This window comes from Scyliorhinus canicula, chromosome 7 (assembly GCF_902713615.1).
Source record: "Scyliorhinus canicula chromosome 7, sScyCan1.1, whole genome shotgun sequence".
NCBI lineage: Eukaryota > Metazoa > Chordata > Chondrichthyes > Carcharhiniformes > Scyliorhinidae > Scyliorhinus > Scyliorhinus canicula.
Genome location: NC_052152.1, coordinates 105,180,839 through 105,252,927, shown reverse-complemented (window position 1 = coordinate 105,252,927; position 72,089 = coordinate 105,180,839).

Here is a 72,089-nt window from a genome sequence, read left to right as displayed (position 1 = left end):
TTAACAAAAAAGGACTTAGAACATAGAACAGTACAGCACAGAACAGGCCCTTCGGCCCTCGATGTTGTACAGTACCTTGTCCGAAACCAAGATCAAGCTATCTCACTCCCTGTTATTCTGGGGTGCTCCATGTGCCTATACAATAACCTCTTGAAAGTACGACTCTACTATCACAGCAGGCAGTCCATTCCACACCCTAACCACTCTCTGAGTAAAGAACCTACCTCGGACATCCCTCCTATATCTCCCACCCCGAACCTTATATTTATGCCCCCTTGTAACAGCTACAACCACCCGAGGAAGTAGTCTCTGAACGTCCACTCTATCTATCCCCCCTCATCATCTTATAAACCTCTATTAAGTCGCCTCTCATCCTCCTTCGCTCCAATGAGAAAAGCCCTAGCTCCCTCAACCTTTCCTCATAAGACCTACCCTCCAATCTAAGCAGCGTCCTGGTAAATCTCCTTTGCACCCTTTCCAATGCTTCCACATCTTTCCTATAATGAGGTGACCAGAACTGCACACAATACTCCAAATGTGGTCTCACCAGGGTCCTGTACAGTTGCAGCATAACCCCACAGCTCTTAAACTCAAGCCCCCTGTTAATAAACTCCAACACATTATAGGCCTTCTTCACGGCTCTATCCACTTGAGTGGCAACCTTCAGAGATCTGTGGACATGAACCCCAAGATCTCTCTGTTCCTCCACATTCCTCAGAACCCTGCTGTTGACCCTGTAATCCGCATTCAGATTTGTCCCACCAAAATGAATCACCTCGCACTTATCAGGGTTAAACTCCATCTGACATTTCTTGGCCCAGCTCTGCATCCTATCAATGTCTCTTTGCAGCCTACAACAGCCCTCCACCTCATCCACTACTCCACCAATCTTGGTGTCATCAGCAAATTTACTGACCCACTCTTCAGCCCCCTCCTCCAAGACATTGATAAAAATCACAAATAGCAGAGAACCCAGCACTGATCCCTGTGGTACACCGCTGGTAACTGATCTCCAGTCTGAAAATGTTCCATCCTTGGGGAGAAAAATTGGGAGACATTGAAAAATAAATAAAAATCTTGGGGGTGGTTATCTCACTTCTGCAAGTCTTCATGCTGTCGACCAGTCTAGTGTAATTTAATTTATGCAATGAGGACCAGTTGTGGGCCACCCGGACCAGATAACAAAAGCTAGTTTTGGTAAGGTATAAAGGTAACGTCCCCAGTTGAGCTCTCTTCCCCGGGGGGTTGACCGGGAAACTTTCTCTTGTCCAAGTTCAACTTCTACCCAGAAAATGAGCCAGGAACCTTCATTATCTCATCCATGGAGGGTGCTGGGTCCGTAAGATAGAGAGGTAGGTCATCCGCGCAAATGCTCCACCCCACCCTGATTTATCCCACTCCACTCAACAGAAGACCTTGCACTATAGTGAGCAGTTCTATTGCCAAAGCAAATAGTAGTGGGGACAGTGGACATTCCTGTCTTGTGCCCCTATTCAATGAAAAATAACCAGAGTTCAGAATATTTGCATGAACACTAGCAGTGGGGGCTTTAAACAGTAGCCAAATCAAATAAATAAATTCCTGGCCAAAACTGAACCTCCCAAGAACCTCGAACAGATACTCCCACTGCACTCTATCGAATGCCTTTTCGGCATCCAGGGAAACAATCACCTCTGGTTTATACACCAAGGAGGGGAAAAGGACAATATTTAACAGACGACGTATATTGGCTGACAATTGTCGACCTTTCACGAAGCCCTCCTGATCCTTCGAGATTACCTCTGGGATGCAGGGCTCCAGCTGAAACTCTAATACCTTGGCAAATAACTTGACATCACGTTCAACAGTGAGATAGGTCAGTATGAACCACATTCTGGCTGGTCTTTGTCCTTCTTAAGAATCAAAGAAATAGAGGTCTGAGTGAAAGTAGAGGGCAACAAACCCCGGGATAAGGAATCATTAAACATATCCAGAATTAAAGGCACTAGCTGCCCTGTGAACGTCTTATAAAAATTAATCAGAAAGCAATCCAGACATGAGCTTTGCCAGTCTGCACTAAACCAATGCATTTTAAAATTTCATCAGGGTTTAATGGGGATTCTAACTCACGGCTCCTCTCCACCTCCACGATTGGATGGATAGACCGCCCAGAACGACAGACATGACCGATCCACTGCCATCTTGTCTATGGCAGTGGACATGTGCTCACAAAATGTCTTTTCCACTAATAATGTTCTGTCTAACCTCCAAGGTGAATGTTGGGTTGGGCTAGACTCTAGCGCCAAATCAACAAAGTGCGGGGCATGGTCCGAAATAACAATCTAAAAATCACTGCGTACTCAGGCGCCACCGCTGAAGGGACGACAGACCTATCTAGAACGAAACCAATCTGCGAATATACCTGATGAACATAAGAAAAAAACCAAAAAGCATTTATCGCTTGGGTGCAAGAAGTACCAAGGATCTATCCCTCCCCATCTGCTCCATGAAAGACAACAAAGCCCTGGCCACCCCAATGGAGTAAGAGATTTGGCTTGGAATGATGTAATCTAGTGTCCAAGACACAGTTTAAGTTCCCATCCAAAATGAGCTGTGTGACTCTAAATTGGGGAGGGAGGCCAGCAGGGTGTTAATAACATTTGTATCATCCCAGTTTGGGCTTTAAATATTAGCCATAGGGGTGCTCACCAGAGACTGACTCCGCCATTTTACCTGCCAATTAAATCTGGGAAGCCTCAGACTCTGTCGACGAACTACCGCTTTCTACCTTCTATCCCCTGACATTTTGGGGCATTTCAGTCATACAGGATTCTTATTACAATCACTCTGTGGGTTTTCAAGAGAAAACAGCCCGTGGTACTATGAAAAGGAGTAAAAAGTACAGTATTCTAAGCGAAGTATGGGCTGGAGCAGGGAGAAGTGTTTAGGTATATGCAGGTTCGGGACTTTGCCAGGAAGGAGATACAGAGCTTCCCGGAGGAACTGGTTTCCACGTTGTTTGAGGAGATGCTGGCGGCAAGAGGACTGGAGAAGGGGACAGTGTCAGCGGTATACGGAACCATGTTGGAAAAGGATAAGGCACCACTGGAGGGGATCATAGCAAAGTGGGAGGAAGAGTTGGGAGAGGTTATAGAGGAGGGGGTCTGGTGTGAGGTGCTCCGGAGAGTGAATGCCTCCACCTCGTGTGCGAGGTTGGGGCTGATACAGCTGAAGGTGGTGTACAGAGCACACCTCACGAGGGCGAGGATAAGCCGATTCTTTGAAGGGGTAGAAGATGTGTGTGAACGTTGCCGGGGGAGGGGGGGGGGGTTGCTAATCACATTCATATGTTTTGGTCCTGTCCAAAGCTAGAGGATTACTGGAAGCTGGTGTTTGGGGTAATTTCCAAGGTGGTGCATGTGAAACTGGACCCGGGTCCAGGGAGGCCATATTCGGGGTGTCGGACCAGCCAGGGTTGGAAACGGTACAGAGGCAGATATCATAGCCTTCGCCTCGTTGATCGCCCGAAGGCGGATCCTGCTGGGATGGAGAGCAGCCTCTCCACCCTGTGCCCTGGCATGGCGGGGGGACCTGTTGGAATACTTGACCCTCGAGAAGGTTAAGTTCGAACTGAGGGGAAGCTCAGAGGGGTTCTACAAGTCATGGGCACTATTCATTATGCACTTTCAAGAACTGGATAACATCGAACATTAGTTGGGGGGGGGGGGGATGGGTGGATGGGTTGGGGGGAGGGGGGCTATGTATGTTGAAGATGGCTATGGGTAATCCCTGATTCCTTTTTTGTCATTTGGTTATGTAAATATGCGGGCTGATGTTTGGGGGTTGGTGGGAGGATGGGATCGTTGTTATTGTTATGGGGTTTGAGATATTTGTTGTTGGTTATTGTTTGTTATTCGTGGGTATAAATTCGGCAGAAAAATTGTGAAAAAGGAGGAGAATAAAAATATTTCCAAAAAAAAAGTACAGTATTCTAGCAGGAGCCACCTTATGCGCATCTTTCCCCTGCATCACGCCGCCGGAGATCCAGCTGCATTTTCTTTCTTTATTCTTTCACAGGATGTGGGCATCACTGGCAAAGGCAGAATGGTGGGATATGTTCCAGGGAATTAGCCTGAGCCTCTGAATTACTAGACCAGTGATATTATCACTACTGCACCATCACTCCACAAGGCAAGGACAGACACAGTGCTGACTATTATGTGTTATAGTTAGTATATGATGTGGAGATGTCGGCGTTGGACTGGGGTGAGCACAGGAAGTAGTCTTACATCAGGTTAAAGTCCAACAGGTTTCTTTCAAATCACTAGCTTTCGGAGCACTGCTCCTTCCTCAGGTGAACGAGTTAGTATAGGTTAAGTGAGTGGGCACAAAGTTGGTATACAGAGTATAATGTGGGAAAATGTGAGGTTGTCCACTTTGCAGTAGGATAGAAAAGCAGAATATTAGTTAAATGGAGAAAGGCTGCAGAATGCTGCAGTCCAGAAGACCTGGGTGTCCTACATGAATCACAAAAGTCAGCATGCAGGTGCAGCAAGTAACTTAGAAGAAAAACAGAATGTTGGCCTTTATTGCAAGGGGGGGATGGGAATATAAAATAGAGAAGTCTTTATTCAACTGGACATGGCTTTGGTGAGACGCACCTGGAGTACTGTATACCGCTTTGGTCACCTTACCTAAGGAGAGGCTCACTTGCATTGGAGGCAGTTCAGAGAAGGTTCACAAGGCTGATTCCCGATTCCCAAAGGTTTGTATTATAAGGAGAGGTTGAGCACGTTGGGCCGATACTCATTGGAGTTTAGAAGAGTGAGAGGTAATCTTATCGAAACATGTAAGATTCTGAGGGGAATGACAGGTTTGTTGTTGTGAGGGTGTTTCCCTCATCGGGGAATCTAGACCTGGGGTCACAGTTTATAAATAAGGGATCTCCCATTAAGATGGAGATGAGGAGGAATTCCTTCTCTCAGATGGTCTTTCATGTTTTAAATTGGCGGGATTGCCGGCAGCCAATGGTGAGCCACCTCTGCCACCAGGAAACACGTTGTGAGGGATGTTGGACAATTCCACCCCATAGACTTTGGGTGGTCTGATCATGATTTTTAAGATGATGAAGTAATTAAATTGCTCTTGAGAAAACAGTTTGTTTCACCTTAATAGGTTAGGAAAGTCCAAGAGGCCACAATCTCAAGTTATGTAAGGTCCAGAACTAAATTAGATGTCAAGAGGTGGTTATTTTCTCAGATAATAGGGGACAGAGCTCTTGCTCATGCGGTTAACTCTGATTCACTGAATACCTTCAAGTGGGAGTTGGATGCATTTCTGGCAGGGGATGAGATTAATCTCTTACAAAGGGAGCATACTGTAAAGAATCATTCAGAGCCATAGTGGACTCATATTGATCACCCAAGGGCTTCAGAGAGCAAATTCCGAGTTCTTTTTCTTTAATTAGCCCGCATTTTATTTTTTCTTTGCTTTTTCCAGGAGATTAAATGGGATAGAGGGCAGTGTTCCCTCTTGCCTGCCCAGGGAACACACAGGCTTGGCACAAGCAATTTTCCCTTTAAGACGTATCCGCAATATTAACAGGATTGCGCAGTGCAATAAGCCAGCTGTGTACGGAAAACAGATGTTGGAGGAAACGTTGTGTCGAGCGTGTACGTTGTGATGCATAAGGCATTGCAATTTTGTGGGTCAGTCGAAATGGATAAGATGGTCTTTAAGCATGATCCACAAGGCTCTTAAAAATTTGGATGATGCAGGTCCTCTACACTCACAAGTTTCATTCTTGTTCGATTACTCAGAAATAAAGAAAATGTTGGAATAGATTTAGAAAATACCTCCAAGGCATCCCCATGTTTTTCATGGCTGTCGTCACAGTTCATAGTTTCCAGGCTTCAATGTCTTCAACCTGCAATTGCTTTCTTGTTGAAGTTCCATTGGAAGCTAAAAGCACGCTTCAGTTAAGCAGAGCAATACTGCAGTGTGTAAGGAATACACCCTGATATTAAAGCCATCCCTTCCCCTTGGTGAATGACTCATTGTGAAATATTGCTTCTTTTCAGTTTTAAACCTGGAGTATGTGGGTGATGGCCTAGATCTTGGTATTGTTCATTCAAAGACTTACTTTTACCACATTAACATAACATACGAAACTCAGTTTCATTTGGAGTTATTGGTACTTTCCTGAATACAGAGCTCTGTAAGGTATTTCTGCTGAATAAGTATTTCATGGGAAATCCATAACATAATATGTATGTAGCTTTTTAACACCACTATTATTAGTCTGCACTGCATCAGAGCTATATAAACTTACACAAAACTGATAAATGAGCCAAACTAAACAGGTCTGGTCGCAGCTGCAGACAGAGAAACTGAGCTAATGCTTTGAGTGCGTGCGACTCTTCTTCACATGGACTCCAAATGTTAACTCTGGGCAAGATCTTCCGCTGTTCACTCCGGCGGGGTATTCCGCCAACCGCCGACAGCGTAACCCCTCCATGGGTTTCCCGGCAGCGTGAGGTGGATTCAATGGAAAATCACATTGACAGCGGCAGGATCAGAAGATCCTGATGCCGCCAACAGAGAAACTTGCCGCACAGGGAGGCTAAAGAATCTCACCCACTGTTTCTGCAAATGTTGCCAGACCTGCTGAGTTTTTACAGCATTTTCTGTTTTCGTTTCAGATTTCCAGCATCTGCAGTATTTTGCTTTCATAATGAATGAACCAGGCTGATGCTGAGGAATATTTCTTCCAAGATAGAAATAAACTGTAATGACAATATAGTACATCACTGCCTATATCTCCGAAATGGACTGATGGACTGAAAACCTCTTGCTGACAGCTCTAAGTATACTGTGATGTTTGAGATCATTCCTCCTATTACGTGCACTTTGCTCAGAGGTAAATGTAAACCTCCTTCACAGTATCTGACTACACCTCTGGGTGGGTGTATCTAACAAGCTGCAGCCCTCCTTTGCTGTGCCTCAGCAGCCAAGTGAATTACATGCAGTTGCACAGCACCATGTAGATGAGGCAGCTTCATTGCTCAGTCTTTGACCTTTTCTGAATTAATTGATCTTGCTCAAGCTGTGATGTGGCTACTAGAACTGTCTTTGAAATGCCGTTCCTGGGAAGGGACAATAGGTCGGTGTTGTCAATTTCTCATATCAGGCATTTGTATCTGATGGAACCATCAATTCACCAGACACGTGCTTTCCGATATGAACAGTGGTTTTAATCTACTTACTACAGAGCCAGCCTGTTACCCGTTGATGAACTCTCGGTGAACTGCAGGCTGACTCTGGACAAGGGTATTTATACAGCAGCACAAGGGGGAGGAGTCATGGGTGGAGCCAAGGGTGGAGCCCTGTACAAACGCCTGAGCATTCCCAGAGCTACTCCCCCTAGTGGTTGGATAACGCTACTGCGCTTACAAAGATACAGTGTGAATTACCAAGTTACATTCACCACATTCACCCCCTGCAAAAAAATCAAGTCCGGCGGGGATGATGGTCTGCCAGCTACAACCCCGGGGGATTGTCCGGTGGTCGAACTGTCCGCTGTGATCTGCGGAGCACCAGGGTTGCAGCCTCTTGCGGTGGCTGGATGGGTGTTGTGTGCTGGGGTATGATGGCGGACACCAGGGAGGGTTGTATCCGAGCTTCATACTCTCCTGGTTCAACCGGGGACTGGGGGCGCTGGGAGCTGGTCGGCGCGGGTGCACGGAACTGGTGGAGCGAGCTCGTGGGCTCGGGTGTGCGAGGGGGCGGCAGCATGGGGTGTAGGGTGAGAGGTCCTTCTGTGGGGGTAGAGGGGGCGCTGGATCTGGCGGGTGCCAGATCCCGGAGGGATACAGTGTCCTGACGGCCGTCAGGGAACTCGACGAATGTGTACTGGGGGTTGGAATGGAGCAGGCGCACCTTCTCAACAAGGGCGTCGGTTTTGTGTGCCCTGACGTGTTTCCTCAGGAGTACAGGGCCCGGTGTCCTCAGCCATGCCGGAAGTGAGACCCCCGTGGTAGTGCCCCTGGAAAAAGTGAAGAGCCTCTCGTGAGGGGTCTGATTGGTCGCTGTGAACAAAAGGGACCTAGTAGCGTGGAGCGCGTCTGAGAGGACTTCCTGCCACTGGGAGACTTGGAGCTTTCTAGACCGGAGGGTCAGCAGGACGGTCTTCCAGACCGTCGCATTCTCCCTCTCCACCTGCCCGTTCCCCCTGGGGTTGTAGCTGGTAGTCCTGCTCGAGGTGATGCCCTTGTCGAGCAGGTACTGACGCAGCTCGTCGCTCATGAAGGACGAACCCCGGTCGCTGTGTACGTAGCTGGGGAAACCAAACAGGGTGAAGATGCTATGCAGGGCCCTAATGACTGTGTGGGAGGTCATGTCGGGGCACGGGATAGCGAATGGGAAACGGGAGAACTCATCTACGACGTTTAGAAAGTAAACGTTCTTGTTAGTTGAGGGGAGTGGCCCTTTGAAATCAATCGCGAGCCGTTCAAAGGGCCTAGAAGCCTTGACCAGGTGGGCCCTGTCTGGTCTATAGAAGTGCGGTTTGCACTCCGCACAGATCGGGCAGTCCCTGGTGACCGCTTTTACCTCCTCGTTGGAGGAAGGCAGGTTTCGGGCTCTGATGTAGTGGGCGAGCCGGGTGACCCCCGGGTGGCAGAGGTCATTGTGGATGACTTTCAATCGGTCAATCTGCGCGCTGGCGCATGTCCCGTGGATTAGGGCATCTGGAGGCTCGTTGAGTTTCCCGGGTCGATACTTAATATCGTAATTGTAGGTGGAGAGTTCGATCCTCCACCTCAGAATTTTGTCGTTTTTAATTTTGCCCCTTTGCGAGTTGTCAAACATGAAGGCAAAAGATCTTTGGTCGGTGATGAGGGTGAACCTCCTACCTGCGAGGTAGTGCCTCCAGTAACGGATAGCCTCCACAATGGCTTGTGCTTCCTTCTCGACTGAGGAGTGTCGGAGTTCTGAAGCGGAGAGGGTACGGGAGAAAAATGCGACTGGTCTCCCTGCCTGATTTAAAGTGGCTGCTAGAGCTACCTCTGAGGCGTCGCTCTCAACCTGGAATGGAGTGGATTCATCCACCGCCCGCATGACCGCTTTGGCGCTGTCCTCCTTGATGCAATCGAAGGCCTGGCGTGCCTCAGCTGACAGGGGAAATTGTGTGGCCCTAAAGAGTGGCGGGCTTTGTCCGCATATTGAGGGACCCACTGGGCGTAGTAGAAGAAAAAGCCCAAGCACCGTTTGAGGGCCTTGGGGCAATGGGGGAGGGGGAGTTCTAAGAGGTGACGCATACGGTCCGGGTCTGGGCCCAGGACTCCGTTTTCCACGACATAGCCGAGGATGGCTAGTCTGGTTGTGCGGAAAACGCATTTCTCCTTGTTATACGTGAGATTCAGTTTCTGTGCCGTCTGGAGAAAACGGTGGAGGTTGGCGTCGTGGTCCTGCTGGTCATAGCCGCAGATGGTGACATTGTCCAAGTACGTAAACGTGGCCCGCAGCCCGTACTGGTCCACCATTCGGTCCATTGCTCGTTGGAACGCCGAGACCCCATTAGTGACGCCGAAAGGGACCCGGAGGAAATGGAAGAGGCGGCCATCGGCCTCAAATGCCGTGTAGTGGCGGTCCTCCGGGCGGATTGGGAGCTGGTGGTATGCAGACTTCAGATCCACCGTGGAAAAGAGCCGGTATTGGGCGATCTGGTTAACCATGTCTGCAATTCTGGGGAGGGGATACGCGTCAAGGAGCGTAAATCTATTTATGGTCTGACTATAGTCGACAAACATGCGGAATTTTTCCCCGGTCTTAACGACCACCACCTGAGCTCTCCAGGGACTATTGCTGGCCTCTATAATCCCCTCACTGAGAAGCCTTCGGACCTCTGATCTGATAAATACCCTATCCTGCAGGCTATACCGCCTGCTACGAGTGGCTACAGGTTTACAGTCCTATGTGAGATTGGCGAAGAGAGGAGGGGGGGGGATTCGCAGCGTAGCGAGGCTGCAGATAGTGAGTGGGGGCAGGGGTCCACCGAAGCTGAGGGTGAGGCTCTTAAGGTTACATTGAAAGTCTAGGCTTAATAAGAGTGGCGCGCAGAGGTCGTGCAAAATGTAGAGTTGGAATTTTGAGTAGCTAGCGCCTCGGAGTAGTGTCGCGGCGGTGCGCCCCTGGATCTGGACCGAATGGGAGCCTGATGCGAGCGAGAGAGTTTGCCGCACGGGGAAAACTGGGAGCGAACAGCTTCTTACCAGGTCTGGATGTATGAAACTCTCAGTGCTCCCGGAGTCGAAGAGGCATGGCGTTTTGTACCCGTTGATTTGGGCCTCTGCCATTGAATTTCGCAGATGCTTCGGGCGTGATTGGTCCAGAGTGACTGCGCTGAGTTGCGGGTAGTCGGCGGCTCGATCAGCTGTGCTGGAGTGGCCCTGTGATGACTGCCCTCTGAGTTCGTAGTCGTACTCTTCCGATGAGTTGTCTGAGTGTGAAGATGCAGGTCGGGCCCGTGGATCGCACGTGGCGGGCGGCGAGGAAGATGGCGTCCAAGATGGCGGCCCTCATGAGTCGCACGTGGCCGGCCGCGTGGTGGAGGTTTGCCAAGATGGCAGCCACCATGGATCGCACATGGCGGGAGGGGGCGGGGTCAGGGCATAGGCCGCAGCGTTTCGAGCCCCGCGGGCCTGCGGGTGTGGGGAGCAATTACTTCGTGCCGCTGGGGAGTTGGAAGCTGGGGCCCTTTTTGCGAGGCACACTCTTGCGTAGTGGCCTTTTCGCCCGCAGCTGCTGCAGGTCGTGTTGCGGGCCGGGCAGTGCTGCCACGGGTGCTGGTTCTGGCCGCAGAAATGGCAGGCTGGGGCAGCATAGTGGCTGGCTGGAGCAGCATAGTGGCTGGGCGGCCGCGTAGCACAGGCCTGGGGGAGTCGCTGGTCGGGGGCCCATGATTGGGTCGCGGGGTCCGCGGGGAACGAGTTACGGCTGCGGAAGGAGACCTCCATCGTAGTAGCCGCTTCCACAGTTGTTTCTAAGTCTTGGGCCCCCTTTTCCAGCAGTCGTTGCTGCACATAATTAGGCCTGAGGCCCGCTACAAAAACATCGCGTACAGCAAGTTCCCTGTGTTCAGCCGCGGTAACCGCTTGATAGTTACAGTCATTTGACAAATTATTAAGTTCCCTTAAAAATTCGGCGAGTGATTCTGTAGGCCGCTGGCGGCGAGTTGCGAACACATGGCGTGCATAAACTTTGTTAATGGGCCTTACGTATATCTTATCGAGTACCGCTAGCGCTGCAGTATATGAATCGGCCGAGTTTAGTTGCATAGAGATTCTGTGGCTCACCCTCGCGTGCAGTAGTCTTAACTTCTGTTCCTCTGTCATTTCGGCTGTGCTCGCTTCTGCCAGGTAGGCCTTAAAGCACCGCAGCCAGTGGGAGAAGATTTCTTTTGGCTCTGCATCCAGTGGGTCGAGTTCCAGGCGTCCAGGCTTGAGGGCCGATTCCATGATCGATCTTGACTGTTCTTAAGTAGATTAAATTGATGGAACCATCAATTCACCAGACACGTGCTCTCCGATATGAACAGTGGTTTTAATCTACTTACTACAGAGCCAGCCTGTTACCCGTTGATGAACTCTCGGTGAACTGCAGGCTGACTCTGGACAAGGGTATTTATACAGCAGCACAAGGGGGAGGAGTCGTGGGCGGAGCCAAGGGTGGAGCCCTGTACAAACTCTTGAGCATTTCCAGAGCTACTCCCCCTAGTGGTCAGATAACGCTACTGCGCTTACAAAGATACAGTGTGAATTACCAAGTTACATTCACCACAGCATCCAATCACTGTTCCCATATCTCAGCCTCTGATCTCCCATCTCAGCCTCCAAGGGCTGAAACTTCCTCCACATTTGGGAGGCTTAGAGGATTGTGAATGATCTGCTTTAGTAGTTTAGTGGAGGAGTTAATATTGCTCAGGAGCCTGCCCCTGTTCTTTTGCCAGTAATGCCATCAAACTTTTAACATCCAGTTTAACGTCTCATCCAAGAGGTGGCACCAGTACTGAACTGCACTAGAGTGTCATTCTAGATAAGTAGTCAGTTCCCCGGAGTGGGATGTGAACTCACAACCTCATGATTCAGAAGCAAGAGTGTTGCCAACTGGGATGGCACGGCGGCACAGTGGTTAGCACTGCTGCCTCACAGCGTCAGAGATCCGGGTTCAATTCCAGTTTCGGGTGATTGTCTGTGTGTAGTTTGCACTTTCTCCCCGTGTCTGAGTGGGTTTCCTCCGGTTGCTCCAGTTTCCTCACATTGTCCAAAGATGTGCAGGTTGAGTGGATTGGCTGGCCATGCTAAATTGCCCCAAAAAGGGTAAGGTGGAGTTACTGGGTTACAGGGATAGGGTCGGGACACAGGCCTAGGTAGGGTACTCTTTCTAAGGGTCAGCAGACTTGATGGGCCATATGGCCTCTTTCTGCACTGCAGAGATTCTATGAATCTGAGGTAACACCTAAAGTCTAATTCCCAATGTTATAATTGAATCTGTCTATATAAATGTGTTACACTTTACTTCCAGCCCCCCACCACAGGTGACATTTCAGCAACTTTTGGAAGGATGTAGTTATAGTGTGAGCAGCTTATAGGCCATTTTCAATATGTATGTAGACATTGGGCGCGATTCTGCCAAAAGGGAACAAAGTCCCATAGCGAGCGCGTTTAACTATGTGTTTCCCGGCACTTGCAGCTATTCAACACGACTCGCGTTGAATAAGGTGCCTGAATGGGGAACACGTGGCCGAGGGCGCACATAGCCCTGTTTTTTTAAGTGGGGAGATCTGCTCGCCAGAACCCGCCATTGGAGCAAGAGATCGGGATGCCATTTTAAAATTTCTTTTGAACACCTCAATCGTATCACCCTTCAATCTTCCAAACTCAAGGGGAAACAAATTAAACTTATACAACCTCTTTGCATAATTAAATCCTTTGCATTTATATATAAACCCAGAAATTGCTGATGAAGGGTTAATTAATGTTTGCTTTAACCTTCTAAGGGATACAAATAAAGCTGTTTAACACCTAATGTTATTGTTTAAAATGAGTGTAATGCACACTATATTCCCACACAGCAGGGCAACTGGTGAAGACAAATAATCTATAATCACCTGTGAACTACAATAAAGGGACTTTCAAAGAACTATATTTGGGAAAATTGGTGTCAATATTAATGGATTAAAAACCAAATGCAAATAAGCAAACTAAAAAATGGATGCATATTCTCATTGTGTTTTGTCTGGTTCCTCCCCTCCGACCTTACTGGCATGGGTGACCCTGCCAGGAGTTTAAGACTCCTGATTGCATTGCTCTCTGGATCAACAGAAGGTTCAAATCTCTCCACCACAGCAAGATGGCAATCCAGGGAAAGGGCATCGCCCGTGGAGCGTCAGTATGTGGATAACATCGCTATCCCCATTCTCTTAGGAGAGAATCGCCAAGCCACGCTTGACCCATCATTGAAGCATACCAAAGAGCCTCTCTCAGTCTCAACCTCAAAAAGACTCAAGTCCTTTACCAATGTGCCCCAGGGCAAGATCCCGTCTCTCCCTCCATCAAGATCAATGGAGGACCCAAATGTGGAACCTATCTCCTACCTGGGGGGCCAGATCTTATCTAAGGCTGACATCGATGTGAAGGTCCAACATCTTATCCAATCCACAAGAGTCCTTTGGACGCCTAAGGATGAGAGTCTTTGATGACTGCGACCTTCGTGCTGATACCAAGATCCGTGTGCAAGGCAGTCGTCCTCACAACTCTTCTATATGGCCCAGAAACATGGGCTATGTACAGGCGCTAGCTCAAGGCCCTGGAGAGATACCATCAATGTTGTCTGAGACGGATTCTCTGAATCAACTGGGAGGATAGGGAGTACTAACAGCAGCATCTTTGAAGGAGCCAAGAGCACCAGCATCAATGGCTATGATCATCCAAAACCAATTCCTTTTGATTAGGATGTCAGAGTTCCGACTGCCAAAGCAGATCTTCTTTACCCTGCTCAACAAAGGAGAACAAAGGAAGCACTTCAAAGATACCTGAAGGCTTACCTCAAGAGATGCCACATAGATGTCAACTCCTGGGAGACCTTTGTTCAGAAGATACCTACTTGGAGAAACCTCCTGACTGAAGGAACACAATTCTTCAATAACACCCGATGGTAAGAGAAGGCCCGGAAAGGAGCCTGAGAAAGGAATACCAGGAATCTAGAGTCCAAGCACAGATTCCACCTCCTGGAAATATCTGCCAAGTGTGAGGTTGGAGATGTGGCTCTAGGTTTGGGCTCATCATCCACGCAAGGACCCACCGAACCCATGACCAGTAACACGGAGTTTCTTAGGTGGACACTCACACTCGTTAGCAAGTGATCGCCGAACAAGAAGATATTCTAAATGTGGATATTACTGGCAAGGTCACAATCCCAGCCTGGGCCTCAAGGTTGTGCTCATATCAATTGTTTGAGAACCTGAATGAAACATTGACTAACTCAGAGGTCAGTAATGTGGGGAGTTCCAGTGTTCTGAATCTCCACCCAATCTGCAGGCATGGGCTTTTACCCATTCCAAGACCCCAGGAAGCCCTTGTGGGAAGTGAAGTGACATATCCAAGCCCCAGCTTAACCTGTCCACTTGCATTATGTCAGGAATGCACCAGGAGAGTGACAGATTTCCAGCCAGGTGAGGTGTTGGATGGAGTGAGGGAGAGGTGAGCTGGATTAAATAATACTGGTGGCCACCTAGCCCAGCAGGCAATGGAGGATCTGGCAGCAGTGAGCACTGGCTCCTTCACTCTCAAGTGAAATCAGACTTCTACAAATCTGTTAAACAAAACCGACAATGCTGCTCTCTGCATGAATAGCACCTGGCCCCAATAAGCATGCAAAAACACTCCTCTCTGCTAGTGTTTTAATCTTTTAATACTGGAACATACACAGAGATAAAAATAGGTTACCCTGATACAATACTAGCATTACAGCAGAAGTATATGGATGTGTGGTAAAATTACAATTATGAAATACATGTGGCTACCTCTGCACAATAATAATACTGAAAGGGGCTATGCATGAGGATTGCTCAATTTGTAGCCCTGAGGTCTGTAGCTGTATGGCATTGTTGCCATTTTCAATACTTGACAAGACCCTGGTCCATGATTGGCTTTGAAGGTGGCAGGCCAAGTCTGTCAGGCTGTTAAAATGCAGACAGAATTCTGGGCCTTACAAATAGAGGCTTGTAAGGGGAGTCAGAGGAGTCAAGACTGTATTGACCAATTGATATACAAGATGCACAATATTCAGTTCTATTGTCAGGCAGGGCATGGAACTGATGACTGAAACAATTCTGGTTGGTTTGCATCCTAGCCCATGTTCAACTTCACTCCCTAAGCGTACAAAAGCAAGGTAGTTATGCTAAATGTTTCTAAATGACTGGGTAGCCCCCAGATGGATCATTGTGTCCAATGGTGGTCACACTTCAGACAGGATGGTGAGGCCTTAGAGGGAGTGCCGAGGAGATTTGTTAGAATATTACCAAGGGATGCGGAATTAGACCAGAAGACATAGGAGCAAAATTAGGCCACTCAACCCATCGAATCTGCTCCTCCATTCAATCATGGTTGATATTTTCTCATCCCCATTCTCCTGCCTTCTCCCCATAACCCTTGATCCCCTTATTAATCAAAATCCTATCTATCTCTATCTTAAAGACACTCCGTGATTTGGCCTCCACAGCCTTCTGCGGCAAAAAGTTCCATAAATTCACTACCCTCCGACTGAAGAAATTCCTCCTCATCTCAGTTTTAAAGGATCGTCCCTTTAGTCTGGGATTGTGTCCTCTGCTTCTAGTTTTTCCTACAAGTGGAAACATCCTCTCCACTCTATCCGGCCTCACAGTATCCTGTAAGTTTCAATAAGATCCCCCCCCCCCCCCCCCTCATCCTTCTAAACTCCAATGAGTACAGACCGAGAGTCCTCAACCGTTATATATGGACGCTAGAGAAACTGCAATTGTTTCCCCTCGAGCAGAGAAGGTTAAAATGGAAGTATGAAAAATTGTGAAAGGAAACAAAATCAGAGGATACAAATTTAAGGTCATTGGCATAGCGCCAGAGTTAGCATGAGGGTGAATACTTAGTCAGTAGTTATAATCTGAACTATGCTACCTGAAAGGAAGGTGGAGGCAGATTCATTGGTAACATTCAAAAGGGACTCGGATAAATATTTGGAACAGATGGGGGAAAGAGCAGGGGAGGTGGTGCTCACTGGATAGTTCTCACACACAGCTGACACAGCTTTCTAAATCTATGATGGACCAGGCCAGACGGACGGTCACAGTAAGAAGCAGACGCTGACCTGCATGATTCTGTCAATAGGCCACAAACCTGCTTCTCAGAAAGAAAATTCCTTTCGGTTTGTGCAGAGAAAAGCACCTTTTGTCCAGGAGCCTGAACAACGACATGCATTGATGGTCACTCTGGGCCTCCAAGGAAAACCGATGGGCCTAGTTGTTCCATTACGATTCCCGTTGTTCATTGAAATTAGATTGTTGGCTCCTGCTGAACGCATCAATGGGTCCCCATGGATACAACTAAGATTGCCAAAATGTCTGACTGTGCAGATGTGCCCAGCATTGGCCTGGAAGGAAAGGAACCCGAGCTGCAGGTGATTTTAAGTGGTTGCCGACAATGGTGTAATCTCCAGGAAAGAGCCTTAGGGTCGGAGCTTTGAATTGTGATCCTCAAGGAGCTCGAGGCGAACTGCATCCCTGATTCCACAGGAATCACTGGGCAGATATCTCGCTTGTATGGATCAGGTAGAACAAAACTGCTTCATTGACAACACCCAGTGGCTGTCTGCTCATGCTGGCCAGAAGCAACACTATGGGCGCGATTCTCCGGCCTTGTTACGCACTTGCTCAAGTGTAACGATGCTGGTGAATACCAGGAGAGGCCAAAAACAAGATCCACGATAGGGCCAAACAGTTTGTGATGCAACCGGCCCGCTCCCCGAGGCAATATCGGGATCTCGCGTTAATATGGCGAGAAACTAATTATCACCACTTAAGCCCCCTTTCCATACAATTAGCTGGAGCGACCACGTATCCAATGGCCTCCTGTCATTCAGTGGCCTCCCCAGCAAGTGGTCACGCTGATACCAATTAGTACTCCTTTTAAAAATGTGAACCAGGCGGAAGAGCTTCTGTGGGGAGCTGAGGAGGGGAGTAGCCATCTTTGCTCACAGGCAAAGAGCCCAGGGGCGCTGGGCTTGCCACCCCAGTGCTCGGTTGGGGGGGGGGGGGCGCAATGGTGAGGAGAGGTGAGCTGGGGAGATGGGCAAAGGTCAGCCCGCATTGCAGAAGGAAATGACAGAGGCATCATAATGGTTGTGCGAAAAGTGTTTGATGTGCTGTACCAACCCCACTCCCAAGGTGCCGTCCCCACAACTCGCACCTACCCTCCCCACCCCCTTTCCCAGTGCCCTCAGTGATGCTCAATGTGTCTGGCCCTCCTAGCTCTACCAATACGTCTAAGTGTTTCCCCAGGATGCACATCAGAGGTGGAGGCAGCCAGAAGCTTACCTCGTCCCGTTGCCCTCGATACCCCTGGCAGGTGTCCTCTGAGGGCTCTGGGTTCTGAGGGCCCCAGATCTCTTGACGGCGGCACATGCACAGCCATGCTGCCCTGTCCCATGTGTTGACTGCGAGACTCGGCCTCATCAGAGGGGTGGAACACGAGGGAGCTGGTGGCCACCATTACTGCTCCATGGGACAGGTCCGGCATAGCACCCAGCGCCCCCTCCTCCCAACCAGTGCCCATATGGCCCTGGTGTTCACCTTGGGACAGAGGGCAGCTGGTTTGAGCTCTGGCTGTCCCTGGCTGACCTTGCCAGCCCTGGTGGTTCCCCATGATTCGCACCATAGTGTTGATGCCCTCAACAATGCTCGTTAGGCACTAGTACACACCCCCCAGTGACTGGGTCATACTCTGCAGCACCTCAGCCATGGGCACCTGCAACTGGGACAAGCTCCGCAGCCCCTAGGCCAAGCCCATCTGAGAGCGAAACATGTCCTGCAGAACCTCATCAAGGTCAGCCTGGTACTGGGTGGCATCCTCCAGCGAGGGGGTCATACTACCGAGACCCTCACCCAGGGCCTTCACTGACTGCATGACGCCTTGGACACTTTCACTAATGGTGCCAACGTCGTGCACTAGACTCTCCACTGCAGTTACCACCCAAGCAGTGTTGCCCTCGGTGCCACGCTTTGGCGGTGACATTTCCTGCACCCGTAGCCTCTGGGACTCCTCCAATCAGCTATGGATCTGCTGGAGTGATGCTGACATCTCCCTCTGCACATCCTATCATTGGTCCCTATCGTCCCCATCAGCTCCGGGTAACTCTGTTCCACAAGCACAGCATCAGGCTGGGACACAACTGAGTCCAGGGATCCAGCAGCCTTCCGACTGCTGTCTCACCTGGGGGCTTCCTGCCTCCGCATGATGGGCATCATCAGTGGAGAGGTGCTCACCAGATTGTGCCCCAAAGCCTGGCCACTAACATGTCCCACCGAGGTGTGTGTATCTGCGCTGGTGGAGGGTGGGAATGATAGCTATGCTCTCTTCCGAAGTGTTCTCCTCGGAGTCAGAAGAGGATGACGTCTGCGATGGGCTGCTGCCGTCGGCTGGAGGACCTGCAGGAGAATGGACATGTGGTCAGTGGGAGGGATGGGTCAGTCAGTAAGGCAATAACAATTTATGTTTTGATGTGCCATCAATGAACACAAAACGAGTAGTGAACATAACTGAGGCTTTAATAAACTAATCAGAAAGCCTCCTGGCCTTTGATCCCGAACTGGGTCGGAGGTGGAGACCACCCACCTTTATACCGGGCCCGAAGGGAGGCGGAGCCAGCAGGCAGAGGTTTACCACATTACGTATAATACAGTAGCCGTTTACCACAATACACATATTATACACTACAGTGGTTTACCACATTCACCCCCTGTTAAATAAAGAGTCCAACGGGGGTGAAGTGGACTTAAAGATCAAGTCTGTCGGGGGCCTTGACCTTCCGCCGTGATCGCCTCAGTCCCGGCTGTGATGTGGGCACCGGTGTCGAGACCTGCACGCCCGGGAGCGTGTTGTCCTCTTCTTCACCCAGTAGTTGAGTTGGTGGAGGGGGGGCGGTGTATAGGTGGGGGTGGTGGTGATGGTCACCGGTGGGCCTGCGGGTGCCAAATCTTGAAGTAGCCAGGTAGTGGTGGAGGGAGACAGTGTAGGGTCGGGGGTGGTGGTGATGGTCGCTGGGGAACCTGCAGGTGCCAAATCCCAGAGGGAGACCTGTGTCCTGTCACCCGTCATGATGTGCCACGTAGGCATATTGTGGGTTGGCATGGAGGAACAGGACCTTCTCGACGAGGGGATCAGATTTATGACTCATCGCATGCTCCCGGAGGAGGACGGGCCCTGGGACTGTCAGCCAGGATGGGAGCGAGACCCCGGAGGTGGACTTCCTGGGGAAGGCAAACATACGTTCGTGAGTGGCTGTGCACAGGAGCAGGGGATTGCAAAGTGCAGGCTTGAGTATTCGTCAACAATGTTGAGGAAGTACACATTATGGTCAATGGAGGGGTGGGACCCTTTGAAGTTGATGCTGAGGTCTTTTTCCAGGTGCGCCCTGTCTGGCCGATAGAAGTGCGGTTTGCACTCCGCGCACACCTGGCAGTCCCTGGCCACTGTCCTGACCTCCTTGATGGAGTAAGGCAGGTTGCGCACTTTGATAAAGTGAAAAAAACGGGTGACCCACGGGCGACAGAGGTCATTGTGGAGGGCCGAAGTAGGTCTACTTGTGCGCTGGCACATGTACCGCGGGATAGGGCATCTGGGGGCTCATTGAGCTTCCCAGGTCGATACATGATATCGTAGTTGTAAGTGGAGAGCTCGATCCTCCACCTCAGAACCTTGTCGGTCTTGATCTTGCCCCGCTGTGTATTGTTAAACATGAAGGCAACCGACCGTTTGTCAGTGAGGAGAGTGAATTGCCTGCCGGCCAGGTCCAATGTCGGACAGCTTCTACAATGGCTTGGGCTTCCTTTTCGATGGAGGAATGTCAAATTTCAGACGCATGGAGGGTACGGGAGAAGAAAGCCACGGGCCTGACCGCTTGGTTGAGGGTAGCGGCCAGAGCAAAGTCCGACGCATCGCTCTCCACCTGGAACGGAATGGACTCGTCCACAGCATGCACCGTGGCTTTGGCAATATCTGCCTGGATGCGGTTGAAGGCCAGACGAGCCTCAGCAGTTAGGGGAAAAATGGTGGATTTAATAAGTGGACGGTGATGTGTTGGATAAGCTGGGTCTGCGAGGACTGCAGCAGTGAGAGAGACAGGCTTCCAACACTTGAAGAAATGCAACTCTATTTTATTGAATTCTCAACTATCATACATACTTTAACTGTGGGTTGACACTATGCTGAGTTGACTGGAGACCTGAGGCTAACCTGACCAGACTATCTTACTACCACATGGTGTATGTTCTAGTTGTTGCTCACGAGCTCCGACTGTCTCAGAGGCTGCATCCCAAGAGAGCGGGAAAACTACAGCCCTCTGGATTTATAGTGGCCGTGTCCTGTCTGGTGATTGGCTGCTGTGTTCTGTGTGTTCACTGGTCATCCTGTGTGTCAATCACTGCCTGTCTATGCACCATCATATACTTGTGTGTATATTATGACAGACGGGCCTTGTCCACGTAATTGGGGACCCACTGGGCATAGTAGGAGAAGAACCCAGGCATCTCTGCAGGGCCTTGGGGCAGTGGGAAAGGGGGAGCTCCAGGAGGGGGCGCATGGACCCGAGGACTCCGTTTTCCACAACGTAGCCAAGGATGGCGAGGCGTGTTGTGCGGAAAACGCATTTTTCCTTATTGTAGGTGAGGTTCAGGAGTTTAACGGTGTGAAGGAAGTGCCGGAGGTTTTCATCATGGTCCTGCTGGTCATGACCGCAGATGGTGAAATTATCTAAGTACAGGAACGTGGCACACAGCCTGTACTGGTCAACCATTCGGTCCATTTCTCGTTGGACGACAGAGACCCCATTGGTGATGCCGAAGGGAAGCCTGAGGAAGTGGGAGAGGCAGCCATCTGCCTCGAAGGCAGTGTATTGGCGGTCCTCCGGGCGGATAGGGAGCTGGTGGTACGCAGACTTCAAGTCAACTGTGGAGAAGATTCGATACTGCACAATCTGGTTGACCATGTGAGATATGCGGGGGAGTGGGTACGCATCGAGCTGCGTGTACCGGTTGATGGTCTGACTGTAGTCGATGACCATCTGGTGCTTCTCCCCAGTCTTGACGACCACCACTTGGGCTCTCCAGAACATAGAACAGTACAGCACAGAAAAGGCCTTTCGGCCCTCGATGTTGTGCCGAGCTTTGGCCGAAACCAAGATCAAGCTATCCCGCTCCCTGTCATTCTGGTGTGCTCCATGTGCCGATCCAGGCTGGAGGAGGGGATAGAGAGAGAGAGAGACAAGGAGAGGTGTAGGGACTGGAGGAGAGAGAGAGACAAGGAGAGGTGTAGGGACTGGAGGAGGGGATGGAGAGAGAGAGAGAGAGAGACAATGAGAGGTGTAGGGGCTGGAGGAGGAGAGAGAGAGAGAGAGAGGAGCTGGTACTAGCCTCAATGACCCCTCTCGTAGGAGTCGCTGGACCTCCGACCTGATAGAGGCCCTGTCCTGGGCCCTAGTAGCTCCTAGTAGCGATGGGCTGACAGTCCAGAGTGAGGTTAGCAAAGAGCGAGGGTGGGGCGGCCTTAAGGGTCGCAAGGCTTGTGGTAGTCACCACTGTTGTATTGTATATACTGCATACGAGGGTATTACGGTAAGGCCCCTGTACTACAGGTACGGGGGTAGATCCCTGCCTGCTGGCTCCGCCCAGTAGGCGGAGTATAAATGTGTGGGCTGTCCAAGCTGCAGCCATTCCGGCAGCAGCTGCAGGAGGCTCCACAGCTCTGTGTAATAAAGCCTCGATTACTCTCTACTCTCGTCTCGTCGTAATTGATAGTGCATCAATTTATTACACAGAGATTTTTAAACGATGGATCTCCGCATCAAGCCTGATCGCCTGCAGCTGCACCCTCAAGCAACAACGCCAAGTCAGCCTTCGCACATTGGCTAGCTTGCTTCAAGGCATACATCGGATCTGCGACTAACTCACCCTCAGAGGCACAGAAGCTCCAGATCCTTTTCACGCGGCTGAGCTCGGACATCTTCCCCCTCATCCGGGACGCGCCAACATACGCTGAGGCCATGGCGCAACTGAAGGAGAACTACACGCAGCAGACCAACAAGATCTACACCAGGCACCCCCTCGCCACACGGCATCAACTCCCTGGTGAGTCTGTGGAGGATTTCTGGCGTGCCCTCCAAATCCTATTGCCCTGCGATTGCCAGGCCGTCTCGGCCTCTGAACATTCGGACTTGCTACTTAAAGACGCGTTTGTTACAGGCATAGAGTCGGCCTACATCCGTCAGTGACTCTTAGAAGGGGCTACCCTTGACTTCAGAGCGACGAAGAAACTAGCTCTCTTGCTCACGGTCACCTCATGCAATATTCAAGCGTATGCCCCCGATCGTGCGGCCCTCCTGGACATCGTGGACCCCGTCACCGAATGCCCTACAGTGCACCCTGTCAGCGACTGCCCCCAGCCAACCCCAGGCCTGCGCCGTGCGGCAACCACACAACCCTGGGGGACCCAAGTGCTACTTCTGCGGACAGTCAAAGCACCCCCGACAACGCTGCCCGGTACGGAGTGGGCTCTGAAAGGCCTGCGGTAAGAAAGGACAATTTGCTGCTGTGTGCCAGGGCCGCTCGGTCGCTGCCATTGCCCCGGCGCCCCCCATGTGCGACCCCCGGGCGCCGCCATATTCCTCCCCGCAGACCACGTGCGGCCTGTGGGCGCCGCCATCTTACTCGCCATCTTGCTCGCCTCACACGTGCAGCCCGTGGGTGCCGCCATCTTTCCCGCCTCAGGACACGTGCGGCCTGTGGGTGCCGCCATCTTAACCGTCCCAGGACAAGTGCGGCCCGTGGGCGCCGCCATCTTCCCCGCCTCAGGATCCCTGCTCGTCGGACACCTCATCGGGCCGCTCATTGCCTGCAACCGCCGCCGACCAACCACGCTGGCCGCCGATACAATTAATCAGACCCGACTGTACAACCACGCGACCACGTCGATGATGGGGAAGATCTACGGGCACAAGGTTTCCTGCCTTCTGGACTCTGGGAGCACTGAGGGCTTTATCCACCCCGATACGGTAAGGTGCTGCTCACTCACGGTCCACCCCACCAACCAGAGAATCTCCATGGCCTCCGGATCCCAGTCTGTGGCGATCCAGGGATACTGCACTGCCACCCTCACCATCCAGGGCGTAGAGATCAGCAGCTTCCGCCTCTACGTCCTCCCCAACCTCTGCGCTGCCTTGCTACTCGGCCTGGACTTCCAGTGCAGCCTCCAGAGCCTAATCCTGAAATCTGGCGGGCCCCTACCACCCCTTAGTGTCTGCGGCCTCACGACCCTTAAGGTCAACCCACCTTCCCTGTTTGCAAACCTCACCCCGGATTGCAAACCCGTTGCCACCAGGAGCAGATGGTACAGTGCCCAGGACAGGACCTTCATCAGGTCTGAGGTCCAGCGGCTGCTACGGGATGGCATTATCGAGGCCAGCAACAGCCCCTGGAGAGCCCAAGTGGTAGTAGTTAAAACTGGGGAGAAACACAGAATGGTCCTTGACTACAGTCAGAACATCAATTGGGACACGCAGCTCGACGCGTACCCCCTCCCACGCATATCTGATATGGTCAATCAGATTGCACAGTACTGAGTCTTCTCGACAGTGGACCTGAAATCTGCCGACCACCAGCTCCCCATTCGCAAGTCGGACCGCCCCTACACCGCATTTGAAGTAGACAGCCGCCTTTACCATTTTCTTAGGGTTCCCTTTGGCATCACTAACGGGGTCTCGGTCTTCCAATGGGAGATGGACTGAATGATTGACCGGTACGGACTGCGGGCCACTTTCCCATACCTGGAAAATGTCACCTTCTGCGGCCAAGATCTGCAGGACCACGACGCTAACCTTTCCAAATTCCTCCACACCGCCAAACTCCTTAACCTAACCTACAACAAGGGGAAGTGTGTGTTCAGCACGGACCGATTAGCCATCCTCGGCTATGTGGTTCAGAACGGAGTTCTAGGGCCCGACCTCGATCGCATGCGCCCCCTCATGGAACCCCCCTCCCCCACTGCCCCAAGGCCCTCAAACGATGCCTGGGGTTCTTTTCATACTACATCCAGTATTCCCAAACTATGCGGACAGGGCCCGCCCACTCATTCAATCCACCGTTTTCCCACTGACGGCTGAGGGTCACCAGGCCTTCAACCGTATCAAGGCCGACATCGCCAAGGCCGTGATGCAAGCGGTTGACGAAACGCTCCCCTTTCAAGTCGAGAGCGATGCATCAGACGTCGCTCTGGCCGCCACCCTCAACCAGGCAGGCAGGCCTGTGGCATTCTTTTCCTGCACCCTCCACGCCTCTGAAATTCGACATTCCTCTGTCGAAAAGGAGGCCCAGGCCATCATAGAAGCTGTGCGACATTGGAGGCATTACCTGGCCGGCAGGAGATTCACTCTCCTCACTGACCAATGGTCGGTTGCTTTCATGTTCAACAACACACAGCGGGGCAAGATCAAAAACGATAAGATCTTGAAGTGGAGGATCGAGCTCTCCACCTACAATTACGAGATTTTGTATTGCCCCGGTGAGCTTAACGAACCCCTCAATGCCCTCTCCCAAGGTACTTGTGCCAGCACACAATTAGACCGACTCTGCACCCTGCACGACAATCTCTGTCACCCAGGGGTCACCCGCTTGTATCACTTCATAAAGGCCCGCAATCTGCCCCACTCCATCGAGGAAGTCAGGGCTATTACCAGAAACTGCCAGGTCTGCGCGGAGTACAAACCGCAGTTCTACCGGCCAGACCGTGCGCGCCTGGTGAAGGCCTCCCGCCCCTTTGAACGCCTCAGTGTGGACTTCAAAGGGCCCCTCCCCTCCACCGACTGCAACACGTATTTTCTCAATGTGGTCGACGTGTACTCGAGATGCCCCTTCGCCATCCCATGTCGCAACATGACGTCTGCCACCGTCATCAAAGCCCTCAACACCATCTTCGCTCTGTTCGGTTTTCCACCTACGTCCACAGTGCCCGGGGATCCTCATTCATGAGCGATGAGCTGCGCCAGTACCTGCTCAACAGGGGCATTGCCTCTAGCAGGAGGACCCCCGGGGAAACGGGCAGGTGGAGCGGGAGAATGGTACGGTCTGGAAGGCCGTCCAGCTGGCCCTACGGTCCAGAAATCTCCCGGCCTCCCACTGGCAGGAGGTCCTCCCCGATGCCTTCACTCCATTCGGTCGCTCCTGTGCACTGCGACTAACGAAACCCCCCATGAACATCTCTTTGCCTTCCCCAGGAAGTGCACCTCCGGGGTTTCGCTCCCAACATGGCTGGCACCTCCAGGACCCGTACTCCTCCGTAAGCACGTGCGGCTACACAAGGCGGACCCATTGGTTGAGAGGGTACAGTTACTACACGCGAACCCACAGTACGCCTGCGTAGCGTACCCCAACGGCCGCCAAAACACAGTCTCCCTTCGGGACCAGGGCCACTCAAGGCACCGGCAACTCGGGCAGTCGCCCGGGGCGCCATGTGCTAGGGGGCGCCAGAGACTCGGGTCCCGCACATGCGCAGTTGGGCAGGTGCCAACCAGCGCCCTCCCCGCTCGGTCCGCCCCCCCCCTCGGTCCACCCCCCCCCGCAAGGTCCGCCCCTCCCCCGGCTCGGTCCGCCCCCCCCGCTCGGTCCGCCCCCCCCCTCGGGTCCGCCTCCCCCCCCGCCCCCCCTCGGGTCCGCCCTCTCCCCCGCCCCCCCTCGGGTCCGCCCCCCCCCTCGGGTCCGCCCTCGGGTCCGCCCCCCCCTCGGGTCCGCCCTCGGGTCCGCCCCCCCCCTCGGGTCCGCCCCCCCTCGGGTCCGCCCTCGGGTCCGCCCCCCCTCGGGTCCGCCCTCGGGCCCGCCCCCCCTCGGGTCCGCCCCCCCGACCCCGCCTCGGGTCCGCCTCCCCCGCCCCCCCCCTCGGGTCCGCCCCCCCCGCCCCCCTCGGCCCCGCCCCCCTCGGCCCCGCCCCCCCTCGCCCCCCCCCCCCTCGCCCCCCCCCTCGGCCCCGCCCCCCCCTCGGCCCCCCCACCCCCCCCCCCCCCAAGGGCGCCGAAGTTCAGCTTGCCCGGGGCGCCAGCAACCCTAGGGCCGGCGCTGTTCGGGACCTGGCACCAGCTGGGTCCTCACACCCCCCCCTCTGGCCCGGCACCACCCTCCCTACCCCCGGCGCACCCTGCCACAGCCCCCGCTCCAGGACGATCCACCCTCCCCTTGGTCCCACCTGTGGATGAAGATGAGGTTGACTCGCTCCCGGAGTCACCGACGACCGAACCAAAGCCGGCATCAACACCACACCTGTGGCGCGCGCAATGGCGGATCAAGGCACCAGACCGACTAAATTTGTTGACTCTTTCAAAAATTTTTGACAACCTGTATGTAAATAATTTCCAACAACCTGTATGTAAATAGTTTCCACCACCACCGCTGGACTCTTTTGGTGAATGTGGAGTCACCACTGTTGTATTATATACTGCATACGAGGGTATTACGGTAAGGCCCTGTACTACAGGTACGGGGGTAGATCCCTGCCTGCTGGCTCTGCCTAGTAGGCGGAGTATAGATGTGTGGGCTCCCCGAGCTGCAGCGCAGGATGGGGAAGGATGTAGAGTTTAAAGTTATTGTATTACACGCCTTGTGCAATAAGGGTCACGACACAGTACCCCCAGATTTCTACTCAATGTGATCCGGAAGCCAGGAAGATTTTCTGGGTCGTGGGTAAAATTGGGAGGGAGCAGCGCCTTACCGTATCTGGGTGTATGAAGCTGTCTGTGCTTCCGGAGTCGAAAAGGCAGGCCGTCTCCTGCCCGTTGATCCAGACGGTCATTGTAGATTTTCTGAGGTGATGAGGCCGGGACTGGTCGAGCGTGATGGAGGCGAGCTTCAGAAGGTGATGGGTAGGCCGGTCGGAGGTAGCGACGCCCAGTGTACAGCCGGGTGAGCAGGGCTCCCGGGAAGCTGTGGAATGGTCCCAAGATGGGGGCCCCCATGGGTCACGCATGGCGGGTGGCATTGAAAATGGCGTCAAAGGTGGCGGCCCCCATGGGTCGCACATGGTGGGCGAAGTCAAAGATGGCGGCGCCCGCAGTTTGCCCGCTGTAGGTTGTTGACCTTCTTCCTGCACTGGAAGCCAGTCCTCTTGGACATACTCCCCGAGCTCACTCCTGCCGTCACCTTATCCCAGGCAGCACTGGTTGCCCTATGGCTAACCCTCTGGAACCCTCGGGGGGAAGAGGACATCCCTCCCGGCGTCCACTGCGTCTAGGAGCCTCCCCAGGTCAGCGTCCCCTAATCTTGGGGTGGTCTCCTCGACGCCATTGTTGCGAGCTGGCTGGGGTTGGCTGAGCAAGTGCAGCTTAAGTGCGGGAGGCTGGCGAGCACGGTGCTGGCGAATCAGCTGGCGAGCCTTCATTTGTGGCGAGAAACCTGTGAGGCCTCATTCAGTGGACCAATTAACGTTGAATAGCATTGCCGGCCTCGCTGGGCCGAGTGCTGGGAAGCTCACCACAATTCCCGCTCGCTACCACAATCTTTCTGGAGAATAGCTCCTTATGTCTCTGCTAAGGGAGGAATGGTCATTCTTTCATGGCCCCTCTTCCTACCTAATCTGATGATATATATTTTAAACAAATTAAAGTTTACAGTGAAAGATTTCCACATGTAGACCATTGTTATATGACTCTCTCAGTACACCGCCTGCCACAGAAAATGCTAGGTGCTGAACCATCCCGTGGAGCTTGATTCTACTATTACCCCCCCCCCCCCCCCCCCCCCCCCCCCCCCAACCCAATCTACCCTTGACACCATTCGCCTTTTAGGCAGCAGGCAATGGCCGTCTCCACTGACAAGTCTGTTAGGAAACTGACAGAAAGAGGAAGGACCCAGACCCGGGGTTTCCTGTCAGAGTTATGAACCCCTCCACACACACACGATACATAGTGCAGCAGGTAACCTCTCTCAAAATAATCCAGGGCACAGACTACAGCCTCTGCACCAACCCCACGATACAAGGACCTGTGCAAGATCTGAATTCCAACATTTATAAATCCAATAAGCAACACTTTAGTCGACTCAAGAGGATGCTGGAAGCAGGTAGAACAAAACTTTCATGGATTCCATTTTGCAGTGAAATGCCCAATCTGTGGCCAAAGCAAATTGGCAGAAAATTGAGGGTCATTGAGAGTCAACCATCATGGTCATGCATGTTTGGCACAGCAACACCTGTCAAAACAAAATAAACAACAAGTAAAGCATTATATTAGCGAAGCATTATGCAGTGTATGCTCAAACTATTATTCTGTGAAAATTCTGGGTCGTAATTGGAGTGCAGGTTATTGGAATGTAAATAATGGAGGTTTCTCTAAACCAACACATGTACTGAAACTGCCTACTCACCAGTAGGTTTATCCTTCGGCATCACAAAAGGAGTAGAAGTAAATAGTGGGACAGAGCTGCTAATCCTCTCTCCATGCCTTGTCCAGACTCTGATATCTGCTCCTTACATTTGTTACCCTGGGAAGATCCAGGGCACGATTTCTATGCCCACACAGACCCTTCCTCCGCCAGCTATCTGAGCCACCTGCCTTGTCCCCCTCCATGACCTACCCAATAAGACCTTCACCTACCGGACTTTCACCTGGATCTGCCACCCCACCGTATCTCAATCCCCCCCTCTTCCTGTGAATCTTTCCAGCTATCACCAGTACCCCGAGTTCTCCCCCTAGAACCCCACCATGGACACCATCAACCACCCTCAAACACACACTCTTTCCCCAGCCCCCTAGACATTCATCCGCATTCCACTGGACATTTCACACTTCCCCAGACATTCCCTTTCCTGGACATTCCCCTCTTCCTCGGACACTCTCCCTCCCCTGCCTCAGTAAGGCTGCCTCCATTATCCAGCGAAAATCATTTCACCGCAACAATCTGGGGCCCCGGAGCCATTAGGCATTACCTCAGCAGGCACACCTTGTCACCCACTAGTCAACCCCTCTTCCGAGGGAGCGTTTCAAAGGCTCTGCGAACCTCAGAGTGCATCAGGATAAATGTGCCATGCACATTGCCTGGATAGTGCGCAAATGTGTGCATGATGAGCAGTGGGTGATCGCACACCAACTGCACATTCAGGGAGTGGAAGCCCTTCCTGCTAAAGCAGGGCACCCCCTGTCGAGCCAGTGCTCATATGGTGACTAGTGTGCCATCGATAGCCCCCCTCGACATTTGAATGTAATAATAATAATCTTTATTAATGTCGCAAGTAGGCTGCAATGCAGTTACTGTGAAAAGCCCCTAGTCGCCACATTCCGGTGCCTGTTCAGGTACACAGAAGGAGAATTCAGAATGTCCAAATTACCTAACAAGCACGTCTTTTGGGACTTGTGGAAGGTAATCGGAGCACCCGGAGGAAACCCATGCAGACACGGGGGGAACATGCAGACTCAGCACAGACAGTGACCTAAGCCGGGAATCGAACCTGGGTCTCTGGCGTTGTGAAGCAACAGTGCCAATCACTGTACTACCGTGCCACCCTCTGTGCCACTGTGCCGCCCTCTGTGTGTGTGTATTTGTACTGTAATTGTTGCTGCGGTCCGTCTGCATATCCCATTGGACTGTGTCCCATCTACTGGTAGATTTGAGAACTGACTCAATGTAGCCAATCAATGCCAAATTTGTAGCAGCAAATAAGAATAAGTAACGTTAAAACATTGCCATTGTTACACTTTTAGTGACTTAGCTGAACTGTTTTTTGAGATTTTAGGGATACCTTTTATGCCTGGTCAGTGCAGACACTTGGGACTAGAAGGACACTACTTTCTTCATTACGATATTCAGTGTTAGCAAATGAAGGTGCACCTAATTGCACAATTCTAACATTTGATTTGGGCTGTGCACTCAGGATGTGAAACAGGGGACATCAGTAATATTAGTTACATTAGCTAATGTCACCCCACTATTTAGAAAGGGATGTAGAGAGAAAACAGGGAATTATAGACCGGTAAACCTGATAATGGTCGTGGGGGCAATTCTAGAATCCATTATCAGAGATTCTATAGCAGTGCACTTAGAAAAGAGTGGCAGGATTGGATAGTGTCAGCATGGATGTATGAAAGGAAAATCATGTTTGACAAATCTACAGGAATTCTTTGAGGATGTAACTAGTCGAGTTGACAAGGGGGATAGATGGAGAAATACAGCACAGAACAGGCCCTTCGGCCCACGATGTTGTGCCGAACTTTTGTCCTAGGTTAATCATAGAATTTTGGACACTAAGGGCAATTTATCACGGCCAATCACCCAACCTGCACATCTTTGGACTGTGGGAGGAAACCGGAGTACCCGGAGGAAACCCACGCACACACGGGGAGGATGTGCAGACACCACACAGACAGTGACCCAAGTCGAAAATGAACTTGGGACCCTGGAGCTGTGAAGCAATTGTGCTATCCAAAATGCTACCGTGCTGCCCTTAAGAAGAAATTAATCTACACTCCATTATTCCACCCTAATCCATGTACCTATCCAATAGCCGCTTGTAGGTCCCTAACGTTTCCGACTCAACTACTTCCACAGGCAGTGCATTCCATGCCCCCACTACTCTCTGGGTAAAGAACCTACCTCTGACATCCCCTCTATATCTTCCACCATTTACCTTAAATTTATGTCCCCTTGTAATGGTTAGTTCCACCCGGGGAAAAAGTCTCTGACTGTCTACTCTATCTATTCCCCTGATCATCTTATAAACCTCTATCAAGTCGCCCCTCATCCTTCTCCGTTCTAATGAGAAAAGGCCTAGCACCCTCAACCTTTCCTCGTAAGACCTACTCTCCATTCCAGGCAACATCCTGGTAAATCTCCTTTGCACCTTTTCCAAAGCTTTCACATCCTTCCTAAACTGAGGTGACCAGAACTGCACACAGTACTCCAAATGTGGCCTGACCAAGGTTTTGTACAGCTGCATCATCACCTCTCGGCTCTTAAATTCAATCCCTCTGCTAATGAACGCTAGCACACCATAGGCCTTCTTCACAGCTCTATCTACTTGATTGGCAACTTTCAAAGATCTATGAACATAGACCCCAAGATCTCTCTGCTCCTCTACATTGCCAAGAACCCTACCGTTAACTCTGTATTCCACATTCATATTTGTCCTTCCAAAATGGGCAACCTCACACTTGTCAGGGTTAAACTCGATCTGCCACTTCTCAGCCCAGCTCTGCATCCTATCTATGTTTCTTTGAAGCCGACAACAGCCCTCCTCACTATCCACAACTCCACCAATCTTCATATCATCTGCAAATTTACTGACCCACCCTTCAACTCCCTTATCCAAGTCGTTAATGAAAATCACAAACAGCAGAGGACCCAGATCTGATCCCTGCGGTACGCCACTGGTAACTGGGCTCCAGGCTGAATATTTGCCATCCACCACCACTCTCTGTCTTCTATCACTTAGCCAGTTCATTATCCAACTGGCCAAATTTCCCACTATCCCATGCCTCCTTACTTCCTGCATAAGCCTACCATGGGGAACCTTATCAAATGCCTTACTAAAATCCATGTACACTACATCCACTGCTTTACCTTCATCCACATGCTTGGTCACCCCCTCAAAGAATTCAATAAGACTTGTAAGGCAAGACCTACCCCTCACAAATCCGTGCTGACTATCCCCAATCAAGCAGTGTCTTTCCAGATGTTCAGAAATCCTATCCCTCAGTACCCTTTCCATTACTTTGCCTACCACCGAAGTAAGACTAACTGGTCTGTAGTTCCCAGGGTTATCCCTATTCCCTTTTTTGAACAGGGACACGACATTCGCCACTCTCCAATCCTCTGATACCACCCCTGTTGACAGCGAGGACGAAAAGATCATTGCCAACGGCTCTGCAATTTCATTTCTTGCTTCCCATAGAATCCTTGGATATATCCCATCAGGCCCGGGGGACTTGTCTAACCTCACGTTTTTCAAAACACCCAACACATCTTCCTTCCTAACAAGTATCTCCTCGAGCTTACCAGTCTGTTTCACACTGTCCTCTCCAACAATATGGCCCCTCTCGTTTGTAAATACTGAAAAAAAATACTTGTTCAAGACCTCTCCTATCTCTTCAGACTCAATATACAATCTCCCGCTACTGTCTTTGATCGGACTTACCCTCACTCTAGTCATTCTCATATTTCTCACATATGTGTAAAAGGCCTTGAGGTTTTCCTTGATCCTACCCGCCAAAGATTTTTCATGCCCTCTCTTAGCTCTCCTAATCCCTTTCTTCAGTTCCCTCCTGGCTAACTTGTATCCCTCCAGCGCCCTGTCTGAACCTTGTTTCCTCAGTCTTACATAAGTCTCCTTCTTCCTCTTAACAAGACATTCAACCTCTGTTGTCAACCATGGTTCCCTCACTCGACCATCTGTTCCCTGCCTGACAGGGACATACATATCAAAAACATGCAGTACCTGTTCCTTGAACAAGTTCCACATTTCACTTGTGTCCTTCCCTGACAGCCTATGTTCCCAACTTATGCACTTCAATTCTTATCTGACAGCATTGTATTTACCCTCCCCCAATTGTAAACCTTGCCCTGTTGCACGCACCTATCCCTCTCCATTACTAAAGTGAAAGTCACAGAATTGTGGTCACTACCTCCAAAATGCTCCCCCACTAACAAATCTATCACCTGCCCTGGTTCATTACCAAGTACCAAATCCAATATGGCCTCCCCTCTGGTCGGACAATCTACATACTGTGTTAGAAAAGCTTCCTGGACACACTGCACAAACACTACCCCATCCAAACTATTTGATCTAAAGAGTTTCCACTCAATGTTTGGGAAGTTGAAGTCACCCATGACTTCCAAAATCTGTTTCCCAATCTGTTCCTTCACATCTCTGCTGCTATTGGGGGGCCTATAGAAAACTCCCAACAAGGTGACTGCTCCTTTCCTATTTCTGACTTCAACCCATATTACCTCAGTAGGCAGATCCCCCTCGAACTGCCTTTCTGCAGCTGTTATACTATCTCTAATTAACAATGCCACCCCCCCACCTCTTTTACCATCCTCCCTAATCTTTTTGAAACAGAGGTTGGAGCCAGAGGTTGTGGTATATTAGGACTTTCAGAAGGTTTTTGACAAATTCCTATTTAAGAGATTAGTGTAAAATGAAAGCATATGGGACTAGGGGTAATGTATTGAGATGGATAAAAAAAACTGATTGGCAGACAGGAAACAAAGAGTAGGAATAAACAGGTCTTTTTCCAAATAAATGGCAGGTCGTGACTAGTGGGGTATCACAGGGATTGGTGCTGGGACTCCAGCTATTCACTACATAAATGATTTGGATGAGGGAACTAAATGTAGTATCTCCAAATTTGCAGATGACACAAAGTTGAATGGGAGGGTGAGCTGTGAGGAGGATGCACAGATGCTTCAGTATGATTTGAACAAGTTGAGTGAATGGGCACATTAATGGCAGATGCAGCGTAATTTGGATAAATGTGAGGTTATCCACTTTGTTAGTAAAAACTAGAAGGCAAGTTATTATCTGAATGGCCATAAATTAGGAGAGGGGAGTGTGCAATGAGACCTTGGTATCCTTCTACACCAGTCACTGAAGGTAAGCACGCAGGTACAGCAGGCAGTAAAGAAGGCACATGGTAAGTTGGACTTCATTGTGAGAGGATTCGAGTGCAGGAGATGGGGTATCTTGCTGCATCTGCAGGGCCTTGGTGAGGTCACAGCTGGAATACTGTGTGCAGTTTTGGTCTCCTTATCTGAGGAAGGATCATCTTGCCCAAGAGGGAGTGCAGCGAAGGTTTACCAGACTGATCCTGGGATGCAGGACTGACGTAAAAGGAGAGATTAAATCGTTTCGGATTGTATTAGCTGGAGGTCAGAAGAATGAGGTGGGATCTCATAGAAACCTATAAAATTTTAACATGATTGGACAGGGTAGATACAAGAAGGATATTCCCAATGGTGGGGGTGCCCAGAACTAGGGGTCACAGACTGAGGATGCGGGGCAGACCGTTTAGGACAGATATAAGGAGAAATCACTTAACCCAGAGTGGTCGACCTGTGGAATTCGCTACCACATAAAGTGGTTGACACCAAACATTGCATATTTTCCAGAAGCAGTTAGATAGCACAGGGGTAAATGGGGTCAAAGGGTTCGGGGGGAGGTGGGATTAGGCTATTGAGTTGGATGATCAGCCTTGATCATAATGAATGGCGGATCAGGTTTAAAGGACCAAATGGCCTCCTCCTCCTATTTTCTATGTTTACTGCCCATATTTTGGGCATTCTGAATGCCCTTGGCCAAAATAATAATCTGTATTATTGTCACAAGTAGGCTTCCATTAACACTGCAATGAAGTTATTGTGAAAATCACCCAGTCGTGGGCAACACAGTGGCGCAGTAGTTAGCACTGCTGCCTCACTGTACCGAGGACCCGGGAATCAATCCTAGCCCTGGGTCACTGTCCATATGGAGTTTGCACATTCTCCCCATACCTACGTGGGTCTCAAGCCCACAATAAAAAGATGAGCAGGAAGCTGGATTGGCCATGCTAAACTGCCCCTTAATTGGAGAAAAAAAGAATTGGGTACTCTAAATTTATTTTTAAAAATCCCCTCGGCACCTTACTCCAGTGCCGATTCAGGTATAGGGAGGGAGAATTCAGAATGTCCAATTCACCTAACAAGCACGTCTTTTGGGATTTGCATATGCATACGAGACAGTTTATGCCAAATGCCATATTGTTACAACACTGAAAGAGATCCTTTGGCCCATTGAATAAATTGAGTTTTAAAATTCTACCCTGTGCTGTGATGGGATTTGAACCCAGGTGCCCAGAGAATTACCCTGGGCCTCTGGATTTCTAGTCAAGCAACAATACCATTGCATCACACCATCACCACCTTGTCCTGTTAGGGAATTTGTACACATACAGTGAATGTGTATGAAACATGCAGAACAGGCAGATAATGACATTGCTGTTAACAGTGTCATCTTTTCAGCTCAACACTCCAGCTAGCCCTCTCTCTTATCCTTGTACAGCTGAACGTGCTAGCCGCAGTAGCAAATGTCTCTCAAAAGCACTATTTAAAAACATGATCAACTAATTATCAATTGGTTGCTTGATTTATTCTCCCTATTGATGTGATGTTACAGGTCTTTGGTGCATTTTACAGTTTTTTTCAAGTTGCCAATGTCCACAGGGTGTGTGGTGTGAGAGGAGAAGGTTTCAAGGCTTCTCCACAAAGCAGTTGCGCTGAAACTTGGGTGGATTAGTATGTCCACCTCTTGGAATGCAACATTTTAATTTATTTATTCATTCACAGGATTATTGCCCATCCCTAATTGCCCTTGAGAGGGTGGTGATGAGCTGCCTTCTTGATGACTGGGAAAGGAAGCAGAGGGAACACAATGGGCAAGCTGATGGAAGGGGAAGTGGGAGGAACGTTAGTGCCCATATTTTGGACATATCGGCTCAAGACGTTCAAGGAGTAATTAGAACCAGAGGAAGTTTACAGCACAGAAAAAGCCACTCAGCCCATCTTTCTGCTGCAGCTGTAAACAAAATTAGCTGCTTGTTCTAATCCTGCCTTCCAGCACCCGATCCATAGCTTTGCAGGTTACATCACTTCAGGTGTAGCTCCAGGCACCTTTTAAATGAGTTGGGGATTTCTGCCTCAACCGCCAATCTGGGCAGTGAATCCAGGCACCCATTACCCTCTGGGTAATTTTTTTTCCCCAATATCCCCTCTAACCCTTCTACCAATCACCTTAAATCTATCCCCCCTGGTAATTGACCCCTCTGCTAGGGGAAACCAGTCCTCCCTGTCTCCTCTATCTGGGCCCCTCATGATTTCATAAAACTCAATCAAGTGATCCCTCAGCCTCCTTTATTCCAAGGAAAACAACGCCTGCCTACCCATCATTCTTCAGAGCTGTTATTGCCCATCCCTGGCAACCATGTGGTAAATCTTCTTTGCATTGAATTTTGAATCAGCTTTAAACAAGGTTCTACTTGTAGGTACTTGCAGCTGGAGCTTGTTAATTAGTTAATTGGATTAGGCCAGTTTTCAGAGGCTAGAGTCACAGTATAAAAAGGATCCAGCTACAGTGCAGACTTTGTTTGCACTGGAGTGCTGAACTTGGTGCATTTGAGTGTTACAGTGAGAGTTTGGTGACTGAGGGAGTATAAGGGTCATTTTTATCTAAAGTCTAGTATTTCTTTTATTTAGTTAATTAACTTAAAAGTTGCTGTTTGGCTTAGAAGAAGGTTAATTTTGAATCAGCTTTAAACAAGGTTCTACTTGTAGGTACTTGCAGCTGGAGCTTGTTAATTAGTTAATTGGATTAGGCCAGTTTTCAGAAGCTAGATTCACAGTATAAAAAGGATCCAGCTACAGTGCAGACTTTGTTTGCACTGGAGTGCTGAACTTGGTGCATTTGAGTGCGACAGTGAGAGTTTGGTGACTGAGGGAGTGCTGAACTTGGTGCATTTGAGTGCTACAGTGAGAGTTTGGTGACTGAGGGAGTGCTGAACTTGGTGCATTTGAGTGCTACAGTGAGAGTTTGGTGACTGAGGGGTTAGGTGAGGAGGGAGTAAGGTGCTCCTTACATTTCATTTCCGCAAAGAGCGAGAAGGGAGCCAGGATTTTACAGAGTGCAGCTGACAGAGAGCAGAGTCGGAGGGCAAAGGTTCAGTTGGTCCACAGGACAGCTAATTCTGTAAAGTAAGAGGGGATGGAGGCTAGGGCAGTTGCATGCTCCTCCTGTAGGATGTGGGTGGTGAGGGATACCACCGGTGTCCCCGCTGACTATACCTGCGGGAAGTGCACCCAACTCCAGCTCCTCAGAAACCGTGTTAGGGAACTGGAGCTGGAGCTGGATGAACTTCGGATCATCCGGGAGGCAGAGGGGGTTATCAGGAAGAGTTACAGGGAGGTAGCCACACCCAAGGTACTGGACAAGAGTAGCTGGGTTACAGTCAGGGGAAAGAAAACTAACAGGCAGACAGTGCAGGGATCCCTCATGGCCGTTCCCCTTCAAAACAAGTATACCGTTTTGGATGCTGTTGGGGGGGATGACCTACCGGGGGAAGGCCCTAGCGGCCAGGTCTCTGGCACTGAGTCTGGCTCTGGGGCTCAGAAGGGAAGGGGGGAGAATAGAAAAGCAATAGTAATAGGAGATTCAATGGTTAGGGGAATAGATAGGAGATTCTGTGGTCGCGAGTGAGACTCCCGGAAGGTATGTTGCCTCCCGGGTGCCAGGGCCAGAGATGTCTCGGATCATGTCTTCAGAATCCTGAAGGGGGTGGGTGAGCAGCCAGAAGTCGTGGTGCACATTGGTACCAACAACATAGGTAGGAAAAGGGGTGTGGAGGTAATAAACAAGTTTAGGGAGTTAGGCTGGAAGTTAAAGGCCAGGACAGACAGAGTTGTCATCTCTGGTTTGTTGCCGGTGCCACGTGATAGCGAGGCTAGGAATAGGGAGAGAGTGCAGTTGAACACGTGGCTGCAGGAATGGTGTAGGAGGGATGGATTCAGGTATTTGGATAATTGGAGCGCATTCTGGGGAAGGTGGGACCTGTACAAGCAGGACGGGTTGCATCTGAACCAGAGGGGCACCAATATCCAGGGGGGGAGGTTTTCTAGTACTCTTCGGGAGGGTTTAAACTAATTTAGCTGGGGAATGGGAACCGGATTTGTAGTCCAGCAACTAAGGAAGCCGATATTCAGGACTCCAAAGCGTGTAGTGATGCAGTGGGGAAGGTAACACTGACAAAGGAGAGTACTTGCAGGCAAGGAGATGGGGTGAAGTGTGTATACTTCAATGCAAGAAGCATCAGGAATAAGGTGGGAGAACTTAAGGCATGGATCGGTACTTGGGACTACGATGTGGTGGCCATCACGGAAACTTGGATAGAAGAGGGGCAGAAATGGTTGTTGGAGGTCCCTGGTTATAGATGTTTCAACAAGATTAGGGAGGGTGGTAAAAGAGGTGAGGAGGGCTGTTGTCGGCTTCAAAGAGACATAGATAGGATGCAGAGCTGGGCTGAAAAGTGGCAGATGGCGGTTAACCCTGACAAGTGTGAGGTTGTCCATTTTGGAAGGACAAATATGAATGCGGAATACAGGGTTAACGGTAGGGTTCTTGGCAATGTAGAGGAGCAGAGAGATCTTGGGGTCTATGTTCATAGATCTTTGAAAGTTGCCACTCAAGTGGATAGAGCTGTGAAGAAGGCCTATGATGTGCTAGTGTTCATTAGCAGAGGGATTGAATTTAAGAGCCATGAGGTGATGATGCAGTGTACGAAACCTTGTTCAGGCCACATTTGGAGTACTGTGTGCAGTTCTGGTCACTTCATTTTAGGAAGGATGTGGAAGCTTTGGAAAAGGTGCAAAGGAGATTTACCAGGATGTTGCCTGGAATGGAGAGTAGGTCTTACGAGGAAAGGTTGAGGGTGCTAGGCCTTTTCTCATTAGAACGGAGAAGGATGAGGGGTGACTTGATAGAGGTTTATAAGATGATCGGGGGAATAGATAGAGTAGACAGTCAGAGACTTTTTCCCCGGGTGGAACAAACCATTACAAGGGGACATAAATTTAAGGTAAATGGTGGAATATAGAGGGGGGATGTCAGAGGTAGGTTCTTTACCCAGAGAGTAGTGGGGGCATGGAATGCACTGCCTGTGGAAGTAGTTGAGTCGGAAACGTTAGGGACCTACAAGCGGCTATTGGATAGGTACATGGATTATGGTAGAATAATGGAGTGTAGATTCATTTCTTCTCAAGGGCAGCACGGTAGCATTGTGGTTAGCACAATTGCTTCACAGCTCCAGGGTCCCAGGTTCGATTTCGACTTGGGTCACTGTCTGTGTGGAGTCTGCACATCCTCCCCATGTGTGCGTGGGTTTCCTCCGGGTGCTCCGGTTTCCTCCCACAGTCCAAAGATGTGCAGGTTGGGTGGATTGGCCATGATAAATTGCCCTTAGTGTCCAAAATTCTATAATTAACCTAGAACAAAAGTTTGGCACAACATTGTGGGCCGAAGGGCCTGTTCTGTGCTGTATTTTCTCTATCTCTATCTTTTCTCACTCTCTCCAGGTCAGTTATGTCCTCCTTGTAAGTGCTGACCAGAAATGTACACAAAATTCACAAGGTGGCCTAACTAGCTTTTATACAGTTCCAGAATGACATTCATGCATTGTATTCTGTACATTGTGCAATAAAGGGAAATAGTTCAGATGCTTTCTTTACCACTTTATCTTCCTGTCCTGCCACCTTCAGAGACCTGAGTACATGAACTCCACGGTCTCTCATTTCCTCTATTACTGTCAGTGTCCTCTTGTTTTATTGAGTATTTCCTTGTTTTGATTGCCCTACCAAAATGCATTACCTCACACTTCTCTGGATCAAATTTCATTTGCCACGTTTCCGCCCAATCAACCAAAGCATTGGTATCATTTTGGCGTCCACAGATATCCTCTTCACTATCAACTACATGGCCAATTTGTGTCACCTGCAAATTTTCTAATCAGGCCTCCCAAATTTAAGTCTAAATCATTAACACATACAACACGATAGCACAGTGATTAGCACTGCTGCCTCAGTACCAGGGTCCCAGTTTCAATTCCGGCCTTGGGTGACTGTGTATGTGGAATTTGCACCTTCTCCCCTTGTCTGCATGGGTTTCCTCCGGGTGCTCCGGTTTCCTCTTACAGTCCAAAATGTGCAGGTTAGGTAGATTGGCCACGCTAAAATGACCCCTTAGTGTTCAAAGTTGTGCAGGTTAGATGCGGTTACAAGGATGGCGCAGCTTAGATAGGGCGCTCTTTCAGAGGGTCAGTGAATATTCGCTGGGCAGAATGGCCTCCTCCTGCACTGTAGGGATTCTGTGATTCTATATGAAACAGCACGGGCCCCAAGTGTCTGTTTGTTAGGAGTTACTGACTGACTACCCAGCTCAGTGTCCTCCTCTCACTCTGTCCTCTAGGTGCTGCTGACTGCCCAGCTCAGTGTCCCCCTCTCACACTGTCCTCTAGGTGCTGCTGACTGCCCAGCTCAGTGCCCCCTCTCACACTGTCCTCTAGGTGCTGCTGACTGCCCAGCTCAGTGTCCCCCTCTCACACAGTCCTCTAGGTGCTGCTGACTGCCCAGCTCAGTGTCCCCCTCTCACACTCCCCTCTAGGTGCTGCTGACTGCCCAGCTCAGTGTCCCCCTCTCACACTCTCCTCTAGGTGCTGCTGACTGCCCAGCTCAGTGTCCCCCTCTCACACTCCCCTCTAGGTGCTGCTGACTGCCCAGCTCAGTGTCCCTCTCTCACACTGTCCTCTAGGTGCTGCTGACTGCCCAGCTCAGTGTCCCCCTCTCACACTCTCCTCTAGGTGCTGCTGACTGCCCAGCTCAGTGTCCCCCTCCCACACTCTCCTCTAGGTGCTGCTGACTGCCCAGCTCAGTGTCCCCCTCTCACACTCCCCTCTAGGTGCTGCTGACTGCCCAGCTCAGTGTTCCCCTCTCACACTGTCCTCTAGGTGTTGCTGACTGCCCAGCTCAGTGTCCCCCTCTCACACTGTCCTGTAGGTGCTGCTGACTGCCCAGCTCAGTGTTCTCCTCTCACACTGTCCTCTAGGTGCTGACTATTGCCCAGCTCAGTGTCCCCCTCTCACACTGTCCTCTAGGTGCTGCTGACTGCCCAGCTCGGTGTCCCCCTCTCACACTCTCCTCTAGGTGCTGCTGACTGCCCAGCTTGTCTCTCGGTGCTGCTGACTGCCCAGCTCGGTGTTCTCCTCTCACAATCTCCTCTTGGTGCTGCTGACTGCCCAGCTCAGTGTCCCCCTCTCACACTGTCCTCTAGGTGCTGCTGACTGCCCAGCTCAGTGTCCTCCTCTCACTCTGTCCTCTAGGTGCTGCTGACTGCCCAGCTCAGTGTCCCCCTCTCACACTCCCCTCTAGGTGCTGCTGACTGCCCAGCTCAGTGTCCTCCTCTCACTCTGTCCTCTAGGTGCTGCTGACTGCCCAGCTCGGTGTCCCCCTCTCACACTCCCCTCTAGGTGCTGCTGACTGCCCAGCTCAGTGTCCCCCTCTCACACTCTCCTCTAGGTGCTGCTGACTATTGCCCAGCTCAGTGTCCCCCTCTCACACTGTCCTCTAGGTGCTGCTGACTGCCCAGCTCAGTGTCCTCCTCTCCCTCTGTCCTCTAGGTGCTGCTGACTGCCCAGCTCAGTGTCCCCCTCTCACACTGTCCTCTAGGTGCTGCTGACTGCCCAGCTCAGTGTCCCCCTCTCACACAGTCCTCTAGGTGCTGCTGACTGCCCAGCTCAGTGTCCCCCTCTCACACTCCCCTCTAGGTGTTGCTGACTGCCCAGCTCAGTGTCCCCCTCTCACACTCCCCTCTAGGTGTTGCTGACTGCCCAGCTCAGTGTCCCCCTCTCACACTCCCCTCTAGGTGCTGCTGACTGCCCAGCTCGGTGTCCCCCTCTCACACTCTCCTCTAGGTGCTGCTGACTGCCCAGCTCGGTGTCCCCCTCTCACACTCTCCTCTAGGTGCTGCTGACTGCCCAGCTTGTCTCTCGGTGCTGCTGACTGCCCAGCTCGGTGTCCCCCTCTCACACTCTCCTCTAGGTGCTGCTGACTGCCCAGCTTGTCTCTCGGTGCTGCTGACTGCCCAGCTCGGTGTTCTCCTCTCACACTCTCCTCTAGGTGCTGCTGACTGCCCAGCTTGTCTCTCAGTGCTGCTGACTGCCCAGCTCGGTGTCCCCCTCTCACACTCTCCTCTAGGTGCTGCTGACTGCCCAGCTTGTCTCTCAGTGCTGCTGACTGCCCAGCTCGGTGTCCCCCTCTCACACTCTCCACTAGGTGCTGCTGACTGCCCATCTCGGATCGAGGTGCTGCTGACTGCCCAGTTCAGTGTTCTCCTGTCACACTCCCCTCTCCATATCCCATAAATGAGTGCATTCCAATGGTAGAGTATGGTGGTTCACAGAATCCCAGACCTCATGCCTTTTCCGTGGCCAAGGGGAGTCCGTGTACCATTTTTATATAAATTGCCCGAGGTTTCAGTCCTTTTTTAGTTATTTGAATGAGCTGCTCCTCAATGTTTGGTTGCACTTCAGCCCCACCCAACACAGAGGAGGAAGGACAGTCAGGAGGACCTCCTTGTCAACTAACTCCTGGGCCTGGCCAAATTGGCAAGGACCCTGGGACAGATAATCAGCAGTACCGAGAGGAGAGTGCGAGATAATGTTCTCTGAATCGTTGGAGAGTTGATCCAATCCTTTGTGATGCTATGTACCAACTGCACTAGGCCCAATTTGGGGCCTCACGGTAGCATGGTGGTTAGCATCAATGCTTCACAGCTCCAGGGTCCCAGGTTCGATTCCCGGCTGGGTCACTGTCTGTGTGGAGTCTGCACGTCCTCCCCGTGTGTGCGTGGGTTTCCTCCGGGTGCTCCGGTTTCCTCCCACAGTCCAAAGATGTGCGGGTTAGGTGGATTGGCCATGCTAAATTGCCCGTAGTGTAAGGTTAATGGGGGGATTATTGGGTTACGGGCATACGGGTTACGTGGGTTAAGTAGGGTGATCATTGCTCGGCACAACATCGAGGGCCGAAGGGCCTGTTCTGTGCTGTACTGTTCTATGTTCTATGTTCTAATTCTTCAAAGGACTCATCACGTAATAATAAATCCAAGCCCCTGGATATAATACAGAATGGGATGGAATAAACTGTGTTCTGTACCACCACACTCAGGTCACAAGCATCATAACATTTAATCTTGAACCATTATAATCTCTCAGAGATATTTTGTGATTTCTTCTAATCAGCTGGATTTTTAGATTTTTTAAGTCAGTCATGCTGACTAAATTGTCTTTGGCACAAGTGTCTAACTTCAATTGGATCATTGTACCGTTCACTTCAAGTGGTAGCAGCCATTTGTCCTCATCAACCTCATTTATTTTAAATGGAATATCAGTTTGCATTTTTTTTAAGTGCTGGAGAATTTTTTGATGTCTCCAAAAAATTATTCTTCCCTGTTATTACTCCAACAAACAATAATGTTACATCACTAGACACCGTGACCACGATTCTCTAATCCTGCGCCAGATCAGAGAATCGCTGGCGGGGACGCGAGAATCACGCTACGCCGCTCCGACGGCGGGCCGCCGATTCTCTGGTAACCAGAGAATTGGCGCCAATCGCACCCGCTGGGTCACCACCACGCCAATCGGGGACCGTTGAAAGCGGGGGGAGGGCCTCAGCGATTCTCCACACCTCGACGGGAGGAGTGCCCGGCGAGTTTGGCCGAGACCCGCCGGCGTGGGAAACATATGGTCCTACCAGGCGGGATGTCGGAATTCTGGCTCCGGGGACCGTCTGGAGGGGGGGGCATTCGACTCCGGAGGGGGGCCTCCATGGTGGCCAGGCCTGCAATCCGGGCCTACCGATTGGCGGGCGGGCTAATTCCGTGGGGGGGCCTATGTTCCTCCGCACCGGGCCCCTGTAGGTCTCTGCCATATTGTCCGTGGGCCGACTCGGAGACGGCATCCAACACGCATGCGCGGACCCGCAACGGCCGTGCCACTCCAGCTTCCGAACGCCGGAGCAGCGGACACCACTCCGGCGCCATATTAGCCCCCTAGGAAGGGGTGAATGACTGGGCCTGCAGGCCCTTTGACACTGAAGTCGCTTGCGCCACTTTTGATGCCGGCGTCAGCACGTGGCTGTGGGTTCAGAGAATCCCGGCCTCTGTCTTCCACTGTGCTGACTGATCTGGGGTTGACATTAGAGTAACAATTCTGTGCAAAGTGATTTTTTTCCTATGCATCTGGATCAAAACTTGCCAAACGCTGGACATTGCTTTAATTTGAGCCTTTGACCACATCTTTTACACAGAAATACTTTGTCCTGATCTTTAACCTGTTTGTTGGTATGCAAGGAGCTACAGAACTTTCCCGCCTTTTTTCGGAAGTGTCCCGGCTTTTTGGAAAAAGGGCAGCAACCGGAATGCTTTCCCCCAGGAAGACGTGGCCATTACTGAGAAACATTTTAGAATGATGTGCTGCTAGCTCGTGAGCCTGACAAATCTTAACTGTTTGTTCCAAAGACAGCTCCGATTCCCTCAGCAACTGTTCCCTCAGCTTATTCTCATTCACACCAAACACAGTCTGGTGATGGATCATGGAAGATTCCACCACAGGAAAATTACAGGTTTTAGCTTTTAACTTTAAATCAGTGATGAAATGATCTATGGACTCTTCTGTCTTCTGTAAACGTGATCCAAAAAAAAGCGCTCCTAAAATCATTCTTTCTGGGGTGCCATGTGCATCAAATCTTCGAAATACGTCTTTAAAATGTTTCTATGGTCATCATTTGCAAATTTAAACATATTAAACACAGCAATTGTTTTGGGCGTTGTCACTGTTAGGAGCATTGCTACCTTACGCAAATCTGATTGATTTCCAAAATTTACAGCAGTAAGACACAGATTAAATTGTTCTTTTCCAATTAAAGAACAATTTAGTGTGGCCAATCCACCTACCCTGCACACCTTTGGGTTGTGGGGGTGAAACCCAAGCAGACACAGGGAGAATGTGCAAACTCCACACAGGCAGTGACTCGGGGCCGAGATCAAACCTGGGTCCTCAGCGCCGTAGGCAACAGTGCTAACCACTGTGCCACAGTGCCGGCCAATTAAATTGTCGTTTAAACACACGGCAGTTGCTGTCCACATTACCATGAAATCTGAGACTCATTGGTGGCTTCTATGATTCCATGTTGTTAATTCTGGCAGTCTGCAAAATCTTCAAATCTCTGTGGATCTCGTGGCAGGCTGATAGTTTTTTTCTCTCTGTGTTTAACACCATGTAATGTTCTTGTCAGATGGTCTGATTTATATTACAAGAACACTTGTAGCTAAAGCTATAAACGATCCACCTCCAATATCTCACCGCCAGCCACTGATGTTCCTCCCTTGCTTCCCTATCTATCTGTGCCTCATTTGCAATCGCCTCCCCTCTCCCCACCATTTCAGGGCTTCCCACAAGACTGAGGGCGAAACCTCCGCATTCCTGTTGAACTCTACATAATTATCCAATACATTGGCCATCTTTACCCAAAACCCCATGTCCGCTCACCAAACTCCATGCCGGCCATAGAGCTGGACCCCTCTGCAAAACCACATCCACCAAGTGCGGCGCATGTTCAGAAATTACACTCCACTTTCCTTGTATTGATCCTCCTAAAGAAGGCCTTTGAGATAAAGATTGAAAGGTTCGGGAATAAGAAAACAAAACCTCGGGAGTACCGTCATCTTCACGGACTGCACCCGTCCCGCCAATGACAACAGGAGCACGTCCCACCTCTTAAAATCCCCCTTCATTTGCTCCACCAACTGGGCCAAATTCAGTTTATGCAATTGCTCCATCCCTGCGCCACCTGGATGCCCAGATACCTGAAGTTCACCTCCACTACCTTAAATGGCAGCTCACCCAACCTCCTCTCCTGCCCCCTGGCCTGAATCAGAAAGACCTCTCTCTTCCCCATGTTTAACTTATACCCAGAAAACCGGCCAAATTCCACCAAAGTTTCCATGATTCCCCCCCAATAATTACCAATGGGTCCGATATGTAGAGCAACAGGTCGTTCGCAAATAGGGAGACCTTATGTTTCACCCCTCCTCGCACAATCCCTTTCCAGACCCTTGACGCTCTACGTGCCATTGCCAGTGGTTCCATTGCCAAGACAAAGGGCAATGGGGAGAGTGGACATCCATACCTCGTCCCACGATGCAGCCTAAAATACCCCAAACTCACCCGGTTCATCCTTACGCATGCTGCTGGTGCTTAATGCAACAGCCTGACCCAATCCACAAACCCTTGCCTGAACCCAAACCACCCCAGTGCCTCCCACAAATATTCCCATTCCACCTGATCAAAGGCCTTCTCCGCATTCATAGCGACCACCACTTCCGTATTCCGTCCCTCCGAGGGCATCTTTATAATGTTCAATTGATGCCAACATTGGCCGACAGATTCCTCCCCTTTACAAACCTTGTTTGGTCTTCACCTATCACCCACGGCACACAGTCCCCAATCTGCGATGCCAAGATCTTTGCCAACAACTTGGCATTGACATTCAGCAGTGATATCGGGCAGTAGGACCCACGCCGCTCCGGATCCTTGTCCTTCTTCAAGATTAAAGCTATTGAGGCCTGCAATAACATGGGGGGGGGGGGGGGGGGGGAGCACCATTAAATGCCCCAGGTCTCCCAAAAACTGGCAGGGTCCCCCAGGTCTCCCAAAAACCGGCCGGGTCCCCCAGGTCTCCCAAAAACCGGCAGGGTCCCCCAGGTCTCCCAAAAACCGGCCGGGTCCCCCAGGTCTCCCAAAAACCGGCAGGGTCCCCCAGGTCTCCCAAAAACCGGCAGGGTCCCCCAGGTCTCCCAAAAACGTTTCAGAGAATTCTACCAGAAAACCATCTGAGCCCGGGCCTTTCCTGTCTGCATCGCCCCCATTCCATCCATTGCCTTCACCAGTCCAAAGGGTGTTCCCAATCCCTCTACCAGGCCCTCCTCCACCTTGGGGAACTCCATCCCGTCGAGGAATCACTGCATTCCCTCTCCTCCGGTGGGGGGCTCCGATTTATAAAGCCTCCTATGAAACTCCACAAATACCCCGTTCACCCTCAGCGGGTCTAATACCACTCCACCCTTACCGTCCTTCACCCTATCAATCTCCCTTGCCACCTCCTGCTTCCTGAGTTGGTGAGCCATCATCCAACTAGCCTTCTCCCTCTACTCATAACTGCCCCTCTAGCCCTCCCCAACTGCCCTACTGCCTTCCCCGTGGACACCAGCCCAAACTCCAACTGGAGCTTCTGCCTCTCCTTCAACAATCCTTCCTCTGGGGCCTCCCAGTATCTCCTATCCAGCCGCAGAACCTCGCCCACCAACCTTGGCATCTCTCCTCGCTCCTCCCTCTCCCTATGCACCCGTATCGATATAAACTCCCCCCTAATCACTGCCTTGAGTGCTTCCCACAGCATGGCAGCCGGCACCTCACCAGTATAATTTAGTTCCACATACCCTCACCCGCTCACACACCTCCTCATCCGCCAGCAACCCTACGTCCAGCCTCCACTGCGGGCACTGGGCCTCTCCCCCACCTCCACCCGCCCCCCTCTCCCCCGGTCTACTTGCAAGTCCACCCAATGTGGCGCGTGGTCTGACACCACGATCGCCAAGTACCCCGACTCGCCCACCCCCGCCAATAACATCTTGCCCATCACAAAAAAATCAATCTGAGAGTACACCTTGTGCACATGGGGAGAAGTATGAAAACTCTTTTGTCCTCGCCTTCCCAAACCTAAGTAGAAAATATTGAGATGGGCAAGGCAGACATGGAGATACACCTGGGAGAAGAGCGAGCTTCAGATGTACCAGGACGAAGGTGCATCTCCTTGTCTGCCTCGCCCATCTCAATATTTTCTACTTATCCAGGAACCGGCACCACCGGCTCATTCACCCGCAGCTTCAACATCAGCGATCTAAGCGCTCGGTCAATCTCCAGGGACGGGTGAAAGGCCCCTTCACCCATTAGCTTCTCCAGACTCTTGGCTACATACAAGCCAGAGTCCGCTCTCTCAATGCCTTCAGGTATCCCCATGTTTCTTAAGTTCTGCATCCAGGAGTGATTCTCCAGGTCCTCCACCTTCTCTCTGAACCGCTTCTGAGTCTCACGCATCACACCTATTTCAGCCGCCAATGAGGCAAGCTGCTCCTCTTGCTCCCCCACTACCTGCACCACTTTCCGAACAGCCTGGACCTGGGACTCCAGCCTCTGCTCCACATGGTCAATTACTGCTTTTAATGGCTGTACCATCTTGGCTTGGTCCTCCTGGGCATCCCTCCTCTGTTGGCTGAACTTTTCATTTAAAAATTCCACCAGTTGCTCCGTTGACCACTGGGCAGGCAAGGCAGACCCTTTACCCTCCGCCATCTTAACCTGTGTCACACGAAGATTCTCTTGCTCCAACTGCCCCCTTCTTCTTGACCCACGTCTGGTCCGTGGATCCACCCACCAGCCCCTCCAGTGGAGTTAAACTTTCCTCCAATCACCCCTGCACCATTTTTCCGCAAACCATCCACCCGACAAACAGGGAAAAGGTCTGAAAAAAAATGCCTCAAGCGGGAGTTGCCAAATATCCGACCACTCACACCATGACCACCACCGGAAGTCCCCTTCTTGTGTTTTACTAACTAATAAACGCTTTCTTTACCTCAAGAAATTCTGGTTAAATTGGTTTCTTTTAAAACATAGATACATTTGGACTGGGTAAAGGTATCCACGGGGGGCAGGATCCTTTTACAATTGACCTTGTTGCGATCGCCAAGGGGGGGGGGGGGGGGTGAAAAAAGAAAGGGAACCAGTTCATCCCTCCTCAGCTAGTGGCAAAACAATTTGAGGGGTTATCTCATCCGGGGGCCAGTCATAACAATAGACATGATGGACTGAATAGTCTCCTTCAGTATTGTAACCATTCTTTGATTTGATGATTCAAAATAAATCTGTACCACGCACTTTCGGGCCCCATTATTTTATCAGGATGCACACATTGTGGAGTGATATCACATCTGTACCTCGAAATGTAAATGTAGGTGACTGGGCATTGCAAGAGTTTGTGAAGTGAGATTTGGAATAACTTGTGTTGAAATAAATTTATTTCTACTTTGCTTCGTTTAGATCTCAATATCCACCCACAGACTGAACTAGCAATCTGTTATCTTATTGAACCTGAAAAGGTTAAGCTGTTAAAGGATGTTACAAGATGGATATTATAAACAGTCCCGTTTAATTCAGCATGAGGCAGTGACACTGAAATACATTTCTATACAATAAAATCTACAGTTTAAAGGACCAAATGGTGTTGAAGATTTGGATATTAACTTTAAAAACTGGTCTGGGGCGGCAGCACTGGACTGGGATCAGAGTAGGATGGCCTGTTGAGAATTCCTGCAGTGATTTTGTTTTTATTTTAAATGCCGTTCCATAAAATGCCCATCCATCCCATTGTACTAAAAACATTCGGTCCCGTTGTTACTTAAGCTGATGAGAAGTAGCAGCATGGTATTGAGCAATACATTCTCTTCTGTTTCTCCAGTTTTCCCACCAGTCCCACAGGAATCCTGCGGCTTTCATCAGTACACGAGGTAGCGTCAGAGTTTGCCATTTTGAGCCAGGCTTTAATGCTTTCCTTCTTGGTTAAAAGTTTGGAGCTTTTCACATTGTTTCAACCAGCCAGAGGTTCATTAATATGATGTCAAGTTAAGTTAGCTCGGAGTAGTTGAAGGGACAGTATCCCTTTGCCTTCTGCCATATTCTCTCTTTGAAGAAGCAATATGCCTTCAACAGGCATAGTTAAACATAGAACAGTACCAATAATTCAATTTTCTTGCTCTCAATCAAAGTGAAAGGATATACAATAATCTAAGCTCATGGCATATATTTAAGTGGGGCCATGACCCTGTGAAGTTGTTAAACTCAACCCTTTTCATCCTAGCTGAGCTAAGGGAAACTCTGGGCTGAGTCCTGTGCTGGCAGCGGAAATGAAGAGTCTTTCTCGCTGCGGAGGCCAGCAGGAAGCCATGCCATATCTTCCAGCCCCAACCCCAATAATTATGCACCCGGGGGTAAGTGCCATATTCCATGGTGGGGAAGGCATGATGGCGCATGTGCCGCCATCATATCTGGGTGCCATATTTAACAGACGCCCAACCGCGCCGACCCACCGTTGAAGAAAGAAGGTGGACCTCTGAAAAACAACGATGGATCTCCAGGAACATTGTGAGGCTGGATGATGGATTTCCTGAAGAAAGATAGTGGATCTCCAGGAACATTCGGAGGCTGGAAGATGGACCTCCTGAAGAAAGAAAATGGATCTCCAAGAACATTGAGGCTGGAAGATGGACCTCCTTGATGACACTGAATCTGGAAGATCCACCTGTAGATGTTCCCTCCACCCATTGCTGTGGTGCTCTGGGGTCCAGAGTTGCTGGCAGCCTCCATCCAGAACTCTGGAGGCAGACCCAGGTATTGTTCAGGTAAGTCCTGACTACTGCACGGTTCCGTACCGGCATGTTTTCCCACTGGCGTCACTGAGAATCGGGTTTGGTGAGGGGAAGATTCCGGTCAGACCTTCAGCTGCATTCCATTATTGGGATTATTGGGATGCAAATCAATTTCACACCGGCCTCCAGCAGGATTCCTGATCCGCCATGACGGGCAGCAACAGAAGATTCCCGTAGGAACTCCACATAGCGTAAAAATGATTTTTGGACTCTGGCCTGATTTTTATTTTTAAAAATTTCAATGTACCCAATCCGCAACGCAAGTGCAAAGTTGAAAATTACACTCAAAGCCTCGACCCAATAGTCACTTGTGATAAAGAATTCCATGTCCTAATGTTCTTTTGTGTAATAGAATTAGATAAAAATTACAGTATTCAACCAGACTGCCTTAGAATTTATTCTCTGTCAAAAGGCGTCTAAGTTCCTTATTTATTCATCGAGTGTTAACCCTCCGTCTCTGCCACCTCTTACCAGCCTGCCAAACATTGGAAGCAATCTTTTGCTCATTTGCTCTTTCATTTGCTGTATATGTATTTGAAAAGGTTTGAGTGGTGGATTTGGATTAGTTTTATTGTCACGTGTACCGAGGTACAGCGAAAAGCATTGTTCTACGTACAGTCCAGACAGCTTGTTCCATACATGAAAAAAGTAACATTGGACATACATAAATACACAATGTAAATACATAGACACAGGCATTGGGTGAAGCATGTAGTGCTACTCCGTACAGGAGAGATGTATGAAGAGATCAGTTCAGTCCATAAGAGGGTCATTTAGGAGTCTGGTAGCAGCTGGGAAGAAGCTGTTTTTGAATCAGCGCGTGTTCTCAGACATTCCCAATAACCGTGTTGGAAACGTGTGCAAATTCCGTTTTCTTTTTGATGTTTCCCCACGCGGCTCTAATTAAAATATGTGCAAATTTGTTGTTGGGCTTCAGGCAAATGATCCAGTTTTAAAGAGACAAAAACTAGGAGCTCTCCTGCCCGATGGAAGAAGTTACAAGAGAGAATAACCCGGGTGGGAGGGCTCTTTGATTATGCTGCCCTCTTTCTCAAGACAGCGGGAGGTTCAAACAGAGTCAATGTTTGGGATGCGGGTTCACGTGATGGATTGGGCTGTGTTTACGACTCTCTGTAGTTTCTTACGGTCTTGGGCAAGAGTCAATGTGGCCATGCTGAATTTCCTTAGTTTCCTGAGGAAGTATAGGTACTGTTGTGCTTTCTTGGTAGTAGCATCGGCATAGGTGGACCAGGACAGATTGTGGTGATGTGCTCATCTAGGAACTTGAAGCTGTCAACCATCTCCACCTTGGCACCATTGATGCAGACAGCGGTGTGTGCGTTATTTTGCTTCCTGATGTCAATAGAGTTAGAGTCATAAAGGTTTACATGACCAGCTCTTTCGTTTTGCTGACATTGAGGGAGAGATTGTTGTTGTTGCACCATGCCACTAGGTTCTCTATCTCCCTCCCATACTCTGACTCATTGTTGTTCGAGATCCGACCCACTATGGTTGTGCCATCAGCAAACTTGTAAAGGGAGTTGGAGCCAGAGTTTGCCACACAGTCGTGTGTGTATAGGGAGTATAGTAGGGGGCTAAGTACACAGGGCCCAGGAACTAAATGGAAACCTCTTTCCATAATCTAGGACAGGCACGATGGGTTGAATTAACTCCTTCGACGGTATAAAATTCTATGCTATTATGACCTATTAGATTTTCAACCTTTCTTTATAACAGTAACTGTTACTTCCAGGCAACCTTTCCATTGTTCTAATATCCTTCCAATAATGGAAGGTTTCAAACTGTTGTCCAACAGTGGGTAGCCATTTCTTTTCCACAAACTCTTGTTGTGTGGTGGGCTATACCACGGAAACCTTCTCAGGAAGTGAGTTTGGAGGCTTGTCATCTGAGAGTACCTTTAAGAAATGGGTGTTTAAGAAATGTACCTTTAATAAATAGGTGTTTATCAGTGATGTCAGAGTGTGGGTGGAGCTGGGCTGTCAGCTTTTTACTTTTGTTTTAGGCCGTTTGCTGCAGGGTGTGTGTTTTAGTTTCGTTTTCAGTGTTGGGGCTGAAGCCAGAGAGAGCAGGTGTACTGTTGATCTCGCTGCCATGAAAAGACTATCTCTTGATCATTTGGTGAATTCGGAATTATAAATGTTCTCAATAGTGAATGTAAACCTAATGTGCTTCTGTTAAAATGTGTTTCTTTTGTCTTCTGGATGTTGTTTGGGAAGTTATTAAGGATTACTTAGTGTTGTATTCTTTGGGGGTCGTATTTGAATTGATGGTTGCTAAGATGTTCACTGTATGTTTTAAAAGGTTAACTTGAGTTCATAGGATAAACATTGTTTTGCTTTAAAAAATACGTTTCCATTTCTGCTGTACCAGACCTGTAGAGTGGGCCGTGTGCTCCCCATACCACAATCTATTAAAAGTTGTGGGTCAGGTGAATTCTATGATACACTTTGGGGTTCTCTAAACCCTGGCGCATAACAGGCTACATAAAAAATGAATTAAATCTGTGTTGAATTTTCTGTGTAATTGAAATAAAATGAGACAATCTGTATTCATTTTCTCGTTTTGGCTCCTAATCCTTTATATGAAATCCCATCCTTTATCCAAATGGGATAATCTGCTCCTTTAATATCGTAGGTCAGACAACTTCCTTGTTAATTTATTGCAATTTGTATTCTTTTACTCAGAACATTGTGTTTTATGTATCTGGAAGGAGGTTTACGCAAAATATAATTTCCTGAAAAAATACCTCTTTCTAACCTATTAGCTATTTATATTATTTGTCTGTCTTCAATGAAACCACGTTTGCCTGTCTTTTTTAACCTCATTCATGGCCAGAATTCTTCCAAAACATTTCTAGGTGTGGTCTCAGTGGGAAATGAGGTGCGATTCCCGATGGTGGTTGAGCGGGATTCACATTGCAATCTACCCACACTTACAAATTTATTTGGAGGGAAGAGAGTTTAGCATCGGCACAGAGAGGAGCTGGGACGAAACATGCCAGCAAGCCCGGCTTCACAGTGCCTGTGATGATATACATAAGCAATCATGTATATAATGATGTAAACGACCTCCAACCACGGATGGCAGCGTAAGTCTACCACGTGACTCTGTACCTCAAGGAGTCTGGAGATAGTCGTGTTAGTGGATAGTCATATTTGCAGTAGCTCTAGGATAGTTTATCATTATTAGTAGTTTGCAATATATTTCTCACAGTTACCTTAACCATGCATTTGTCTTATAATAAAATATCTTACCAGTCAAGAACTAGGCATTCTATTGTGCATCATTTTTACTGGCCAAGCACAAAAACGTAACATGGTATCGTAGATGAAACGTAGATGAAAATGGGCATGTCTTTAAACAGCAATTCACACTCTACGTTGCAGTTCTTGGTCTGTAGGCACAGCCTGATGAGAGATGTTGCTGCTCACTGTAGCAGGTCCACCAGCGATGGAGATATTTAATATGTTTGTTTTCAATAGCGAAGCAGATAGCAAGAACTTTGATGAAGTTGTAAATAAATTTGATTGGCATTCCACTCCAATAAAAAAGAGGGGTGGAATTCTCCGCAGGGGGCCGAATTCGTGAAGGACGTCGTGAACTCGGCTGAGGTTCACGATGGCCTCGGAGCCCGCTCCCCGCACCTAATCACCCCCACCCGGGGGGCGAGGAGCGGGCCTCCGTCTTTCCCAGCCGCGACCTCGGCGCGCCGAGAATGTGAAGTCATCCGCGCATGTGCGGGTTGCCGGTTCCAATCTGCGTATGCGCGGATGACTTCATCGCGCAGACGGCACGAACCCGCGCATGCGTGGTGCCGTCTTTCTCCACCGCGCCCAGCAAGACGTGGCAGCTTGATCTTGCTGGGCAGCGGAGGGGAAAGAGTGCATCCGTTTTGGACGCTGGCCCGACGATTGGAGGGCACCGATCGTGGGCCTGTCCCCCCCCCGAGCACAGTCGCGGTGCTCCCGTCCAAATCGGGCCCCTAGATGCCCCAAACGGGCATCTGGCCCCCGTTTCACGAATGCAGCGATTGGTGTGGCTGCTGCTGTGGTGAAACGGGCATGAAGGGCCGGCCGCTCGGCCCATCGGGCTCGGAGAATCGCCGTTCGCCGCGAAAAACGGTGAGCGGCGATATTTCCGAGCGGGGGGGGGGGAGAATCGCTGGGGGTGCCAGAGGGGCAGAATAAATGTTGGGAGGCCCTCCCACGCCACGCGGGGAGTGGAGAATTACACCCAAGACATTTGAGCGCTACATATTTTGCACGCGCACCCAGAAAGCAGGCAAATCATTTGATAGATTTTTGACCGATTTGTAATTGAAGGCTCAGTCATGTAATTTTGCTACCTTACAAGCATCCATGATCCACGATCAAATCGAGTTCGGGATTTGTAACAACAAGGTACACGAGAGGCTATTGAGGGAAAATGAGCTTCAGCTTGATGATGTTATTAAAATTTGTCATGTCAGATTTAAAAGAGCTGAGAATTAAACCACAAATATTAAATAAAATAATACTATGTAAATACTACAACAGAAACAAAATTACTAGACTAGGTGCATGCAAGGTCGATGTAAATGTAAAGAACAAAGTTCACACAGTAAAACTTTCCATTGTAGAGGCTGAATGGGAATCTCTACTGGCAGTGCAAGCATGTGAAGCACTTGAGCCAGTGAAACGGGTTTACAGTGCAGACTGTGCTCTAACCAGACAAAATGCATCAGTAGATTCCCTAATGAAGCAATTTCCTGGGATATTTCAAGACTTTGGCACATTACCTTTCACATACCGAATCCAGTTAAAAGAGAATGCACAACCAGTAATACACGCATCAAGATGTGTACCAGCTCCATTAAAAGACAGATGGAAGGATGAGCTAGAAAGAATGACATGGGCATAATCAAAAGCATTGAAGAACTGACAGATTGGATTAACTCTATGGTCTGCATTAAGAAGAGAAATAACCACCTAAGAATCTATGTGGGCCCCAAAGATCTGAACTTCAACATTAAAAGAGAGCATTATCTGATTCCGAAGAGAGAATAAATCACATGCAACCTGTTTTAGCAAATTAGACCCATCACAAGGCTTTTAGCAGCTCAGGTTGGATAAGGAGAGCACAAAGCTGTGCACTTTTAACACTCCATTCGGGCGATATTGTTTTTTAAAGGTGGTGTTTGATGTAATGTCTGCATCAGAAATTTTCCAACGGGCAATGGAACACATAGACATAGAATTTACAGTGCAGAAGGAGGCCATTCGGCCCATCGAGTCTGCACCGGCTCCTGGAAAGAGCACCCTACCCAAGGTTAACACCTCCACCCTATCCCCATAACCCAGTAACCCCACCCAACACTAAGGGCAATTTCTGGACACTAAGGGCAATTTATCATGGCCAATCCACCTAACCTACACATCTTTGGACTGTGGGAGGAAACCGGAGCACCCAGACGAAACCCACGCACACACGGGGAGGATGTGCAGACTCCGCACAGACAGTGACCCAAGCCGGAATCGAACCTGGGACCCTGGAGCTGTGAAGCGATTGTGCTATCCACAATGCTACCGTGCTGCCCGGTAAATTCCAGGAGAAGGAATTCCAGGAGTCTGAGTATTATGTTGAAAGCATAATCGTCTGGGGAGCAACATGAGAAGAACACGACCAAAGGCTTCTCAAAGTGCTGAAGAGCATTAAAAAGAATGGCTTAAAGTTGAATAAATCCAAATGGCAATTTGGTATCGACAATACCACATTCTTGACAGGTAAGCTTTCTGCAAAAGGTATACAACCTGATCAAGAAAAAAATAAAGGCAATCTTAAATATGCCACTTCCCAATGACAAAAAATATATACCCCGAATGTTTGGAATGGTAAATTGTGTTGGAAAACTTATTCCTCATCTCGCAGCAAAAACTTCACACCTCAGAGAAACCATCAAGAAATACACTACATTCCAGTGGTCTACTGGACATGAACAGGAATGGCAAGCATTACAAGAAACATTGACAGCAGCGCCATTACTGACATTTTGTTGACCCAGGTCAGTGTCTGACACAGAGCCCACGTTTGCTCAAATTTAAAAAGAATGCTCCGGTTTAATTAATGGACTTACTAAATTCCATGACTACATATATGGCCTACCAACATTTTTAGTGGAAACTGACCACAGACTACTTGTTGCAGTAGTTAAAACAAATCTGAACAAGATGTCCCCGAGGATGCAGCGCACGATGATGAAGCTACAAAGGTATGATTTCGATCTAATCTACTTGCCAGGCAAGCATCCCGTCGTAGCTGACGCACTATCTCGAGCCACAGGCATGGAAGAGATATACCACTTGGATGAGGATGTGCAAGTCCACGTGAACCTTGTAACAGAATCTCTTCCGGTATCTGATAACAAATCAAGACTGATAAAGGAAGAAACGACCAAAGACATAGTCTTACAAAAGGTGATAAAATATCCCCATGAGGAATGGCCTAAAGCTTCCTGCTCCAGCTATTATAATGTTTGGGCAGAATTAAGTGATGCTGATGGGTTTTTGATTCAACAACAACGAATTGTGATTCCACAATCGTTAAGGTCAATGGTTCTTCAAAAGCTTCATGCAGGGCACTTCAGAATAGAAAAGTGCAAGCAAAGACCCAGATAAACGGTGTATTGGCCAGGTATCAACCACGATATTCACGATATTTTTAATGCCATTCCCAACATCACTACTACAGTTTTGGGGTCTATATACAATCCCCGTGAAATTTTTTTGCCTTTTAGTGTTTCTCAACTCTACCCGTAAAGATTTAGCATCATTGGAACTAATATTTTTCGTCATTATTACGTTAATTTCCTCTTTAACCAGCAATGCAACCCCACCACCGTTTCCTTTTTGTCAGTCCTTCCTAAATACTGAATACCCCTGGATGTTCAATTCCTATCCCTAATCACCCTGCAGCTTTGCCTCCGTAATCCCGATTATATCATACCTGTTAATATATGTTTGTACAATTATTTCATCCACTTTATTGTGAGTACTTGGCTCATTAAGGCACAAAGCCTTAAGGCTTGTCCTTTTTCACATTCCTTGACCCGTTCCCATTATTTTTCACCGTGGCCCTATTCGATTCTGGCCCTTGATTTTTCTGCCTGTCACTTTTACTATTCCCCTGTATGCCTTTTTACTTGTACGTGTTTCCACCGCCTCTAACTTCTTGGTTGGATCACACCCTGCTGCAATTTTAATTAAAACCCTCCCCAACCACTCTAGAAAATACTCCCCCTGGGACATCAGTCCCGGTCCTGCCCAGGTGTAACCCATCCAGTTTGTACTGATCCCACCTCCCCCAGAACCAGTCCCAATGCCCCAGGAATCTGAAATCCTCCCCCTCACACCGTCTCTTCAGCCACATATTCACCTGATATATCATGCTATTTCTGCTCTGACTAGCATGTGACACTGGTAGTAATCCTGAGATCACGACATTGAGGTCCTACTTTTCAACTTATTCCCTGCTTTTATAGAATTTACAGTGCAGAAGGAGGCCATTCGGCCCATCAAGCCTGCACCGGCCCTTTTTTTAAAAGAGCATCCTACTTAAGCTCACACCTCCACCCTATCCCCACAACTCAGTAACCCCAACTGACCTTTTTGGACACTAAGAGCAATTTATCATGGCCAATCCACCTAACCTGCACATCTTTGGACTGTGGAAGGAAACTGGAGCACCCAGAGGAAACCCACGCGGACACGGGGAGAACGTGCAGACTCCACTAAGACAGTGAAGCAAGCCGGGAATCAAACCTGGGACCCTGGAGCTGTGAAGCAACTGTGCTAACCACTGTGCTACAGCGCCCCCCCCCCCCCCCCCCTCCACCCACCTCCCCCCTTTTAGCACCTTGTTCCTTTTTAAAATCTATGTTGTTTGTCCCAACGTGTACCACTGGCTGTTTACCATCCTCCTCCAGTGTGTCCTACAGCCACTCTGAGACACCCTTGATTTTAACACCAGGGAGGTAACATACCATCCTGGAATTTCATTAGCAGCCTCAGAGATGTCTATATCTTCCCATTACAATTGAATCCTTTATAACAATTTCATTTTCACACTTTTTATTCCTCACCTCTGCAGCAGAGCAAATTGTGGTGCAATAAATTTGGCTGTTGCTGATTTCCTCCGAGATGCCATCCCCCCCCAAAACATCCAAAGCGGTATATCTGTTTTGCTGCTGAATGGCCACAGAAGGTTCCAGCACTGCCTCCTCTTGCTCTGCCTGGTGGTCACTAATTCCCTTCCTGCTTGTAAAATCTGAGTGTCAGGTGTAACTCCCTCCAAACATGCTATCCACAATACTCTCCACTTTGAGGATGTTCCACAGTGTCCCCAACTGCTGCTCCAGCTCTGAAACCTGGCCTTCCAGACGCTGCAACTGGAGACACGTTCTGAACACATGCTGCCTGGGCACTGGAAATATTCCCATAGAGCGGGAAGAGCAAACCACAGCTTTAAGCTGTTAACCAAGACCCTCGGCATAGACAAACATACCTGCATTTATCTACTTTATTCAAAAGAGGTAACTTAATCCCAGTTTCTGAGAATATAGTACAGAGATGGCTCAAACTCATGATTGAGATCTAGGTATTAGCCGCACTAGTGAAAGAGGCTGGCCAGGCTATGATCACTTGGTGTGGATATATCTCTGTTGAGCTCAGGTCTCCTGTTCTGTGATGGTTGCTCCCGGGGGTTCCCAGGTTGCTGACTGTGTGTTCTGACGTTCCTTCTTTTATCCAGGTTCTGCTAGCACTGAGGCATGATACACACACCTGGCCTGACTTCTATTGTCTCATCAAGACTTACACTCATCAATAGAAATAAACAGGATACTCTTGTTTAACCACAGTGATTTAATCAAGATCCATTGTCCTGTGAAACACTCATTTCTGACTAGCTATTAGCCAATTATGGAGTCTGATGGCCTCTTTATTTATTGTCCTTCCTGTTGCAAAGTTGATCTTTACTGTTGCAACGTTAGTTACATGTTCATAGCATGATCTTTCGTCCTTTTGTCTTAACTTGATAAATACTGTAATTGGGTAAACATATGTGGTGATATGATTTGCATACCTGTCTGACATTGGGGCAGAACACCGGCTTACCATTGGCCCTGGTCGGTCATGTGCCTCTCGACCGATTGGCCGAGAGGCTGAGTTAACCACGCCTCCATTGCCGAGGTATAAATAGACAAACGCCCGGCGGTCGTCCATTTCATTGTAGAAGATCGCAGGGCTATGTTCTAGTTTATTTTATTTTTTTTAAATAATTTTTATTGAAAGAATTTTTTACATGAAGATATTTACCCCAACTAACTATAAAATATTACAAAATATTCCCTCTTAACAAATATCCCCCCCCGCCCGAACTCGCCCGCGCGTTGTCCCTCCCCCCCTCCCCCCTCCCCCAAAAACAAACAAAGCAACAATCAACATCAAACATGAACTGCGAGCAAATTTGCCCGCATTTCAACCGTAAATAACCCACCACAACCGTTGTTGCCACCCCCCCCTCCCCCCCCCCCCCCCCCTCCCCTCCCCCCCGGGTTGCTGCTGCTGCGACCTCTGTACCCTATCTCTGAGCCAAAAAGTCGAGGAAAGGCTGCCACCGCCTGAAGAACACTTGTACCGACCCTCTCAGGGCGAATTTGACCCTTTCCAACTGAATAAAGCTTGCCATGTCATTAATCCAAGTTTCCACGCTTGGAGGCCTCGCGTCCTTCCACTGTATTAGTAATTAGTATCCTTCTTCGAGCAACTAGGGACGCAAAGGCCAGTACTCCGGCCTCTCTCGCCTCCTGTACCCCCGGCTCCACCCCAACCCCAAAGATCGCAAGTCCCCATCCTGGTTTGACCCTGGATCCCACCACCCTCGACACCGTCCTTGCCACCCCCTTCCAGAACTCCTCCAGTGCCGGACATGCCCAAAACATATGGACATGGTTCGCTGGACTTCCCGAACACCTGACACATCTGTCCTCACCCCCAAAGAACCGACTCATCCTTGTCCCCGTCATATGGGCTCTATGTAGCACCTTAAATTGAATGAGGCTAAGCCTCGCACACGAGGAGGAAGAATTAACCCTCTCCAGGGCATCAGCCCATGTCCCATCCTCTATCTGTTCTCCCAGCTCCCCCTCCCACTTGGCTTTCAGCTCCTCTACTGATGCCTCCTCCGCCTCCTGCATTACTTTGTAGATGTCCGATATCCTCCCCCCTCCGACCCAGACCCCCGAGAGCACCCTATCACTCGCCCCCCTACTGGGGAGCAAGGGAAACCCTTCCACCTGGCGTCTAGCAAATGTCTTCACCTGCAAATGTCTAAACATGTTTCCCGAGGGGAGCCCGAATTTCTCCTCCAGCTCTCTCAGGCTCGCAAACCTCCCATCTACAAACAGATCCTTCAGCTGCCTGATGCCCACCCTGTGCCAGCTCTGAAATCCCCCGTCCATGTTCCCCGGGATGAATCTATGGTTCCCTCTTAACGGTGCCTCCATCAGACCTCCCACTTCCCCCCTGTGTCGCCTCCACTGCCCCCAGATCTTGAGGGTGGCCGCCACCACCGGGCTCGTGGTGTACCTCGTGGGAGGGAGCGGCCATGGCGCCGTTACTAGGGCCCCCAGGCTTATGTTGCCACAGGACGCCCTCTCCATTCGTTTCCAAGCTGCCCCCTCCCCTTCCATCATCCACTTGCGCACCATCGATACATTTGCCGCCCAGTAATACCCCGAAAGATTGGGTAATGCCAGCCCTCCACTATCCCTACTCCGCTCCAAGAAGACCCTCCTCACCCTTGGGGTGCCGTGCGCCCACACGTAGCTCATGATGCTGCTCGTCACCTTTTTGAAGAAGGCCCTAGGGAGGAAGATGGGCAAGCACTGAAATAAAAACAAAAACCTCGGGAGGACCGTCATTTTAACGGACTGCACTCTGCCCGCCAGCGACAGCGGCACCATGTCCCACCTTTTAAATTCCTCCTCCATCTGTTCCACCAGCCTGGAGAAGTTCAGCTTGTGGAGAGTCCCCCAGTTCCTTGCCACCTGCACCCCTAAATATCTAAAACTATTTCCTGCTCTCTTAAACGGGAGTCTCCCGATTCCCTCTTCCTGGTCCCCTGGGTGTATCACAAATACCTCACTCTTGCCCAAGTTTAGCTTGTACCCCGAAAAGTCCCCAAATTCTGCTAGCAGTTCCATCACCTCCGGCATTCCCCCTTCTGGGTCTGCCACGTATAGCAGCAGGTCGTCCGCGTATAGCGATACCCGGTGCTCCTCCCCGCCCCTTGTCAGCCCTCTCCACCCCCCTGAGCCCCTCAGTGCCATCGCCAATGGTTCAATTGCCAGTGCGAAGAGCAGGGGGGACAAGGGGCACCCCTGTCTGGTCCCCCGGTGGAGCCCAAAATACTCCGATCTCCTACCATTCGTCACTACACTTGCCGTCGGGGCCGAATAGAGCAGCTTCACCCATTTAATAAATCCCTCCCCAAATCCAAACCGTTCCAGCGTCTCCCACAGGTACTTCCACTCCACCCTATCAAATGCTTTCTCCGCGTCCAATGCCACCACTATCTCCGCCTCACCCTCCACTGCCGGCATCATGATGACGTTTAGCAGTCTCCGCACGTTCGTATTAAGCTGCCGCCCTTTCACAAAACCCGTCTGGTCCTCGTGTATCACCCCTGGCACACAATCCTCTATCCTGGTAGCCAGGATCTTTGCCAGCAACTTGGCGTCCACATTCAGGAGCGAGATAGGCCTATATGACCCACACTGCACGGGGTCCTTGTCCCGCTTCAAGATCAGAGAGATCAGTGCCTGCGACATTGTCAGGGGCAGAGCCCCCCCCTCCCAAGCCTCGTTGAAGGCTCGTACCAGCACAGGGCCCACCAAATCCGCATATTTTTTGTAAAATTCCACCGGGAACCCGTCTGGCCCCGGCGCCTTCCCCGTCTGCATATGCCCAATCCCCTTGACTAGCTCCTCTAACCCTATCGGCGCCCCCAGCCCCTCTACCAGCTCCTCTTGGACCTTGGGGAACCTCAATTTGTTCAAGAAGCTCTCCATCCCCCCTCCCCTCGTCGGCGGCTCTGACCGATACAGCTCCTTATAGAAGTCTCTGAAGACCCCATTTACTTCTGGCCCCTTCTGCACTACGTTCCCACCCCTCTCCCTCACTCCCCCAATTTCTCTAGCTGCATCCTGCTTGCGGAGTTGATGCGCCAACATCCTACTCGCCTTCTCCCCATATTCATAAATCGCGCCCTGCGCCCTTCTCCACTGTGTCTCTGCCTTTCTGGTGGTCAACAGGTCGAACTTAGCCTGCAAACTGCGCCGTTCCCCCAACAGCCCCTCCTCTGGTGCCTCCGCATATCTCCTATCCACGTCCAAAAGCTCCCCCACCAGCCTCTCCCTCTCCTGTCTCTCCCTCCTTTCCCTATGTGCCCGTATGGAGATCAGCTCCCCCCGGATCACCGCCTTCAGGGCCTCCCAGACCATCCCCACCTGCACCTCCCCCGTGTCATTAGTGTCCAGATATCTTTCAATGCTTTTCCGGACCCTCTTACACACCTCCTCATCCGCCAGCAACCCCACATCCAGGCGCCACAGCGGACGCTGGTCTCGCGCCTCCCCCATTTCCAAATCTACCCAGTGTGGCGCATGGTCTGAGACCGCTATGGCCGAGTACTCCACTTCCCGTACTTTCGGGATCAGTCCCCTGCTCAATACAAAAAAGTCAATTCTAGAATAGACTCTGTGGACATGGGAGAAAAAGGAATACTCCCTCGCCCTCGGCCTCCCAAACCTCCAGGGATCTACCCCTCCCATCTGCTCCATAAACCCCTGTAACACTTCTGCCGCTGCCGGCCTCCTACTCGTCCTTGAACTCGATCTGTCCAGCACGGGGTCCAGCACTGTGTTGAAGTCCCCCCCCATGATCAGGCCCCCTGCCTCCAGGTCCGGAATGAGGCCCAGTAGGCGCCTCATGAAGCCAGCGTCGTCCCAATTCGGGGCATACACATTAACCATCACCACTTTCTCCCCCTGTAGCCTACCCTTCACCATGACATATCTACCCTCTTTATCCGCCACCACCTCCGCCGCCACGAACGACACCCTCTTCCCTACCAGGATCGCCACCCCCCGGTTCTTTGCGTCCAGTCCTGAGTGGAACACCTGTCCCACCCACCCCTTTCTCAGGCGGACCTGGTCCGCCACCTTCAAATGGGTCTCTTGTAGCATTGCTACATCCGCCTTCAGTCCCTTCAAATGCGAGATTACTCTCGTTCTCTTGACCGGCCCATTCAGCCCCCTCACATTCCAAGTGATCAGCCGGGTCGAAGGGCAGCCTGCCCCTCTCCCCTGCCGACTAGCCATATCCTGTCACCTGCTCGCCCCGAGTCAGCCCTCCCCTTCTGACCCGCTCCCCATGGCGATGGCGCCCTCCCCCCACCCCTCCGGTCCTCAACTTCTCCTCCCTGGCCTTTTCAGCAGCAACCCGGTAGCCCCCCCCTTCCCCCCTCCCCCTCCCCCCCCCCACCCGTCTCCCCCCCCCAGGCTAGGAACCTTCCTAGCCGCGATGCACCCTCCATAGTACTTCCGTAAGTCAGCTGGTTTACGCTGACCCGGCTGCCCCTGCCACAATCCGACTCCTCCCGGCATGGGGGACATCCCCCCCCTTACCACCTCTCCTTGACCCCGCTCCAGCGCGGGAAAGGGAGCCATTGCTGACCACGCCCCTTCCTCCCACCCTCCTCCCTCCTCTGCCCCGCGCGCGGGAAACCAGAGGAAAGCCCGCGCTTTCGCCCTGCCACTCCCCACCCCTCCATCTTCAGTTCCACCCCCGTCCCCGATCCCACACCGATAAAAAAAAACCGCACAAGAAACACATACCCCCAGCACTCCCCCCCCACCCCGCCCCCCCAACATAACATTATAAATAACAGAAAAAAGAAAAAACTGGTAGAGAGAAAAAAAGGGTCCAAAAATACAGCCAAGTGAAAATCCAACCAAAAGAAAGCCACGTGTCCAGCTTAAAGTACCAGAGCGGCAACGACCGCCAAGTATCCCCTGGTTCTAGTTCGAGTCCAGCTTTTCTTCCTGGACAAAGGCCCACGCCTCCTCCGGGGACTCGAAATAGTGGTGCTGGTCCTTATAGGTCACCCACAAGCGCGCTGGCTGCAGCATCCCGAATCTGATTCTCTTGGCATGCAGCACCGCCTTCGTCCGGTTGAACCGGGCCCGCCGCTTTGCCACCTCCGCACTCCAGTCCTGGTAGATCCTCACCGTCGAGTTCTCCCATTTGCTGCTCCTCTCTCTCTTGGCCCACCTCAGCACCCTCTCCCGGTCACTGAGTCGCTGGAACCGAACCAGCACCGCCCTCGGGGGTTCGTTTGCTCTTGGCTTCCTGGCCATTACTCTGTAGGCCTCCTCCAGTTCCAGGGGCGAAGGGACGGCCCCTGCCCCCATCAGTGAGCCCAGCATTTCTGCCACATACCTCGGGAGGTCCGACCCCTCCAGCCCTTCTGCCAGGCCCAGGATCCTCAGGTTTTTCCGCCTCATGCGGGTATCCATCTCCTCCAGTCGGTTTTGCCATTTCAGGTGGAGTGCCTCGTGCACCTCCACCTTTCCCACGAGGACCGTGGCCTCCTCCTCCCTCACAGCCATCTCCTGCTGCAGCTCCCGAATTGACGCCTCTTGGGTCGCCTGGGCTCCCATCAGCCTGGTGGTCGTCGCATTCATCGACTCCAGCAGCTCCACTTTCAGCTCCGTGAAGAAGCGCAGGAGAACGGCCTGCTGCTCCTCCGCCCATTTCCTCCAGTCCTCGGGTGCGCCGCCGGCCGCCATTTTGGGTTTCTTCCCCCGCTTTTTTCGGGGAGCTGCTGCCGCTTTTTTTTCTGCCCCACTTCGGGTGACGACCATAAGTTTTGCAGGGTTCTCCTCTGGGAACCTTCCCCCACCGGGAATCGTCGTTCCAGCGCCGTTAGGGGCCCTCCAATCGGCCCGAAAACACCTTCCTCGCAGGAGCAGCCAAACGTGCGACTTAGCTGGTCATAGCCGCAACCGGAAGTCCTATGTTCTAGTTTATTAAAGCCTGACTTTTGTAAAGCACTCGTCTCTCATACAATTACATAGAACATAGAACATAGAACAGTACAACACAGAACAGGCCCTTCGGCCCTCAATGTTGTGCCGAGCCATGATCACCCTACTCAAACCCACGTATCCACCCTATACCCGTAACCCAACAACCCCCCCTTAACCTTACTTTCATTAGGACACTACGGGCAATTTAGCATGGCCAATCCACCTAACCCTCACATCTTTGGACTGTGGGAGGAAACCGGAGCTAACCACCATGCTACCCTGCTGCCCTTGATGGCACATCAATTTAATAAACTACGACTTTGAAGATGGAGTTCCGCATCAGCCCGCAAACTCCGAACTCTGCAGAACTTTTCCAACTCTGGCTGACATGCCTCGAAGGGTTCCTGGCATCTACAACCACCCCCCCCCCCCACCGGGGCACATAAGCTGCACGTCCTCCACTCCAGCGTGGGTATTGACGCCTACGCAATAATCAAAGAAGAAACGACTTATGATGAAGCTATACTAAAGCTAAAGGGACAATTCATCAAACCAGTCAACAGGGTATTCGCCCGACATCTGCTGGCCACCAGACGGCAGGTCCCCGGTGAGTCACTAAACCAATTTTACCGGGCCCTCCATACCCTGGGGAGGAATTGCTCCTGCGTCGCAGTCTCAGCTATGGAGCACATGGAACTACTGATCAGAGACGCTTACGTGGCTGGGATGCAGTCCCCCACTATCCGCCAGCGGATGCTGGAGAGAGACGACCTCAGCTTAACTGAGACACTGACTCTCTCCTCCTCTCTGGAGGTCGCCGATCAAAACGCCCGCTTCTATGACCCCAGCCAGGTCTCCTGGCACGCTTCCCAACCGCCATCCGTCGCTCCCGACCTCCCTCAGGCCTGCGCTGCGGGACACCCCGACAAGTCCACGGGGCCTTGCTGCTACTTTTGCGGGTTCGCAAAACACCCCCGCTCGCGCTGCCCAGCCCACTCAGCCCTCTGTAAGAGCTGCGGGAAGAAGGGCCACTACTCCACGGTCTACCAGACCAAAACGGTGGCTGCGGCGCTTCTGGACACCACGCAACACTCTCCCCCCCGCCCCCGGGCCCCTGTGACCGGCCTGTGCGCCTCACTCTCTCCTCCGGGCCCTCCTGGTCCCCTCCTAGCCACCGCGCAACACTCTCCCCCCCCGCCCCCAGGCCCCCGCGCCTGGCCTGCTCACCTCTCTCTCTCCACCGGGGCCGCTCCAGCGCACCGAGCTCCTCCCAGCTCGCGCCCAGCCGGCCGACCAGCGCGCCTCTCCGGGCCCTCCCGGTCCCTGCCTGCCCGCAGCGCGATCCTCTCCCCCCCCGCCCCCGGGCCCCGGCGCCTGACCTGCGCGCCTCTCCGGGCCCTCCCGGTCCCTGCCAGCCCGCCACGCGCGTTTTTCCCCCCCGCCCCCGGGCCCCCGCACCTGGCCTGCACGTTTCCCTCCTTCCCCCGGGACCGCTCCTCCCAAACTGCCGCCCCCGGGCCCCGGCACCCGACCTGCACGCCTCTCCAGGCCCTCCCGGTCCCTGCCTGCCCGCCGCGCGAGTCTCCCCCCCCCGCCCCCGGGCCCCCGCCCCCGGGCCCCCGCGCCTAGCCTGCGCGTCTCACCTCCCCCGCTCGCAGCCGCTCCACTTGGCTCGCCGGCACCGCTAGCCCCACCCCCAGCGACCACGAGGGCCCCACGGGCGCCGCCATCTTGGGGCGCCGACTCCACGTGCGGGTCCTGGGCGCTGCCATCTTGGGGCCCCGACTCCATGTGCGGGTCCTGGGCGCCGCCATCTTGGGATCCCGACTCCACGTGCGGATCCTGGGCACCACATTCCGGGACTGGCACACAAAGTTCTTCCAGCATCGACTCGGACGACGACGACGGACACGGATTTTCTCCACGGCTCGCGGCCATTCAGCTCAACCAGTCACGTCCACGCACGCTCGCCAAAACGACAACGCTGATCCACCTCAACGGCCACGAGACGGGCTGCCTGCTGGACTCCGGGAGTACGGAAAGCTTTGTTCATCCTGACACGGTAAGACGCTGCGCACTCCCTGTCCATCCGGTAAGCCTCAGGTTCGCACTCCGTCCACATCACCGGGTGCTGCACCTTTGCGCACCGGCACTCCTAGGACTGGACTTCCAGTGCAACCTGCAGAGCTTGACCTTCCAATTCGGCGGCCCTATACCCCCCTCACTGTCTGCAGCCTCGCGTCCCTCAACGTGGACCCCCCCTCCTTGTTTGCTAATCTCACCCCCGATTGCAAACCCGTCGCGACACGGAGCAGACGGTACAGCGCCCAGGACCGGACCTTCATCAGGTCCGAGGTCCAGAGGCTGCTGACGGAAGGGGTCATCGAAGCCAGCAACAGTCCCTGGCGAGCCCAAGTGCTGGTGGTCCGGACTGGGGAGAAAAACCGGATGGTCATCGACTATAGCCAGACCATCAACCGGTTTACGCAACTGGACGCGTATCCTCTCCCCGTATTTCCGCCATGGTAAACGAGATTACAAAATACAAGGTCTTCTCCACTGTGGACCTTAAGTCCGCTTATCACCAGCTCCCCATCCGCGCGAGTGACTGTATGTACACCGCGTTCGAGGCTGATGGGCGCCTCTACCACTTCCTTAGGGTTCCATTTGGTGTCACAAATGGGGTCTCAGTCTTCCAACGGGAGATGGACCGAATAGTCGACAAGTACGGATTGCAGGCTACCTTCCCGTATCTTGATAATGTCACCATCTGCGGCCACGACCAGCAGGACCATGACGCCAACCTCCAGCAATTCCTCCGAACCGCTACACTCCTTAACCTCACATACAATTATGATAAGTGCGTGTTTAGCACCGACCGTCTAGCCATCCTCGGCTACGTAGTGCGGAAAGGAGTGATAGGCCCCGACCCCGAACGCATGCGCCCCCTAATGGAACTCCCTCTCCCCAATACCCCCAAAATCCCTCAAATGCTGCCTGGGGTTCTTCACATACTACGCCCATTGGGTCCCCAACTACGCTGACAAGGCCCGTCCCCTCATTCAAACCACGACCTTCCCGCCGTCGACAGAGGCCTGCCAGGCCTTTAGCCGCATCAAAGCGGACATCGCAAAGGCCACGATGCACGCCATCAACGAGTCCCTCCCCTACCAGGTCGAGAGCGACGCATCAGAAGTTGCTCTGGCGGCCACCCTGAACCAAGCGGGCAGACCCGTGGCCTTCTTTTCCAGAACTCTCCAGGCTTCTGAACTCCGCCACCCCTCTGTGGAAAAGGAAGCCCAGGCCATAGTCGAAGCCGTGCGACATTGGAGGCACTATTTGGCCGGCAGGAGGTTTACCCTCCTCACAGACCAACGGTCAGTAGCCTTCATGTTTGATAATGCACAAAGGGGCAAGATCAAGAATGACAAGATCTTACGGTGGCGGATCGAGTTGTCCACGTACAACTATGAGATCTTGTATCGTCCTGGGAAGCTCAATGAGCCTCCTGATGCCCTGTCCCGCGGTACCTGCGCCAGCGCGCAGATAGACCGCCTCCGCTCCCTCCACACGGACCTCTGCCATCCAGGGGTGACCCGCCTCTACCATTTCATTAAGGCCCGCAACCTGCCTTTCTCCATCGCGGAAGTCAGGTCAGTAACCCGTGACTGCCACATCTGCGCTGAGTGCAAACCGCACTTCTACCGCCCCGAGCGCGCACACCTGATCAAAGCATCCCGCCCCTTCGAACGTCACAGCATTGACTTCAAGGGGCCCCTTCCCTCTAACAACCGCAACATTTACTTCCTGGCGGTAATTGACGAATTCTCCCGCTTTCCCTTTGCCATTCCCTGCCCTGACATGACCACATCGACCATCATTAAGGCACTCCTCTCCGTCTTCTCCCTGTTCGGCTACCCCGCATACATACATAGCGATCGGGGGTCCTCATTTATGAGCGACGAGCTGCGTCAATTCCTGCTCGACAGGGGCATTGCCTCTAGCAGGATGACCAGCTATAACCCCCGGGGTAACGGACAGGTCGAGCGGGAGAATGGTACCATTTGGAAGACCATACTACTGGCCCTCTGGTCCAGAGATCTCCCTATTTCCCGATGGCAAGAGGTGATCCCCGATGCCCTACATTCTATCCGCTCACTCCTCTGTACCGCAACTAATCAGACACCCCATGAACGTCTTCTTGTTTTCCCCAGGAAGTCATCCTCCGGATCCCCTCTCCCGACGTGGCTGGTCACCCCCGGACCCATCTTGCTCCGGAAGCATGTGCGGGTGCACAAGTCCGACCCGTTAGTGGAACAAGTCCAGTTACTCCACGCTAACCCGCAGTACGCGTATGTGGAGTACCCCGACAGTCGACAGGACACGGTCTCCCTCAGGGACCTGGCACCCGCCGGCGTGCGGCCTGCCCCCCCCGACCCCCCCTCTGTTTTTTTCCCCCCAGCACCCCACTCAGGTTCCCCCTTCCCCATATATGGCGTCTCCACAGCCAGCTCGGGTGACGGAGACTGTTCAAGGACCATCGCTCCTGGACTCCAGGACGTCAGCGGAACCACCACCATCGGCCGACCCGACATCAACTCCTCCACTGTGGCGGTCTGCCAGAACGTCACGGGCCACAAAAAGACTGATCGAATCGTTCTAAATTTCGACAGCTCCATGGACTTTTGTGTACATATCGCTTCTTGTCTGGGCCAGTGGGAAGCCCCCAAATTCGATACAAGAAAGGAGAGAAAATTTTATCCTCCCGGCTGCTACTCATATCACCAGTTCTCTCCCCCCCCCCCCCCCTCACCCCCCCCCCCCCCCCCCCCCACCCCGGCTCTCGTTCATACCCCCCCCTCCCCCGGCTTCCTTCTCCGCAAGGGGTGAATGTGGTGATATGATTTGCATACCTGTCTGCCATTGGGCAGAACACCGGCTTACCATTGGCCCTGGTCGGTCATGTGCCTCTCGACCGATTGGCCGAGAGGCTGAGTTAACCACACCTCCATTGCCAAGGTATAAATAGACAAACGCCCGGCGGTCGTCCATTTCATTGTAGACGATCGCAGGGCTATGTTCTAGTTTATTAAAGCCTGACTTTTGTAAAGCACTCGTCTCTCGTACAATTGATGGCACATCAACATAAAATCCCATTTAGCGATGATGAGCTTCTGTGCTGACTTGAGTGGTCGTTCAGACAGCCAATATCAATTCCAGCCAGGGCCTTATTTGGTAGTTCCTGTTTTTGGCCTATATAAATATTTCCCTCTGTTAGCCCCCTTACCACAGAGCTCACCTGCCATGACTTATCCCTTCTGTTTCCTTTAGGTTTTTAGTGAAAGAGCCATTTTCTCATATGTTTCAGAGCTGGAGATCAGCTTGAGAGCGAGCGCACAGACTGGTGTCATCTGCATCCTGAAACTCAGTAACTGAGGTTGGAGTGATTTTGGTTTTGGATTGATGGAGGTATGGCCTGAACAGTTTCTCATCTGTCCTGTAGCTGATCTCCATGCCTGTGAGTAGTTTTCTGGAGATGAGGTGCAATATTAGTGCAATATTCGACGCACTGCCACAACCTTGTTTAACCCAGTTCTTCATTGAAATAGGTGGTTTTGTTGGTAATGATCATGGTTTGTCATCGTGGGAGAGGCAGGTGGTAGTCACAAATATGTGAGGGTAGCCGTGAGGAGAATGCTCCATAGTTAGTACTTTATTTTCAAACATAATATTTTCCCTAATTTTGTACATGTCTACATGTACATTTTTTATTCTTCTTTTATCTGAATTTATTATAAATTACATGAATAATAATCTATGGATCGATCGATAATATATGTTTTGTATATTGTTTCTTTCTTTTCATATCTCCTTGTTTGTTTCCCCTGAAAGTTAGGTTTTGGATGGTAACATTTAAGTAAATTACTTCAAATGTTATGTTGAGAGAAATCCTGTTAATCAGCACAATTAAGTTCCGTGTGTCTTTTCACAAGAATAGAAACATGTGTAATATTATATTAGCTGGCTCAATATCCAGCTTGTTAGTAAAAACATTATTTGGCTTCGGTGTTAAATCTTTCTGGAATGTTTACCTCTACAATAATAATAATAATAATAACCTTCTATTATCACAAGTATGAAGATACTGTGAAAAGCCCCTTGCCACCACATACCTTGACTTCTAAGCGTTAATTCACACATGTATATAGTTTATTTTGCTTTAAGTGGTATGAATTATCAGTACTAGGGACTGGAAATTATTCCCAGTACGTAAAAAATAATGTTTAGTAGTTGGCCTTTTCGTAATTATCTGTTTTTTCCAAGAAAGACACTCGATATACAGATTGTACATGCCCATTCTTGCCCCCACCCTCCCATTTTAAAGGTAAACTTTGCCAGCAGGCTGTCTATCCAGAAAGCTCTGCACATGTGGACAAAGGTAATAACAGGCATTACACACCAACTGACCCCTGAAATACCAGGTGTGAGGCCATAATCCAGTGGACAGCATTCACAGG